Raw genomic sequence first — 72,089 nt, 5'->3', positions numbered from 1 at the left:
GCTCCCAGAGGCCAATACCTTTGAATTGCATCCACACTAACACTAATTTGAAATGGCGATGTCGATTTCAGCGCTAATCCCCTCCTTGGGGAGGAGTACAGAAATCAGTTTTAAGAGCCCTTTATGTCGAAAAAAATGGCTTCGTTGTGTGGACGGGTGCAGAGTTAATTCCATTTAACGCTGCTAAATCTGACATAAACTCGTAGTGTGGACCAGGCCTTAGTCTTGAGTAGTTCTGGGTTCCCCATGATCTGTGTGCTAGAGGCATAGAATGGCTACTCTTCTTATTCACGCTCATTATGATCACTTTCAGTAAGACTGTCAGTGGCCCCATGATTTTCATTTAATGAATGAAACTACAGTAAAGCTGCATCCTCCAATTCTCCATGGTTGTCCTGGCCATCCAGACTTCCCTGCTTACATCTCATGGTGTCAAAAAAGCACTGCTTTATGTAGGTAGCTGTTACATGGTCTAGCTCACCTACTTCCTATGGAAAGAGACTTGAGGGTAGGACGTAGACAAAAGACTTGGCTGTAGATATGTGTTTCGGAGTACAGTTTTGTGCCAATCAAAACTGGTTTATGTAAGAAAAAAAGATTATCTCAAATCAAAACAATAAGTGGGTGGTCAGTGCAATCCAACCAGTAAGTCATTAGAGGACCTATTATTCCGCCCCACTGGCTTGCTCAATTCTTGATCAAATCTTGGCCTCCTCTGTTAACTTCCTACAGGGTGGTCGCCTGGGACATTTTTAACCTCAGAAGGTTTGGAGTCTGGGTTTGGTTCCATTAGGGGCTCCAACACTTGGATACATCCAGACTTCTTACATCTGCAAAACCAAAGGAGGGATCTCATGGGAACAAACAACTTCCTGCTTCCAGCCAGGCTGGAAATACTAGGACAGTTTTTCTAGTGGTAACTTGGTCCCTTTGCTCCTGGTCCCAGCCAGACTATAGAAAGGATAAAGAAAAAAAAATGAGCCAAAAGTTTGAGATGGGAGCAAGTTTAGCTCTGGTGAGAGCAGTAAGGGTCATTCTTTCATTTCTATTGCTCCATTTATATGGAACTCTTTTCCCTTCCCTCTAAGATGCTTCTTCTCTGGCTTTAAAACTTTCCTTAGCTCTTTATCTTATAATTCAACAGTGTGAAAATTTTGTAGTCCTCAATGTGAAGGATCCTATATAAAATACTTCTATAATCTAACTAGGTAAAATAAAATGTAAGATCTCTGTATAGAAGGGTTGATTGCATTGGATATTTATTGAGACCTCAGTTCAGCAAAGCACTTCCTTAACTTAAGCCCTTGCTTAAGTGCTTTGTTGACTTCAATGGGATTATTTGCAGGTTTATATGCTTTGCTGAATCAGGGCCTAAGACTCTGTTCAGTATATATCTTTAAATATTAATTGATTATTGCATGCATTGCAGCTGGAAGGCTTCTATTAGGTACAACATTTAGTTTTTCAATATCTCATCCTCCAGAAATTTCATAGATAAGGAACTCGCAGAAACCAAGTGAGCAGGTAAAAAATTACCCTTGTATTAATGTACCTAATCATCTGCAAAAAAATCAGTAAAAGAACCCTGAGATGACCCACTCCACACCCCCTACTGGCCTCAAGAAGGAACACACGATGAACCCTTTGTGAAATACAGAGACTCCTAAAAGAAGTCACTTTGTCCCTGCCATAAGCCAATGAGTTGCAAAGGAAGGCTGGGAAACAGGAGCTGATTTTTCTCTTAAATCTGATTTCATAAGGTAATTTATTGGTGTTGGATTTGTTAAAACTAACCATTTAATATTTTTTAAGCACACTGTGTAGCTTGGAGGTATGTGACCTAGGGCTAGAATAAGCATACAATGGTCCAGCTGAGCCTCGGGGGCAGGGCCAAAGGTGGCTTTACAGGGACCATCCGGGAGGGCTAGTGCAGTCCCTGGCACAACTTAGAGCAGCCTATAGCTTGCCCCTGGCAGTTCTGGCATCTGGGGATTGCCAGTGACCAGGAGGTGGTGATTTACAAGTGGTCACCACGAGGGCCTGATATATCAGCCAGCCACTTGGGGATCCCCTCAGACCAGGAGAATCCTCTTTTGGCCAGTGTGGACCAAGAATTTTGCCAGATGCCTGGAATTCTACTAGAGCAATGGAATTTTCAAAGAAGACTTGACCTGAAGCGAACACCTCTTCAAAAACATCCAAACAACTCGGATGTCACATTGAATCAAGCGTGCTGGAACAATTTTTACAGTGGCGGTGCTGAGAGACATTGAACCAAACTGCAAATGCTGTTTATAATGGAAATCACTTCAAGACAGTGGGTACGGCAACACCCCCAGCACCCCTAGTTCCAGCACCTATGCATTGAATAACAAATAGTTTCCTCCTGTCTGTAAAATGTTAAAATTGCGATCACAAGAAAAGCAATTTTCTCAGAGCTGCTAAACTCCCTTCCCATTTCCCTGTGGAACTTGTGTGTCTGTTGATAGTTACACTGAGCAATGTTTTGTAAGCAGTTGAAAAGCTACTGGGAAACACAGTTCCACAGATCCCCAAGCCGAAACTGAATGAGCTCCAGAACTACCCCCATTTCTCTGCCACACAGAAATGTAATCGACATAGATTATCTACAATATGGTATTGAAAAAATTGCTGCAAGCAAAGTAGAATGCTTGGTACGCTTTTTTCCATGCCAGTACCCAGAATGCTTTTCTAGTTCATTTATTTTACAGGCCAGCTCCGAGTTCTGAGCTCAGACAAAATATACCAGAAGGCTTGGGTTTGTCTGCGTGCTTGTCTGCATGCAACCTCAGGCACTGATTTCAGCCTAATACAGAAAATGAAGTGAAGGGTATAAATGTTCATCTTTTTGCCTCTCGTTCTAATCATAGAAATTAGATTGTCTAGTTCCTCCTTTAGTCAATGCTAAAATGAGCCTCATATAGGGAGGGGGTCATCACTGAATTATCTGCTGTTAATGGGATGCCTGACTAGGAAGGTGTGCCAAATAACCTCATAATTCCAACACAGGCCGCTATCATCAGATCCCAGCAGCGACGTTAGCACCAACCAGTCCACGTTTTGAGTGACACAACAGGAAGTTGCATTTTCAAGGGCAACATAAATGAGTCCTCTTACCCCAGGCAGACACCTTTTGGGCAGCATTGCAGCTCTCTTGCATGGCTAGCGCCTCCTGCTGATGGTTGCTCCAGTGCTGTGGCAGTTTCCTCTATCTGTTCACAGAGCCCTCCAGCCAGGTCACCATCTTAAGTCCACCCCTTTCAGTGGTCACAACCGTCCAACCTAAGAAGTCCCCAAAATGTCAATGCCAAACAGATCCTTCTGCCCTCTCAGGGGCTATTCCTGAACCTGTCTTCAAGGTTCAGCCTGTAGCCCCCTTCACTGGGGCTGGTAGGGGAAACCAGTCCCACACTCAGCTCTGGGTTCCAGCTCAGGGCTGCACAGCTAGGTCAACTCCTTTACCTGTAGTGCAGTTTGCCTTGGGCCACTTCCTACCTCACATCTTTACTTCCCCTCTGGGTCTCCCAATCTCTCCCATTTCGATCAAGTTCCCACGCAGGCCTCCCTGCCTGGAGCGTTTGCGTCCCTCCTCTGAGCTTCCTTTCCTGCTCTGATTCTCCTTCTGACTCAAGGTCCTATAAAACTCTTCTTGATCCTTACATTCTCTTCCCTCCAACTCCTTCCCCATCTGGACCCTATTAAACCTTACCCCTTTTATGAAGGAATTGCCTGGTTCTCACAAGTGGGGCTCATCCTGTAGTCAGGGCTGGCTTAACCCCAGGCTCTCCAGTCCAAAGGCAAGCCACCCTATTATGAGCAACATTTTCAAGGAAACCAACGCTGCAGCATCTACCACTGTTCAGAAAGGTGTTGGTAGAACCAAAATACCCACTCTGCTCCAAGGTGTCCCATCACTTCTGTGCTCAGAGACACCCAGTTTTCCTCAAACCTGCTCAGCCTATTCAAATGGTTTCTCGTATGAAGCTGTTTCGCATTTTCTACTATGTTCTTAGCAGATCTGATATTAATAAAATGTTGTTTTTGTAACCGACCCCCAAAGAGTTTAACCCCAACAGCTTCAGCACTAAGAACGTGAGCCTCTACCAGTCGAGCTCCAAGACTTAGGGTCTATTAGTGATCAGCAGTAGCAGACTCTGAAGTACTTGGCATTGGCCACTGTCGGAAGACCGGATACTGGGCTAGACGGACCTTTGGTCTGACCCAGTATGGCTGTTGTTATATTACGTATGAAAACTGCTATAGGGGAACATCTAATATGGGCTATATTTTAATTTTAATACAATATATTAAAGAATGTTATAGAAATGAGCATCCCAGTGGCAAACAGAGCTCTGGACAACATCCAGTTCCTGCATGCATGATTCTAACGCTATAGCGCACATTCTGAAAAATACTATTCATCCTTGGTGTAACAACTTGCAATTACATCAAGGTTGATTTTGCTTGATTTTGCTCGATTTTGCATGCCAATATTGCTTTGAAATCCCTGTATCCTTCCCATGGATCACTGACTCCTACACACTGCTCTTGTTCATAATTATGAGTGTCAAAATTACAAAATAGAGTAGTCCTGAATGGGTAGCTTGACCTGTGAAATAAGTCCTAAATGGGCGCTTGACATCCTGCATCATTTGTTCGTCTTCTGCTGGAAATACATACCTATTTTAACTGGATAAAGAAATATCTTTGTCTTCACTAGTTCAAACAGCATGTGCTGACTAGCATGTTCCCAATATGATGAGTCAGTTGGTTCATAGATGTACTGAATTCTGATGATAGTCACTCAGAAGTAAAGTGTCAGACTTCCTTTTTGAGATCCACAGCTCATCAGAGAGCTGGTCACTCTTGGACAGTGACATTACACTCCGATAGTGACACTGAGAGAGGGAAGCTCTTTTATATTAACTGTTTGTTCCATATTTGTGTGCTCCGTCTATAATTCCTCATATACGTGGTTTGGTTTTAGGGCCTGGTTCCCAGCCCATCAAAGTCAATGGGAAATTTTTCATTGATTTCAATGGGCTTTTGATCAGGCTCTTTGTCAGTCACAGATTGGTTAAATTATAACTCAGGATCTAAGGCCTCAGTTTGGGAAAGCACTTAAGCACATGCTTATATTCATCCCTATTTAGAACATCAGATAAGCACCTGCATAAAGTAAAGTACATGGACCCAGATTCACTATCTCCCTTTCAATTCAATGGGAATCAGGTACCTAAGTACCTTTGTGAATATGAGCTGTGCTTACGTGTTATCCTGAATAGCTATGCTTTCCTGAATCCGGGCCCAAAAGCACAGACTGTTATTTTCCTGAGATGGAGAATCTGATAGCTTCAGCTTTTCTACCCACAAGAATTATTTTATTTTTAGTTTCTTTTGTTTAAAAAATAATTCCAATATTAAGTTTTCAGCACAATGACAACTGTGGGTGGGATTTTAAGCAAGAGTTGCCAGTGCATGTAAACACTCAGTGCAGATATTCCCCCCCAGTCAGATGTTGCATGGGGTTGTCTTCATTAAAATCCTATATCAGTATCTGCCATTATGTCGCTCTCCCACCATGAACACATTCTGGATCAGAAGAGACTTGCCTTTACCCACCATAGTCAAGCCCAGTATTTGCTTATTTTTAATGAGGTGTGTGCGTGTGGAAACCAAAGGAAGAAATGCAGCAAGAGCTTGTTTCCTGCAAGATGAGCTCAGAGAATTGTTCAGGAAAGTTTTTCTTGCCTTTTACAGAGTTTTTCCATAGCCTTATGTTAATTAAGAAATCCCTTCTCCCATTGTTCCTGGCTCATTCAGCAGTGCCCCTTGCAAGGAGTATTTCATATATAAAGAGAAGCATCCCCGGGTGGTACAAACAAAAACCAAACCTTTTAGGCTAATCACAGATGACTGTATGAAGGCATCCTGGGAGAGGGGAAGGGAAGGCCACTTGGATGATCATCCACAGTGCTGTAAAGATGAAATATTCAAGCAAGCAAATAATATTCATTGAGAAGGGGAAGGCTTAAGTGACAGTAAACCTAAGCCAAATATTAATTTGCAAACTCAGGGCCAGATACAGTGGAGGGGGGGGGAGCTGCACTTAAATTAGCCTCAGCCTGAACCTGCACCACCACTGCTATTCTACTCCAGAAACTCTCCTGAGCAAATCCCACCAGAACATCTGCACTGGTTTGGTTTTGTTTTTTTTTAAATGGACAAATGCCAGCCAGATTTCCCAGCTTGGAAAGGCTAATCCATAATTAATTGCCTGTTAACCAGGCTTGTAATGAAAATAGATTTGAAGCAAATGTGTAAGGCTCTGTTTCCAGAGTCATCTTTCTCTTTCTTTGTGTTCACCAGCGCACTGCAAATAGGCAAAGGAAATAGCTATCTCCAAATGGTGCTCAGACTATGATAGTGGTGTGAGGAGATGAACAAACACTTAGACATTTATTTTCAAATTATTTTTGTGCTGGTCAAAATAAATGCTACCTCATTTATTACGGCTAGTGGCTTCTGTGAGGATGTGGGGCTGCTCTATATTAATTTATGAACCCTACATATGGTTGTCCAGTTGTCCCGTAAGGAATATCTTCAGTCTGAGGCCTGGTTTACACTTAAAAATTATATCGACCTGGCTACATTGCTTGGGGCTGTGACAAATGTTATGCCCTGCATGCCTTGGTAAGCTCGGCTTAACCCCCCGGCGTAGAGGCAGCTAGGTCGATGGAAGGACTCTTCTGCTAACCTAGCTACTGCTGCTCAGAGATGGATTAACTACGGTCTATAAAGCCCCTTCCATCGATGGAGGAAGCATTGACACGATGGTGCTACAGCAACACAGCTGCAGCAGCGTAGCTGTGCCTGTGTAGCATAGACACACCCTGCCTGTGTGAAGTGAAAAGAGGCTGTTAAGAAAAATAAGCAGGAAATAAAACAATGACTAGAGATAAGACACCTCTAGGTAAAATACTTCAGGGTCCTTTGAGAAGAAAGAGTGGGATATTAACTGGGAAAAGCCTGTGTGCCTTGGCTCCAGTGAAGTTAAAGGACTTATTTTGTCTGGCCTAGGAGCGTAAAGACTTGTCTACACTTAAACCAGTACAGCGGCTCTGCTGTAGCACTTCAGTGTAGACACTACCTACGTGTACATAATCCACTTCCCCGAAAGGCAGTAAGTAGGTCAATCGAAGACTTAGGTCGGCTTAACAATGCCACTCAGCGGCGTGTGGATTTTTCACACCCCCTGACCAACATAGTAAAACTGACCTAATTCTCTAGTGTAGACCAGGCCTAAGATTACATCAGCACTAGAAACGTGTAGCCATTTACTATAGCAATGGTAGGTAGGTCAACAGAAGAATTCTTCCATCGACACATTACACTCTATACCGGGGCTTAGCTTGGCTTAATTACATTGCACAGGGTGGGAAATCTTTCACAGCTCTGAGCAACATAGTTAAGCTGACCTAACTTTGTCATCTAGACCAGCCCTAAGATTAAAAGGACAGGAAATGGTTAAAAAGCCTCTCTCTATAGGGGGGGGGTTCAGCTGTCAGGGGCTGTTTGGGGGAAAAGGCTGAGGCAGAGAGAAGCTCGACAGAGGAAGTATGAAGAAGCTTGGCCTCCCTGTCTATCGTCATGGGGGGATAGCTCTAGGGAGATAGACTGCTTTACTGGTTAAAAAACATTGTTCTCTTGTGCCATGCAGTGTTCCTGCCACTAAAAATAAACAGTACCTTGTTTTGGAAAGGCCCTACAGCCATTCTGTGTAGACCATTGGACACAGCTCCCCAAGAGCAGACCTGCAGGTAATTGGGCCTGCTGGGGTAATCTTGGTTAGTACACAGCGATCTGCAACTGAGGTCCTGGTGTAAGAGGAAGAGTCATGTGATTCCATCCTGAGAGAATTGAAAACTCGAGGATCATCACTTCTGGGGGTGCATGCAGAGAGACCCAGAGAGGGAACAGCAGTGCAGCTAGCCTGGGTATCCTGACAGTCTTAGCAGCCATCGGCAAAGTGCTGGACACACATTAAGGTTCCAGAGGGAGAGCCAGGGAGACACGTCCTCTGTTTATTCACTGGACCGAACCAGGCTCCCTTACGTGGCCCCACCAATGGAACATGACCCTGACTTGGAGGACCCCCCTCTAGGAGTGAAAGGACAGCTCAGTCTTTGGCCTCTCCTGACAATGGGACCAGCTAGTGCATATTATGGTGGTGATTTTTCTGATGTGGACACTTGTCTGCTAGGATTTAGGCTGAGGCCACTAATTCATCTGAGGCAGACAGTCTGACAGCCTTCAAATGCTTTGGATATTTAGTGGCTACCACCTATGACATTCCGGGGTGCAATCCAGACCTGTGAGGGGCTGTCACCACTTGCCTCCGAAGACTGGGGTGCCTCACATGCTGTGCTGCTGTAGCTCCCAACCTGGACTCCTCACAGACAGCAGGCAGGTCACACCCTGAGTATCTGCATATAGCCACAGCTCCGGTCCAGCAGCTCTGAGCCCAGCAGCCTGTCAGCAAACACCAGCCACACTCCGGCTTCCAGCAGCCTTGGTTACTACTTGTAGGGTGACCCTAATTCATTGCAAGTCTTCCTCCAAAAAACATGTATTCAGCACTGTCCAGCCCTCTCCTGGACTGTCCAGATATATTAGGTCCATTGCCCCTCTAAGGTGATCAACATACAACAGTCTGCTGCCTCAAATGGAGTTACCCAAACAATTCACAACACTGGATTTGTTTAATTAAAAAATAAAACAAGTTTATTTACTTACAAAGAGAGACATTTTAAGTGAGTACAAGTAATGAGGCATTAAAGTCAGAAATGGTTACAAGAAAAAGATAAAACACGTTCTAAACTCAAAAAGCTAGACTTGGTTCAAGGTGACGTCTCTTATCAGGTTTCCAGTAACATTGCTGACCAAACTCTCAGGCCAGGATCTGCTCCCAAAGTCCAACAGCTGTTTCTTTTGTCTTCTTAGTGAAAAGAGAGAGATGGATAGGGAGAGAGATGCTAGGGTGTTTTTGTCCCTCACTTTTAGAGTCCAGTCCCCCTTTAAGATACATTTTCCTGACGCTTACCCCTCAAAGCAGTTTATTCAAACAGTAAAGAAAGTGACATGATGTCTAGTAGTGAAAGAGGTCCCATGCTGTTTCCTCTCACCTCTGTTTGCTGAAATGCAGAGCTTTCTTTTCTCCTGTCTTGACCCTTGCACAGTCTGAGGATCCTGTTCACAACATACATATCAATTGCGGTGAACACACATTCCTTTTTTTAAGACCTGTTGGATCACTTGTGCCTAATCAGGGCTACATGGGTTTGAACATGTGCCACCAATACATAATTTTACACCATGTTGCTACATACATTTCACCATGGTATTATTGTTATGAGTTTTCAAACAATACCTTACAAGGCACATTTTGTACAAAGATTATTACAATAGTGCGTAGGGTGTGAATACAGGGGGGCTTTCCGTCACATCACCCTGGGCCAGATTTGCACTAGGAATCAAAAGACAACACCCTGCAGTGTTCTGAAACTTTGCTACTTCTTGCAAAGAAGAACATAAGCAGTTGCAGATGATGTGCCACAGTTCTTGCTTATCTCCTTTATCATTTGTAACTTTAATTGGTTGCACACCAATTGACAAAAAGCTTGTTGACATCAGTTACATATATTTGCTGGCATCTGCTCAGGAATATTCCAAACCTCAGCATACAACCAATATCGCATGTAAAGTTTTGTTTTCCTTTTCCTTGAACCATCCTACTGCCTCAAATACACATCATAAGAAATAATTCAAACTATCATACCCAAAAGTCATGGACAGTGGTAGACTAAGGAAGCTCTACATGGTAGCAGAGCTGGTGTAGTGGTCCAACTGGCAGCCTATGGGCCGGATTCAGCCCGCAGAACTATTCCAGCCAGCCCCTGAACACAGCTGCAGCAGACCAGCTCTACAAAATGGCGTCTTCCATGTGGCATGACTTTGCATGCACTGTACATCGAGCACACATCTGTACTTCTGTATGTGCCCTAAAAAGGTGCCCAAAACTAGCATCCATCCCGCTGCACTGGAAAGGTTGGACCACCCAAACCCATTGCTGTCATCTTGCCTCTGCTATCTTTAAAATGGGAATGACACCCATGAAAACTGACCAGGACCAAGTAGACCAGTGTGATTTAGACCCATATACTCCAAATAATATAGTACAGCATCAGTTTTGGACGTGCTGTACAGGATGTCAAGGACATATGTAAATATAACGGTTTCTGGCCACTGATGTCCTGCGGTGACTGAAAATGCAAATAAAAATGCTGTTCCATCCCTTTCCCTACCACTCTCTTTGACTGGCCAGAGACACCCAAGGATTTGTGGAAGGCGCTGAGGAGCAGCTGGGAGAAGGACAGCTGACGTGCTCCCTTCCCAATGCAGTAGTGTGGACTGGAGCTGGGAAATGCAGCTGGAGCATCCTCTCCACTTACAGCAGCCTGGCCAGACGGCAGAGAAACTCCACGCCCTATGGGTCACAATCTGAACCTACCATCCACACACGCTCTTGAGGAGCACTCTGGTAAGGAAATCAGAGCCAGGAAGGGATAGGAGTTGGAGAATGAGGGCAGTAGTCAGGGGATGAAGGAAACTATGGGGGAGAACTGTAGATCTCTCTCTCTCAAAGTTATAGAGCCATAGGAATTTCCATACCAGATCAGACCTGTGGTCCAGCTTATCCTGTGTCCAACAGGGACTAGCAGCAGATGCCTCCCAGACAGACATGAGGGACCCCACAGCAGATAGATGTGGGATGATCTGCTCCTTGAAGGTCTCACCCTGCCTCCTGCTAGAGGTTGTCTTAAACCCTGAACCATGAGCTTTGACAGCAGACCAACTGGACACACAATCAGAAAGAGAGAAATTGTACAACGTGGAGCCCATTATATTCTGTGCTGAACTAATACTTCTGCCTCAAATCCAGCCAGAACGGATCAAGTCTCTCAAGCATCCATTTATTTCCATTTATTGCACATGGCAAGACTCCGCTACAGCCCCTGTGTAACAAAACGCTGCTTTGTGTTCAGATTGTGACACTGTAGCATTGACAGATGTCATAATTATTTACTGACATAGCACCTTTTGCAAGCAGCAGAGCACTCCACAGAATTATAAACTACATACACATTTCAGATCAGCCATCAACAAAATGCAGCTACCTCTGGAAAAGACGTCAATGCTGCAGCTAGCAATTCTTTTCTGTGGTGCTCATTACCAGAGGATCTGAGCAACTCCCAAACTTTAATGAGTTTTTCCTCATAGTACTGTTTAAGGAAGGGAAATATTTTACAGATGGGAGGACATGGAGCCAGAGAAAGGTTACATGATTTGTCCAATAGCACATGAGAAGTGAACTCATCACTGGCTTATAAAGGCACCAGAATAATTAAACAATACAGTTTTGGGACAGATGGTAGGAGAAAAGAAAAGAAAATACTGAGGCAGTTAAAAATGACAATAGAATTTACGTAGACAGAATGTAATTCCAAGATTCCAGTAGAGAAATCCTACTCCTGAAAGAGAGTTGTGGAATGTTCGACAACCATGAATGATCCATACCTAAATGTTGTGTCTTTTCTGCAGGATCTCACCTCCAACAACACAGTGCACTGCTATGACACTGACAAGGCATGGGTTTGACTGAAACACAGCAGTAAGGAGCTATCTACTAAACAAACACCAACATGTCTTAGGAATGCTGATTATTCCATGGAGGTTTCCCATCCAAATGACTACCAAGCATGACTCTACTTATTTTATGAGATCGCAGGTAGCACAGCTGCAGACTATCTGTTTCTGAAACAATAAAGTCAAACATCTACAAACACTACAAGAGTTTGCTCATTGCTAGTTATATAACATAAACTAGAACATTTACTTTTCTTAGCAGCATGGTACTTACTCTGTAATTGGTACTATTTAATGTAAAGCTTTTCCTTTGCTTCCTTTCTCAGTTTTAATTGTTGATGTAATTTCAGTTTTACACACACCGGTGGCATACCAATGCACCCATTTCTGAAGCAAGTGAAATGACTTAGTATTATCCACATGACATTATTGTAAGATCTACCTGATGTCAAAAGCAAGAGCAAATCATGAAAGTAGGCAATTTGTTTGGAAGTACCATGAAAGGCAGAAAGCCGGCCCTTAAAGAGGAGAGCAACCTACAGTGTTAAAAACCTCTTTGTACTGGAACTGCAATTCTATTCCCAGGTACAAAAAAATACTGCAATAGTAACCCAAGCTATCTGGGTTTGAAGAGAGATAGGGAAAGAAAAGCAAATCTTCACACAAAGCCATAACTCTGGAGATAGTATGTGGTAGGAAAAATACTACCCTTATTCAATGGATTTTCTGAAAATTCACAGCCAGTGAAGGGACGTAAGGACAAAGCTTGTGAGTCAGCATTTCAAATATGATTACTTAGCTTTTTGGGACTATCAAAAAAAAAATCAGAGTGGGACATGTTCACCCCTCTTGTAATAACCAGTTCAGACAGTGCTGCCATGGAATCTCATCCATGCTAATCTTGTTTTTACTGTTCATGCTTCATTGTCACATGGTGCATAAAATGCACTAACTCATGCTGACAATGCTTTGTGGTAACAACCCTATAGAGAACTGGGATCTTCACCTCTATCACAGTCCTGGTTGTGGGTCATAGTAGGCTCCTCCCCACCCCATCCACTTTAACAGGAAACCCCCGGCTGCTATTACCTTAACCTCCTCTACAAACATGCACCAGCCATGGACACATTCCCATTCTGCATCCCCTTGTCTTTGCAATGAATTCACCCAGCTGGCTTACGGTAGGAGTTTGGGGCAGGTGTGAGATGGTCACACATTGAATCTTAGGTCTTGCAGCTATGGGAGCAACTGAATGCTCTTGAGGCTGGCCCCAAATTTGCTTGAGCCAGGTACACCAGGGCTGAATGAAGCCTAATGAATAGTAATAGAACAAAGAGCTTTCAGATTCTAAGGCCAGCAGGCACCATTATGATCATTGCATGGAACCTTGTTTCAGTGGAGCTGGTCAAACTTTCAAAATTAATTAATTTTATTCACAGAAAACATTTCACAAAATCATTCACCATTATTTGTCTGTATTATTGTATCGCCTAAGGACCCCAGTCATGGATCAGAGGCCTACTCTGCTAACCACTGTACAAAGAGATGGCTCTGCCCTGAAGAGTTAATCAACATATAAGACATGACACAACAGGTGATGCAACAGACAGAAAACTTTTTCCTCACATCCCCCTCATCTAGCACAGTAAGATTCTTCAGCCTCTTTTTAAAATGAACCCCTTAAACCGTCAGACACAAAGACTGTCAGGGGACAAGGAAGACGAGCAGTCAGTGGACAGTCATCTTCAAAACGCACTGAACTTAATCAATAGTGTTTTAATTAGAGATGGTCAGAAAATGGGGATTTTCCTGCAGAATATTTTGTTGGAGGAAAAAACACCACCACCTGTTTTCACCAGCTGTTTTCTACAGAAAACTTTGACGTTTTGGTAAAAAAATTAGAAACCCAATTTTCTTCGGAGAATTTTTCAGCAGGAAACTGGCAATTTCCATTTGGAAAGGTGTTTGCAATGCTTCATGAGTTCTACTTGGAGGGCCTCATCCCCTGATTCTCTTCTGTGGAAAACATTCAGCCTGTCCTGGTTTTAATATCGTTGGCTGGTTTTGGCAAACCAAATACCTGCACATATTTGCAACTAGGTCTTGACTAAATTGCATCGCTTATGCCACTGGTGAGTTTGGCTCAGTATGTTTAATCTCACCCTCACGGGCGGGTGCAGGGACAGGCTATCATTCTCTGCAACAGCCTCCCTCTGTCACCTTAACTCTGTGGCTTTGTTTAAATTGCAACACCTAGATCTCCTCTTCCATCGTATAACTTCTGTCTGTTTCATAAAAAGATCTGAACTCTGCTCTCTGAGCCTCACTTTCCACATGCAGCACTAAAATACAGTACAGCTGGCTACAACATCTGTAGATGCTTCCACGCACGGAAGAGTATATTGATGCCTCTGCACAGTGCTGGATTGTGGTCATGTCTGAAGCATATGGGAATACTTCTGTCTGAAAAGCAAAGCAGACTTCATTGTGTACTGTGTAGGAATGTCCTTTAGTTAAAATGGAAATTTAAGAGAGTGATAATATACAATAAACCCATGAGGTAAGTTGGCATATGACTTCATTAAAGCTATGCTGATGTATAGCAGCTGACAATCTGCCCTGTGCTCTTTTTTGTCCGGTGTTCAGCCAATTCCAACCAACTTGGTTCTTGCTTAAAGTTAAGCACATGAACAGCCCCACTGAAGTCAATGGAACTACTTTATATGCTTAATTTTAAGCGCATGCATAAGTGCTTTGCTGCATTGGGGCCAACGTTGTGAGCAATTCTGAACGGAAGTATTGCCAGCTCTCTCGTGTACAGTGTGAAGACCCAGCAAAGTTTTGTTCCATTAAGTTGGGGGCACACCCCTGCAATGAGTGAGCAAAGCCTGGCACAAGTCAAATTTAACTGAAGCCATTCTATGCCACTAACAGAAGAAAAACAAAAACACCCCTGCCTTACAGATCAAACAGGTCTGGTTTCAACAACAGTTAGTTCCACTGATAGCTTATCTGAATAGCTGTACGGCTGCCAAGGGGTATTGATCAGACCAAGAAGTGATTCACAATAGTGGCACCTAAAGCAATTGGTTTTAAAACAGTCAGAAATATAGGTATTGATTTATTTGGGGATTGTTTTGTCCTTTCAGCATCTGCTTTTGCTTTCTTAACCTGTCAGGAAGTTTTCATATGCTGTGGCCTTTGAGGACGATCTTTAAAAGAAAGGTTGAAGAAAAGCAAACAAGGGGCGGAGACATTTCAGCACCTTTGCAGAGGAGCTCACGACACAGACATGTTGTGGGAACAATATTGTTCTTACCTGCTCTAGGCACAGTATCCCATTTTAAAGATTTAAAGGGACAACTTTTGGGGGGCAAGGTACAGAGTTCAGGATTTGTTCTCAAAAGATCACATGTTCATCCAAATATCCTGGCATTTCAAAGGTTGGCTGGACAAACAACAACAAGAGTCTCTCTTATGGAATTTCAGTTGTTCTGCTTCTAGCCACTAGAGAGGTACATCGAAATGAAAAAGAAAGATGGGGAGGGACAGTTAACCAAACAATTTAGAACCTTGAGCTGAGATTTGTTTCCAGAAATGAGCAAAAAGTCTTGGGTTAGGTGCAGGATTCTTACTTTTTTTAGCTCTCAGACTAATTCTCCTGACCCAATTTGTGGTGAGTGAAATTCACCCTTGTGCAGAGGGCCAGCTCAAGGCATTATTGAACCCCCTGCGCCAGGATGAATGTCACTCAAAAGACATGAAACTGATTTACCTTTAATTTTTTTTCTGAGTAGATAGAAGGGCAAATATCCCCCAATAGTCTCCCCCCTCTCTTATCCAATAGATGCAACATGGAAGATATTTAAAACTAGATCTGTGAGGACGTAGGCGCCAGACATTAAATCCATGCATTGAGAGTCCCTGCCTTATCACACATGGTCTGATAGGAATGACACTCTCAAGAGATCTGCTGCTGTACACACAGGCTTGAGAAAAAAAGATACAGGTCCTGATGGTCAGATCTGCCAGGAGAAATACTTGCTATGAATTTGGGCAAAGCAGCTCCTAAACTGAACATCTTCCATCTAAAAATCAGCACAGTTAAAATGTATTTAAAACATGGAAGTAGAACGTCAACACTCCCTTTTAAAATTATTGTTCCCAAATAACACACTCCTTTGGCGTGCACAAACCCACCAACCCACAGAGCCACAAATCCAACATTCCAACCCCCAGGCTACTTCTCAGTTACACCCAATGGACTGTTATTTGTCATTGTAGACACCCCTGGAAGCTTCAACCAAGATCAGAGCCCCACTGTGCTACGTGCTGCACAAACACTCAGTCAGACAGCGCCTGCCCTGACGAGCTTACAGTCTAAATCGACAAGACAGAGAAAGGGAGTTTTATCATCAACCCTGTTAAACAAATGGGGGACCTGAGGCACAGGGAAATGAAGTGACTTGCCCAAGCTTACACATGAAGTCTGTGGCAGAATTGGGAATTGAAGCTAAAACTCTAAAGTCCCAGGCCAGAACCTTCAGCCCATCCTTTCTAGTTAATGGACTATTTGGGAAACTGCTAAGCCTATTGCCTGCACTGCTTGAGCAGAAACAGCAACTAGCACTGCTCAGGCTGCCCCAAACTTTCTTTTCTAACCCTGTTTCCAGCCACTCAGAGCTCATTTTTGGGCTCAGATGTTCTAGGCTTGGTATTGGCCCAAAGGATAGACGTTTTAAAGGTCAAAAAACGTCCGGCCAGTTGTGGAGTACAAGGAGAATGGGTATAACTACCCCTACCCCTATTATAAAATATTCTTGGGACCTTTATTGTGAACAGCTCTACAGCTGAAGCAGCTAGGGATTTGAAATGTAGCACGCAGCTAGTCCTGTACTACAGAGACATGTCTTTTGAGTGTTGCAGTGAAAACTGGCTGCGATGAGCAACAGATGTAGAAAGCAGTTTCTTGCTAAGCTTGAAAAGTCTGCAGGTAAGGAAAGCTGCACTACACAGGCCCATTTGTATTGCCGTAGCGCTTCAAAGCCCCCATTAGAGACAGGATCCCATTGTGCCAGGCACATGTAAACACAGAACAAAGATAATCCCTGCCCCAAAGAGCTTTGCAACTAAATTCACGAGGGACCAAAAATATAACACTAATATGCCCGGGGGTTAGGCAAGACTCCATCTTGGATGGTGCAGAGGGGATAGAGGGGGCAGCATTATATTCTGCAAGGTTTCCAAGAGTAAGCTTTATTCTGGTGGATCTCTATACATTTCCTAAACTTTGTAGGACAGAGACACTTTCCAAAGGATCTTGTAAGCTGAGAATGAGATGGGCTCCCTTTTGCACGTATCCTGACATGGGACAGAGTGGTCCACTGCTGCCTAGTCAAAGAGTCCCAGGTGATGGATTTTAATGCAATATTAGCAGTTTTTGCAAGCCAGCAGACATCTGAAAACCTAAAAAAAGGAAGCTTCTTTTTATGGGTATGTTAAACTTTTTTCCATATTTTCTTTTTTTTTTTAAAATATCCTAGGCTATTACATACCAAAAAGATTGTACAGCTAAGAACTAAACATTCAGAAAATGCCGCTCCAAAGAGTTTCCATTCTAAACAGACTAAGACACAGAAAAGTCATATTAGTCCCATTTCAGAGACAGGGAACTGAGGCATGGAGTGACTTGTCCATGGTCACACAAGAATCCTGCAGCAGAGCCAAAAATAGAGACCCAGTCCAGCACCTTGGCCAGAAGATGATGTCATCTTCCCTCTACTTGTCATCAGCTTCCTGAGTTTCTTCACACAATCCAGCTACTCTTGGTACAGCAATCTTCAGTTCTGCAGCTCCTGTCTGTATCTCTCCACCTCGTTGACCTTCCATTTGACGTGAAAACATCTCTTCTGCTTGCCCACTCTCTCTGTTACTTTCTCCTGCTGCTTTCATCGTTATTTTAGATTTCTAACTGCACTATCTAACTCTATAAATCATTTTGGAACAGATGTTATATGAAAGCCACTCGAAAATTAAATTGTCTTATATTGCCTTAATCTTGAAGAGCAGCTACAGAAAGAAAAAAGAAAAGAAATTTGAGCGCTTGTTCTGCTCATATCAGTTTTGCTTTGTGAGGGCTTTTCCTCTTTATTTGGGCTAAATAACTTAACCAACACAAGCGCTTTAATCAGACATTACAGTCCAGAAAACACACACTGAAGAAAATACACTTTCTGGTTTCTATATGCATTGCTTGTGTTTTTCCACCATCTAGTGGCTCAGTTTGGAAGACACAAGACTCTTCTTAAGGAAAGGGACTGCTCACTTCCACACCAGCCTTACTTTGTGAAATCAATAGTTTCTAAATGGCTGCTACAGAAAGCTGTGGGCTTAAAGAGGCATCTGGTTAAAACTCATATGATAGCTATTTTGTGGAGAATGCCTAGCACTCTGCCATGCCAGAGAGACGACATTAATTACTATTAATATTTATAATAACAACTATTAGTAATATATAGGGTGACCAGACAGCAAGTGTGAAAAATCAGGTTGGGGGTGGGGGGTAATAGGAGCCTATATAAGAAAAAGACCCAAAAATCAGGACATCTGGTCACCCTAGTAATATAAAATATTAGTATTAATCAGATTTAAACAATGCAGCCCATCAAAATGGAGAGGGCTAAGACACACATGGAGGAAAGACCCAAACAACATAAGACAGGCATTAGACTGGAACCCTCAGGGCAAGAGGTGATGAGTGGAAGGATATAGTGTATTCTTCCACTTCCAAGAATACAGTGGAAATGCACAATAGAAAGCTATCCAAATGACATGGGAAGAAGCTAAGACTGCAGCAAAGATTGAAGGCAGCGCTGAAGGCCCTATGTCCTGCATGGGACAGAGAGGCATGAGATGGCAAAATCTGCAGATGATACAAAATTACTAAAGATAGTTAAGACCCAGGCAGACTGCGAAGAGCTACAAAAGGATCTCTCAAAATTAAGTGACTGGGCAACAAAATGGCAGATGAAATTTAATGTTGATAAATGCAAGGTAATGCACATTGAAAAGCATAATCCCAATTATACATATAAAATGATGGGGGCTAAATTAGCTGTTACCACTCAAGAAGGAGATCTTGGAGTCATTGTGGATAGTTCTCTGAAAACATCCACTCAATGTGTAGCAGCAGTCAAAAAAGCAAACAGAATGCTGGGAATAATTAAGAAAGGGATAGATAATAGGACAGAAAATATCATGTTGCCTCTATATAAATCCATGGTATACCCACATCTTGAATACTGTCTGCAGATGTGGTCGCCCCGTCTCAAAAAAGATATATGGGAATTGGAAAAGGTTCAGAAAAGGGCAACAAAAATTATTAGGGGTATGGAACAGCTTCCGTATGAGGAGAGATTAATAAGACTGGGACTTTTCAGCTTGGAAAAGAGACGGCTAAGGGGAGATATGATTGAGGTCTATAAAATCATTACTGGTGTAGAGAAAGTAGATAAGGAAGTGTTTTTTACTACTTCTCATAACACAAGAACTAGGGGTCACCAAATGAAATTAATAGGCAGCAGGTTTAAAACAAATAAAAGGAAGTATTTTCTCACACAATGCACAGTTGACCTGTGGAACTCCTTGCCGGAGGATGTTGTGAAGGCCAAGATTATAACAGTGTTCAAAAAAGAACTAGATAAATTCATGGAGGACAGGTCCATCAATGGCTATTAGCCAGGATGGGCGGGAATGGTGTCGTTAGCCTCTGTTTGCCAGAAGCTGTGAATGAGTGATGGGATGGATCACTTGATGATTACCTGTTCTGTTCATTCCCTCTGGGGCACCTGGCACCGGCCACTGTCAGAAGACAGGATACTGGGCTAGATGGACCTTTGGTCTGACTCAGTAGGGCCATTCTTATGAGAGAGAAGAGGGAGGGAGGGAGGGAAAGAGAGCACACATCAATATAATTCTTTTAATGGACTTCATGTGACCACCCCTCAGGTAAATCACTTAATTTTTCTGTACCTCAGTTGCCTATCTGTAAAATGGGGATAATAGTGTATCACCTGACTGTCCTGTCTATGTGGAGTGAGAGTTCCTGGTGGTTTGGGGGGGGAGTCCTGGAGATCTTCAAAGGCACAGATGTTAGCCACCCAACTCACTGCCTTTTATGGAAGCTCGGCCCTACGGCCATTTATTTGCCTTTGAAAATCTTACCCTGTGCATGGGACAGAGCCTAGCACAATGCAGCCTGGACCTCAGTTGGAGCCTGAAGGCATTACTGTATATGAATAACCTTTGTTTTTGCATTTGCAGGGGTCTATCCAGTAGCAAAGAGAATTCAGGCATTTCCTGAATGAGATTCGAAAGAACGCATCATTTTAGACCAGGAAAATGACAGGTTACAACTATTACATATGCAAGGCAATTTAAAATATGTTGAAAAGCCACTGTGAGAACAGAATTAAGAGCTGCAGTGGAGTCATATGGATGCGTGCTACAGTGGGGCCCCACAGTCCACCACTGACATCACAAAAGTCCTCAGTGCCCAAAGTTAGGCTCCTAAGTCCTCGTCCAAACACATAATTAATGGTAGCCTGATTTTCCAGAGTGCTGAACACCCACAAATACAATTGAAGTCTGGGGGAGCTACAGGCACTCAGCAGCTCTGAAAAATCCAATCACTTATATCAGTGGGTATATTTGGTTTTAGGAGTCTAGCTATGGGCACCCACTCTTGATCATTTTGACCATCTGCTCTTGAGCATTATCAAGTTTATATCTGGAAAGTAGCACAAAGTTTGAGGTTTTGCAGGTAGGCCTCGGATACTAAAGCCAAATCTAAGAACACTCTGTAGCCCAGTCTCAAACATTCCATCTCTCATGTTCATGCTAAGCCCCATACTGCCAATCCCAAGCATTCAAAAAAATCACAAGCCAGCCCTCAGAAACGCATTATTGCTTAAAAATAATTGTTTTTATTTGCCCTCTGGTCTTGGTGCCTTTAAGCATTTTCATAACGATGGGAGCTGGAAAGTTCCTTTTGAAAAAAAAAAAAAAAAAAAAAGGAAAGGAGAGATTCTCAGGTAGTCACATGCCTCCAAGAGTCAGGGATTTATGGAGAGACACCAACCACCACAAAACTTGTAATGAAATCTTCAGCTGGCAACACAGAAATCCATATAACACCAGGAAAAAAGGCTTTTTAAAGGCAGCTGACAGCTGGAAATTTACAGAGCCTAGTACCTGTAGCTGAACTAGCCTGCTAGGTGAATGGTTATGGTCATATCTGTTTCCCTCAACTCCACCTCTTTTTCAGCAACAGGCCTTTGCAAATACTATTTAGGCAGAACCCGAGCAAACAAGATGTTGCAACAGAGCGAGACAGCAAACAAGGGAGTTCCCATTAGCAGAGAGGCTACTTCCCTGTGGGCCATTGGGTTTAGCTCCAGTTTAGTTGTTACTGTTTCAAGCACAGTGCTCAGATACACTGGGACAGATGGTATATTGAATAAAACATTGGTCTCTCTCCACAAGAGGAAAGGATATAAACAAGAATATGGAGCATCAGCTTGAAGACAGAGCCTGCCTCTGATTTTGAGCCAGCTGCTTTCATGGTATTATTATTCATATAGCACTGACCCAAAAAGCTCACAGTCTAAGGCTCTGATCCTGCAAAGACTAAGCAATAAGTACGTAATGAAAATATTTAAGAGTTAAGCATGTAATTAAATGCTTTGTAAGACTGTCCAAATGTGATTTCTGCCATTCCTATTTCTGAATGAACACCAGGAGAGCCACACAGGTGTAAAGGCTAAAATCTTCTTGGTAACTAGGGAAAAGTTTGTCTACTATGTCGTTCTGTCTATGGCAGGGGTGGGCAAACTTTTTAGCCTGAGGGCCATATCTGGGTGGGGAAATTGCATGCAGGGCCAGGGAAGGGGGGCTCAGGAGTGGTGCAGGGTGTATGAGAGGGCTCAGGGCAGGGTGGTGCAGGGCAGGGGGATTGGGGTGTGGAAGGGTGCAGGGTGCAGCAGGGGAGGGGGTTGGGTACTGGAGAGGGTGCAGGGTGCAGCAGGGGGCTCAGGGGGAGGGGGTTGGGTACCAGAGAGGTTTGGGGTGCAGGCTCCAGCCCAGTGCTGCTTACCTGGAGTGGCTCCGGGGTGGCAGCAGCATGCGGCGGGGCTAAGGCAGGATGTCTACCTGTCGTGGCCCCACGCTGCTCCCGGAAGCGGCCAGCACCACATCCCTGCAGCCCCTAGGGGAGTGGGGGTGGAAGGCTCCACGCGCAGCCCTCACCTGTGGGTACCTCCCCCAAAGCTCCCATTGACCGGGAACAGGGAACCCAACCCCCTGCCCTGAGCCCCCTACTGCATGGAGCCCTCTGCCCCCCATCCCAGGGCCAGAGGGAAGTGGTGCTTCCGGGAGTGGCGCAGGGCCTGCGGTGCCATGGGGATGGCAATCCCGCAGCCCGGATCCAGCCCGTGGGCTGTAGTTTGCCCACCCTTGGTATATAGGGTATTGCTGACCATAGGGTCTATATAATGGCATATCCACCAACCTGTTTCTGCCTCACCTCTGCACTCCTATGCAACCAAGGCAGCGCATCCCTCCCTAAATCCTGCTTGACGCATCCCTCTTCCACCAGCAGTCAGATTGCTGCATGTGCAGAGCAGTGTGAGGGGATGCAGGATTCGTTCACACTGCTGGGGTACGTCCCTGCTCTGAAACAGCAGATGGAAGCTACATAGCAATGGAAGGCACTGTAAATGGGAGCTGGCACAATTGGATTTCGATGTCTGAGGGCCACTCAGACACTGCAACCACTGATAAGGGCTGCGAAATCTATCAGTGGGCATGGGGTCCCCAGACCATTTTCATTAAGATCTTCTCCCCCTTCCAGACAAAGACCAAGCTGGAGAAAAGAAAAGGAAGAGCTTCCTCTTCTGTTCTCTCTGGAGGCAGACAGTGGGGAGGCAGCAGCATCTGGGTCAGCCAGTGTACCAGCAGGGGGAGCTTTCAGTTACAGTTTGAGGAGGATGAAGGAAGGACAGAACTGCCCACAAGTTCTGACTTCTGTCCAGGGTAATTAATTCAACAAAGAAGAAAGGAACAAAATACGTAAATGGACATATGGCCAAACACATGCACTGTGGCTGTGATTAGTAGTTTGTACATAGTCATAGGATGCAATATAAAGATTCTGTAGATGAGGCAAAGTCTGTTTCCTTGCCAAAGGCTCAGCAAAGGCAAGTGTTGTGGAGACTAGATCTGTTCTGCTGCGCAGGGTGTAGAGAGGGCCCTGCCCTTCCACAGTGGTGCAGAGCTGGCCTCTCTGGCATGCAGGGGTGTATGGGTGCATCTCCTAAGATCTTGCCCTGTCCACCCCTACCCAGCGCACACTCCAGTGAGTGCAGTATCTACAGGGAAGCCTATTACTGGCTAAATGAACCTAGCTCCAAAGCATGTGGGATCAAATACAGATGTTTTCTTGAGGACTGGATCATGAAGCAACTACTTCGGACTCCATTAGGTGCATCAAAAACACATACATTAACTGTTCGGGATGGATTTCTCTCATTTTCCCGATTTTTAATACAGCACAATGTGGCTAATTTACGCAAATGACCAGTGGAGACCCAAACTGCTGAGTGTTGTGAATTATAAAGTAAAACACCCACAGAGAGAAATCAAGGTTAGTGTTTTGCAATAAAAAAATTCCTTATGAAAAAAATTAATTTTAATTCCCAGTGTACTAGTAAATTCAAGATAGTATATTCCCATCACTCTGCTATTCAATGTTTTGTTGAGAGGGAGAGATCACCGGTGTTGTATAAAAATTATTGGTTATGCTAATTAGGAAGATTCTATGTAAAGTAAATATTTATAAATAATAAAGCACCTTCCTGGGCCCAGTTGCATTTAGGCTAGGAGTAACACACAACAGCACAGACTTCATAGTCCATTTATTTCTAAATCTTAAAATGTATACAGTTGAGATCTGACAACATTGCATGAAAATGGAAATCTCGACAAGCACTACATAGATCAAATAAAAGTATTGAGCTGAGGCATTCAACTCAGTTAAAAAATATTCAGGGAATAAGGAGATGCGATTATTTGCACCTGTCTCCAGCCTCAGGCATCCTTATGTAAACACAAAGTTACTTCGCTGATTTCATAGGAGCTACTCTAGATGTAACAGACTAGAATCAGGCTGATACTTTCAGCCTGAAGTATACAAATCAAAACAAAGGCGAGTCAAATGCTAACCTCACAGGCTACAGTTCTTGATTTCTGCTGGAGAACAGAGCAAAGCGTCACTGATAATTGCTCTGGAAAGTTTGTAGGTGTAGAGAATTCCAGTATTCACACCATGGACCTCCCTGTAAAGTGAAACATGGTTTTGTACAGTCTGGACACGTGTCTGTAAGTGTACACCCACTTACAAGCTACCAGAACAAAAGACTTATTTAAGAGAAAAAAGCAAAACAAAGACATGAGCTTACAGTTTAATAAGCATTTTATTGGTAAGAATTTTCACTATAAATTTAGAACTGCATAGTGAGAGAACAGGACATAAGGGAAAGAGCAGTAGATACAGAGCATGGGGTAAGAACATTTAACACTAAAGCACCTTAGAATGAAAGCAATTTATGTTGATGCTAGCCTCTATTATCTATATATTGTCTTGTGTGTCGCTTCTGTATCATCCATATCACGTGCTCTACATTTGGGGGGGGGGGGGGGGGGGGGGAGAACCAGACACATGCTTGAGAAACATATTGGTTAAATTTCCCTTTTGCTTCCTTGTTGAACTTTGCTAGGTGGTGCTAGAAGCGAAGACCCAACAAAAAGTTGACCGTTCTGTGCCATAGTTTTGGAAGCCAGATCCTGCTAGGCACTGGTTAGAATACGCTCCATGACAAAGGAAACGTCATCTTCCCAAAAAACAAAAACCAGACAATGCTACTGCTCTTCCCATAGTAATTCTAATCCCCAGCTCTCAGACACATACACCTCTACCAGCTCATTGACACACTGGCTTTCAGACCTTTTTTAAAAAATATATTATATATGTAAAATAAAATGCCTATGGGTCCACATTTCCAATTGTGATTTTGGGAGCCCCACTTGAGATATTTTAAAAGTGGCAAATATCCACTTTCCCTCAAAATCAGGCCTCTTATGTTTCTCAAGTTGGGCACTACCCCAAAAACCAAAACAAAGAAATCACAAGTCACATTTGACAACATAGGCTCATAGTCTCTGCAAATGTTCTAGTTTAAGCTGAACATACATTAGTCACTATGGACCCAATTCTGCCACCCTAGTGTAGTACCTTACTCGGGGTGGAAACCAATGGAACAGTAGCATCTGTATAGCTCCAATAGATCTACAAAGAGCTAGTATCAGGCCCTGATTCACCAAGGCATGTGCTTAAGTGATTTGCTGAACAGGGATAGTTTGAATCAGAGCCTCAGCAAATGCCATGATTTAGACGGCAGTCTCTGTTTAGGACCAAGTTTTCAGCCAGCTTTGAAAATTTAAACCTGAATTAGGACATCATCCCTGCTGCTGCCCTATCTCACTTTTCTGAAACAGTAAGCAAAGTTGCTCATTAATGAGCAGACTTTCACAGGTGCCGAGGTCCTGCAGTTCCCGTTACGGTCCATGGAAACTGCAGATGCTTGGCACATCTGAGTTGGTGGTGGAGGAGGAAAAAGGCCATTACTGTGTAGCCACCCAGACAATACAATAAAGCTGTTGCATTTAATTCCTCAGGAATAAAGTAAGCCAGTGTTTTAGGGAAGTGGATTTTTGGGCTGCTATATATGGTCCATCTCATTATTAACTGTAAGTTGATGTGACTATCCACCAAAGCCTTCTCTATCTGAGGCATGACATCTCTGCTTAACTGCTCAATGCTACTTTGCCTGGATCTTCCATCATAAGCAGGAAGGCTGTTAAGTTCTGACTCCCAGCACCAAAGGAACTAATATCTTGATTATATGCTCCAATATAGTTTAGTGTGTGCGCGCTTAACAGCTATAAACAAATGCTATTAGATTAATTAGTATAGACAATCAGCTGCCAAGATTTTGTTTGAAAGCAGTCTACTGTAATTGAAGCCAACTGGACCCTTCAGCTTTTCTTTAAGGATTTTCCTTTTAAAAGCATTACTCTACAATGTCTGGGTTATTTTTGTTTGATCATCTTGCTTTTTGATTTGCAAGTTCAAAATGAAAGAAATCAATGTCTTAAAAAAACTGTTTAAAGTTTAACTAAACTGTGCACATGAAAATTCTAACAGCAATGAGTTCCTTTTCCTTATGGGTTTTATTCCTACAATCAGGGACTTAGATACAATTTTGTGCTTTCAGCACAAGACACACAACTCCTATGCTGCAGTCAACACACCCTGTAAAAATTTGGAAGTAACTGCTAAGTTACTATACTGTTCTTTTGTGTGCTTTGCTTTCACCACCATTACAATCTAACAAACAAAACACACAAAATTTGGAGTTATATGTAGCTGTTTTTATTTTCTACATGTTACACACAAAATAGCACAGGAATAGGTGATCTATGGGTGTTCTATACCGCTAGTCAGATTGGAGAGCTCCAAACAGCGTTCTGTACTACTGCGATACAACCAGTTCCATGGTAACATCGAGTCTTGCAATATTAACAAATATTCATTTAGGGCCTGATCCTGGGAAGAGCTTAGCACCCTCATCTGCATGAACATCAAGATACTGAGCACACTGCAGGACTGGGCTCTTAGAGAGGATTCAGTGATGCATTTCAAATATTTTGGATTGGTACATGGGAAATGTATTCTTTTTAATAGGATTATTCCTCTTTTGAAATGGCAGGTGTTGTTTCTGCACAACACATGTTCTTATAAACACACTTTTCTTGGATGAACACGCGCAGTGCCCGTTGAGTTCACTAGGAGCCATTACATGCACATAAGGGCAGAATTAGTAAAATGAAGTCTGTTCCAAAGCCTCTTGAAGTTTATTGAAGGACATTGATTCCAGTAGGCTTTGGTTCAGGCCCATAATTAGCAATACATCCAAGGTAATATCAGTCTCATTAGAACATTTCTTTTCAGTGGATTTTAAAATGTGTCCATTTATGACAATTGGCCCCAACACAGTCACAAAAATTTTGCTCTCTCAATGGCTGTTAACCAAACTTTCCAAAGCGCTGAAGAGTCCTGTATTGGTTGTACAGCACAACCCAGACAGGCAATACAGCTTTAGGTCAAGCCAAGTTTATTCCTTCTCATCAAAAACTAATATGGCTGCTAGATCCCATCTCCTTTCATCTTCCCTGACATACTCTGGCTTTCACACCTTGAGGATCTTAATCAACTTTCAATTGAAAGCTTAAAGAGGCAAAAGCCTCAAAATATTAAGACAGCATCATTATAGGAAGCTCAAAAATAGCGGAAGTATAAAAAGAAGACAACTTTCTACAAAGATCAAAGCTTAGGCACCCTACACCTTTTCCCCAATAAGAAAGTATATACATGTCTGCTCATTGGTTCCTCCACCATGCCCAGTACAGTTCAGTTTGAATTATAAAGCAGGACTCTGCAACTGGTCAGGAATGAGAAACCACTCAGCAGTAGTGAACCAGTCAAAGGAGGGAACAGCTCCTTGGGGTATTTTTTAAATGGTGCGCTAATGGTCACTGTCAGGGATTGGGGTTTTATATATACGCAACCTCCCCTGACATCACAGCATCCATATACCCACCACCAAGCAAGACCTTGCTATGGGGAACTGATGGGTTGGTAAGGTAAGACAGGGAAAGCAGATCTGCAGCTCATCTGTGACACACTGGCCCGTACCATAAAACACATGGCATTGCCCGCTTACAAGGTTCACTAGAGTTTCTTTCCCATTTCCCTCGATCTGTTTTCGGTCTGCTCCTCCTTTGCCTATTCATCCATGGTCCCCTCCTCAAACCAACTCCAGCTTACCCTTTTAACACACACCTAGGGGTACTGCCAGATCCAGCACTGCAAGGATGAATGTGATCAGCCGTCTTTTCTGTACCTGGTACAAAGAGCAGTGACACAAGAGCTGAGCACAGCTCCAGGACCTTGCACACCACAGCCCCTTCCCCACCAATGTATTTGTGACTGGGCATGGGGAAAGAACACCTCTGCTCGATCCCAGAATCTCCCCATCCTGTTTTGTTACCCTGTTTTTAAAGTCTGAGTCCCAACTGCTTAGAGTCTTACGGACTAGGTTAAAGAAAAGGCTTGTATTGGTAACATACATTTCTCTCGCTTTACAAGTACTGAAATCATTCAATTTTCTTTTAGCAAAGAAGGAATTAATGAGTATTTCCTCACTTTACCAATCTCCTTGCTGAGGATTTTGTCTTGTAAAATGCGTTTGAGAAGTGGGCATGCTAACTCCACTGCCAATGTATTGCAATAACCCTCCAAATTTACACATTCATTTACGAAAATTCAGTGCCAGTCACTGAAAAGTGGAGATCGCCCTAGGGGGACAATTAATAGAATCCTGCGTATCTGTCTTCTGGAGTGTTTTGTGAAGTCAATAGCATCAACTCCCTGAATATATGACTTCAATACACTTGGCTGCTACTACACTAACATGCTGGCATTAGCAACTGGACTTAACTAGACCATTCAAGGCTTAGAAAAACATTTGTTCTGGAGTCTTAATATTAACAGTCTGTTCTTAAGACTGGTGACAAATGACAACCCTTAACCCTTTGCTTATAATATTTCATTGGTACTAATGCTGATCATGGATCAATGGGCAAAATATAAATCCATCAGATAGCCAAGCTTCATAAAAAAAGCTCTCTTGAAATTCTCAAGTGCATCTTTAACCATATTTCAATTAAATGGTGCCTTTAAACCTTCATCTTGGGATAGGTAAAAGTGGGTTAATTATAATTATCACTACTAAAAAAGGTATTCCTGCATTTGTCTTATTAAAAACCTTTATAGTAAACAGTACTTTGCAAAATATATTATTGCACAGGAAGAATAAAGGTTTTTTGGAGCTACAAATACAAAGATCCCAGGGAATCTAGAAGACCCAGAACAATGATCCCAGGGCCATTCCAGTCGCTGCTCCAGCGAGCATACCCAGTGCAAGGTCTCCATCATTGTCACGGTAACGTTCTCGAATGATGACATGATTTGCAGGGGGCTGGCCATAAGGTCCTAGAAAGTAGTAATAATTTGATTAGAAAGAGTTCGTACGTATGTTTTGATTTAGATGCAGGCTTGAAAAGCCTATGCATTCGCTCACTCTCCCACCCTGTATACTTGAACGCTAACAATATCTTTCCTTGCAGTTGGTATGGTGAAAACCAACTCCCCCTTGGAGTTGGGTGCTGATGCCAATGCTTGAATCTGCTAGGACAGAGTACAGACAGCAGCCTTTCCCAACATCACAGAAAGGGAGAAGCATAATCCTATGGCTAGCCCATAGGGCTAGGCAACCAGAGATGTAGATTCTATTTGCGGATCTGGCACACATTCCTTGTATGGCCTTGGATGAGTTAGTTAATCTCTGTGCCTCAGTTTCTCAATATTCAAGATGGAGATAAAATCCCCAACCTCAAAAGAGTGTTGTGGGCTTAATTCATGTATGTTTGTATTTTAGATCTTCAGATCAAGTGCCATATAGAAGAGCAAAGGTGTATTACTATATCCAAAGCCAACACATCTCTGCATTGGATTAAGTCTCTAGCTACTTAGAAGTCTGCCCTGCAGCCCCTGCAACTCCTCAGTCTTCCTGTAAGGTTGGCACTTGGGAGAAGAGCTCTCTAGGGAAAACCTAGATGCAGCAGGAAGTGCTCACAGCAATTCATTAAGTGGGACCTTTTTCCTCAGAGTCTGTACTAAACCAAGGGCCAAGCATGGTGCCATAGGGCACTATATGCAAGAGGGGGTGGTTGAGTGACTTAGAGCTAAGGTCCTGACTGCTTGTGGTCTTTAAGGGCTTGGTGGTAAAAAAACAAACCACATATTAAAGCTGAAGGGGAAGATTATGTTCCCACAGAACTTTTTGGGAGCGTAGACGTGTTAAGCCAAATCTCTTGGACAAATTCCATCTTGAGTCGGTACAGTCTCTTGCTAATCCCCAGAACGGCTTCAACTGAACACAGAATTCTTCACTTCCTGACTTTGTCTAGTGATGATTACCTCCTTCCTCTCAAAAGGGAAAGGTTAGTCCAGTGGTTACAGCAGACAGGGGGGTTCCTTCTAAAAACCACCTACCGCTACATTCAGCATCAAGAGTGATGGCAATATTCCATAGGAAATATATCACTTCATAATAACTTTACTCTAGATTAGAAAGCACATGAACCAAGCTGGAGGAAGGAGCTGGTATTCATTACCTTGGTACGGATACTGATAAGGAACAGCATAGGCTTGTCCATTAGAGGCATAGATGACTTGAGGACCAGGAGGCGGATATGCACCATTGTACTGCTCGTAGCCATAAACCTGGGGACATTAAATGCACCTGTTAGAAGATGTTTTGCATCTTTTGGATTTGTTTAAAGTGCTTAGCTCTCCACCCCATTCCTGGTGCGGTTTAGCGATAACCAAAATCCACTATGTAGAAGGCAGCACTGTGCTGTGAAATGAGTGTAGGAGACCTTCCCATATAGTTTAACCACAGTATTTTGCAAGTTAACATCTTCCGTTCCTGCACCACCAAGTTTAACCATTGCAGAACTATAATAATGCTGTCACTTAATACACACAAGTGTGGCTGGCCATGGCTTCTATATAATTCTGCCTTGTGATATGATAGAAAAGCACAGCCATTCAGCAGTTGACAAGATGGGACCAGTAATGACATGTTAACATCCCTGATCCCTCATGATACACACCCTATGGCCACACCTCTTCGGAGGCAGTCTTTTCACTAATCTACAGGAATGAAGCATATTGCTCACCGTGACTGTTCACAATCAGAACTATTTATAAACAAGAGATTGTTTGTTCTGTTCCAAAGCCCAATCAGTAGCACAGAAAAGGACCAGTATTTGGATAATATCATATAGCATAAGTCAGCACGTACTGAGATCAGCAAATATTTTGGTCCAATTGCTGCCCCATCCTAACCCCAGCGAAAACAGGATCTATATCTATCTATATATACACGTATGGGAACTATAGTTACCTGAGTTACTATGAAATCCTGGACACAAAGTCCTGATCTGTTTTACAAATGTCAGCTTCAAGCAGTAAAACCAGGAAGAATTATAAAATAGAATTTTTATCCTGGAAGTGCAGATATATTGTCAAAGCCTTCCAAAAAATTATTGCATCTCTTTGCATTAAGGGTGAATACCCAAGATTAAGGACATATGGCCAAGATTTGCAGAAGTGACTAGTGATTTTGGGGTGCCTCCATTTTTCTCTGCCCAATCTGAGACACCTTAAAGGGGCTTGATTTTAGAAGTGCTGAGCAACCACTATTCAGAAGTCAAGACCCTTTAAAGGTGCCTCAAGCTGGGCACCCAAAACCACCACTCATTTTTAAAATCTTGAGCTTCTTCCATTTAAAAATAAGCTACGTTTAAGAAAAAAAAGTCAAACCAATAGCACTTCCAAGGAACAGAGTCAGTGTTCAATACAGTCTTTTCACACTTATTTTATGCTTCCTTATTACACCCCTACCTCAGGTGATGGGGTAGCGTACGCGGTGTATGGGGGAGGAGCTGAGGAAATTGCAGTCTCATCATACATCACTTCAGAACCAACATAGCCCTAAACATTAACAAAGTAGACAGCAGTTATTCACTTCTTTACATACAAGAGAACGGACTAAAATATGGACTGAACATACAAGTGACCCAACAGTAAACTGAAGTGTTCCTAGAATTCCTGAGTGTATTTATTACTGACACAAGTGTCAATATCACACCATACCTATGCTTTAAATGAGGAGCTTTATTACAGTAGCACACAGTACAGACACGAAGTTTGCAAGGTTTTTTAGAGGATATAACTTCATGGGGTGATCCACAGCAGGAAGAAAGAGGAGAGAGTGCATCACATAATGCCGCAGCAGGAGACCGAATAGGGGAGCAAAGCTTCGGTCAGATCATAGAATATCAGGGTTGGAAGGGACCTCAGGAGGTCATCTAATCCAACCCCCTGCTCAAAGCAGGGCCAATCCCCAATATTTGCCCCAGATCCCAAACGGCCCCCTCAAGGATTGAACTCACAACCCTGGGTTTAGCAGGCCAATGCTCCAACTACTGAGCTATCCCTCCCCACCAGGCCAGGTAGGAGTCAGGAACGCAGATCAGCTCCTTGAATCAACTATTTTCTTTTCTCGGACTCATTTTATTCCCCTTACCTTAATGTTTTCAAGTGATAGGTTATTGTTTTCTTGTTCAGGTTAAACTGATTAATTTGTAGGTGGGGAAGGAGGATTCTTCTCATACAAGTTTATATACTCTTTCAGTCGCTCCAGAGTAATTCCACTGAGCTCTATGGAATTACATCAGTGCAACTGAGTACAGATGTTAGCCTATAAGGATCAAAGGTAAAGCTCACAGCTGCACCCTAACATTTCATACCAGTGACTTAAGCTTTTCAGCAACCCACGCACTTTGTCTACAAATAAGACAAGGACCAGAAAATAGCAGATCTATATTAAAACGTCCCCTTCCTTCAGCTGTTTCTACAAACATACATAATTTAAAACACTACACTGAAGCCATTTTTAGAAGCACCCTCTGCTGAATTTGTGTCCCTTCCAAAGGCAGTGAGGAGGGGCAGGGAAGTAACTCACACAATAACCACTGTAGATTTCCAGTGGTTTGATTATGTTTCAGAACGGCCTTGGGTATTTGCCCATAGTTGTGGCAATGCACAATGCTGCTCCTATTCAACCAGAGGCTTTCCAGAAGAAAAAGGCTAGCTTTATAGCTGTACCGTTCCCATAAGCTCTTAAAAATATTCTCTCCCTGCAAACACACAATGACTTCCATTGAACTCATGGGACTACTCAGGTATATGAGAGTTTGCAGGATCAGAGCCTAAGTGACCCAACTGTCGGAAGTGGGAAGCATCCAGCTATTTCTAGTGAAGTCAGTGGGTGCTGCTGGGTGCTCAGCACTTTTGAAAGTATGATCACTTAGATGCCTGCAGATGGACTTTGAATACTTCGACTTCTTTATCTGAAATCTTATCCTAGAGGTTTAACAGTAGATAGCATCTGAAGGTCACTCTCTAAAGCCTCATCTACACACGTGGCACCCTGTAGTATATATGTAGCATCACACTGCAGTGCAAACTGGCTGCGTCCACACTGCAGTGAGTAGCTACAATCAGCAGTGAAAGGCTCTGGCAGCAGGGAGCTGTTGGAGTCTTTCCCCCCTGCTCAAGTCTTTCACTGCAGTGCAGAAAGGCTCCAGCACTGGGACACTACGTTGCTAAAAATAGCAGTGTAGACATGGGAGGCACTGCTTGGGCATGTAGAGAGCCATAACCTAAGGTTCTGTCGTGTCTTTACTTGCCGAAGCAGTGTCTCAGCGTCTACACATCTGTTTATACCCATGCTAGGGAAGCGTGTAGTGTATGTACTCCACACACCACCATAAGCATAGACATAGCCCAAGACATTAGTTAGAGCATAATTTGCAAAGCTGACGGCTACCAGTTAGCTTCAGTGTCGAGATAACAATGTTTACAAAGCTCCCTATATTTTTGAATTCCATGTGCAATGACTGATTCAAGGGTAAAACAGGAGTTCTGTACAACCTCTGGTTTTCAGAGATTCATTCCTTTTCCCTCTGTTTAACACCACGATGCAACATAATGTGGCATTCTGCACTGTAAAGCAGTTACTTGGTACAAGAAGATAGCACTTTTACCACACTACAAATATTGCTTCAGGTATCCAAAAACAAATTGTGTCACATGATTGGATGTAGCAGCTATTGTGGCAACGTGGGTGTCAAGAGTATGAAATAAGCCTTTGGATGCAGGGTCAGTATTTCCCAATGGAACGGCAGTATTTCAGACACATGATGTCTAAGGATACGTCTACCTTGCAGCTGAGATGTGTGCGTAAAGCAGGGGTAGGCAAAACTTGTGCCAGCTCAGCTTGAGCAAGGATGCTAAAAACAGCAACATGGATGTTGCCAAATTAGCAGCAGTTTAGGCTCACCACCCAATTTCAAGCCAGCCCCCCCCCTTTCCTCCTCCCCCAAGTCTGATCTCAGGTGGCTAGCCCATGCCACCCTTGTGCAGTAAAGTCCACATTGCTATTTTTAGTGTGCTAGCTTGAGCTGAGACAGACCAGGTCTGCCTACTAATGCTGGGAATCGCACCTCCCAGCTGCAGTGCAGATATCCCCTTAATATTGTTCTTTACCAATTTGGGGAAAGCTATTGCCAGAAAGTGTTCTATAAGCCAGCCTCAAAGAAAGGCAAAAAAAGTGAGTCAATGACAGAAATAGGATGGCTAGGCCTTCCAGCAGAGCAATGTCACAAGTTATATCATAAGCTGCAAGGGTTTACAACTGAGCACAGATCGGTCTTTACGGACGAGGGAGTGAATAAGCCATTTTCATTAGAGCTAAGCTTTAAGGTGCCAACAAAAGGGTTTTTAGTTCTGTTTTCCAGGGAGTTTACAGTGGTAGTATTTAGATACAAGATAGAACATTTGACTCAAAAGAGACAATACAATATTAACTGCAAACGCAAACTATGCATTCCAACATGCAGTTATCCAGTTTGAATACATGCATGAAACATTTTTGCTGTAGCCCAAGTTTCTGAAGTTAGTTCTATACGGTATGATTTCCACAGAACTACATAAAGCAGCTTGCAAAGGCAGATTTTGCATCTTCTACAAGTGAGTCTAGCAACTGTGTCATATCTACATAAATGTGGCTGCCACTCATTTCAGCTAGAGGCTTCTCTATACATACAATCCCCCCACCATCACCTGGCTTCCTTGTGGACTACTCACATCTAGATGGGCCTGATCCCAAGAGGTAATGAACAGTGAGACAGTCAGACTGCATCTTAACCAGCTACAAGAGAATTCATGAGTGCCCACAACCCCAATCCCCATTCTTCGTCTACAGATCAGCCTTCTCCCCATGACAATGCCTGCCAGCTTTCTGAGACTCCTCCTTCAATGAGCCTTACAGCACAGTAGCTGTAGCACTCCAAAAGATCACTCTTCTCTTTTAACTAGCATGCACAGACACAAAACCCTCCTTCTACCAAAGTTGTGAGCACCAGATCCATGATGTTCATACCCCTTTTTGGCCCAGGCAATTCTGGACAAAGCACAGTAATTCAAATGGGTTCTTGAAGATAGTGTGAAGGAAAACTGCTAGGCGGCTGACTGCCACTCACACACACTCCCTACCCCATCACTATGGAAACGTTCACAGTACACTTACCGCATTTGTTCTAGCATCCTGGAGAGCAATTTTCCACGCCCTGCAAAAAACATTATTTAATGGATAAAGAGATACAAGAAATGTGGAGTAAGGCTCTGAACAAAATACAGTTAGGCATTAAAATGTGCAGCAGGAGACAAGTTTCAGTAGACAAGTGATATGGTGGGAAATGTATACCAAAGTTACTGTGGGAGACAGGGTGACCAGATGTCCCGATTTTATAGAGACAGTCCCGATACTTGGAGCTTTGTCTTATATAGGTGCCAATTACCCCCCACCCCGTCCCAATTTTTCACCCTTGCTATCTGGTCACCCTAGTGGGTAAGGGTAGCCTAAAGTTTAGGTAGGACATATGCACAGAGGGATTATAGGAAGGAGGTATTAATTCCTCTGAACAGCCCATAAGCTTATGGCAGAAGTAATGTGTGCTGTTTTGGGGCTCCTTGTTGTTTGAATACAAAGAAGAGCAACAAAGAGCCAGGCATTAAGATGCAGGAGACCTGCAGCCACACGGAAGATGGGACATCACTACTAAAGTAACAATTTGGAGTGGAGGAAGGGAGGGAGACAGAGGTGTCCCCACCATCCCTTCAGCCAAATTGCACCTGTGCCAAGGTGTAACGTAAAAAGAAGAGGAACATGAGCCCATGTCAAAGGAACATTCTTTCTCTCAGCATTCGCCAGTATGCAGCTACCTTGAGGAACTCCAGAATATTTGGGGCCCTTTCTTGGGCTACAAGGAGCTAAGTACAGCGTGTTAAACAACATTCTTTGGAAACTCACAAGCAGTCATCTGAACTTTCTGCACAGAGGTTGATTGTTTTCCCATCCCGACAAACAATCTGCAGCAAAGAGTCTCTCGGCTTCCCCTCTGGGGGCTGGAAATCTACTCCAGAAAAAGAAAGCCAAAATATTAAATGGAAATCTTTTGAAAACAAAATTCTTTACTTCTTGAAGACTAATTAATTCACAATGTCTCAGTCCTTCTGGTCAGGTTTAAGTAAAGCAATGAACTTGCGTTATACAGATATTGGTCTCCTAGGTCGCATATACACTGCAATAAAAGACCCATGGCACAGCTGTGGCTGGCCTGGGTCAACTGACTCGGGCTGTGGAGCTAAAAAATTGCAGTGTAGACATTTTGGCCCAGGCTGGAGCCCGGGATCCCTCTCATGGGGTCTCAGAGCCCAAGCTCGAACATCTACACTGCAATTTTATAGCTCTACAGCCTGAGCCCTCCAAGCCAGAGTCAGCTAACCCAGGCTAATCACAGCGTAGACATATCACTAGGGTAGGGGCTCCATCAGGACAGGAGAAAGTTACTACAGCTTAGATTGGCTGCCAGTCAAAAGCCTCTTAGGGAAGGACTCCGGCCTACCAGCTCGTATTTCGTTGTTACTGTATATAAAATGCTCGGCTAAAGGTTCTGTTAGAGACAAAACTGCACGCACAAATCCGTCTTGACCAAGAGGGTAAAAAAAATAATTAAATTCAGTCAAACACACACAGATTAAACTTCAAGTTCTCCCCTACCTGAAATCAGAAGCTGCCTACATATATGGCATCAGCTCAGAAGACCCCAGCAATTTTGTGCTTTAGGAAAGATGCAACAGTTTTTCAGACCATGAAGCCACTTCCAACTTGAACCTCAACCAGTTTTAAAACAAACACACATCTCGAATTTAAAAAGCTGCAATGACAAAGAACCACTTACCTGTTACTAGACCAAGCAGAACACCAGTGTTAGAGAGTAATTATGTGCTAAGAGCACACTATTTCAGTGAGTATATCCTCTCCTCAACAAAACAGACATGCTAGCTTTCAGGGTGGATAAAAATCAATTTTAAAAAAATTAAAATAAAATAAATATATAAAATCGGATTTTTTTGATAAAATGTTTTGAGGAAAAAACCTAGCTAAAGATAGTTTTAATTAAGATCATTATAGCTCAAAGATCTCTCATCATGGAATAGGGATTATAAATTCTAATTCTATAGTATGAGACAATAGATTCACGTAGTGTTCAAGAAAAGTTTTGTAAATGAGTTCCAATAGTTCATGGATTAGGGATCCAATTTTATAAGGTTCCACAGGCTTCTGTATAGATTATTTAGGTTAATCTGTCTATCTACCCAATAGGACTCAGTGCTCAGTCTAGAAGTTACCATCAGAGATGCTTAGTTTTGCAGTTCTCAAACTGTGGATTTGTCTCTCCAGAAATAACATGCTTATTAACAGCAAAAATGTTTTATTTCTCACCTCTATATATTATTTAAACAAACCTCAACCCTATGCTCCCTCTGAAAATTTGTGTACACAGAGTCAAACCCTTACCTCTCTCTAAAAGTGCAAAGAATAGAAGATTGTTGGGAGCGGAATAGATCTGGACAAGGAGATGAAGTCTGGAGATTAATGTGAGAAGGGAGGGACAGACAGTAGAAACAAAAGTGAAACTGTTTGAGCAGCATATTCCAGAAGTCTTGAGGTCTTTGAGTGTAGCCTTCATTGATTTGAATCTACCATATCATTCTCTCACTAGAAGGGAAAACCTATAATGGCAGCAGTGATTTTTAGATCACTTTAAAAGTGTATAGTGTGTACATTCTAAAAATGAAACCTACATCTGAGTTGTAGAGAATATGTATTAAGTTTATAACAGCCAACAAGAATGCACTTTTATGTAGAAATCCATGATTAAATTGAGTCTTCCTGACCAGTGATTTAAATCATGATTTAAATCAAATCCACCCTGCTAGCCTTGCTGCCTACCAGGGAAGGTCATGCTGACATGTGGGGAAACATATTCATGGGAGTGGATTGCTACTCAACCTGATTCTGCTCAACTAGAGGCCTTAGCCCTACATTGCATAATACAGCCACAAAGGACCTAAATCAGCCAGGAGTCCACATTCCAAGTCACTAGCCAGAGCACTATAATCCCATTTATAGGCAAGGAGACAGCTGGATAAGGCCTCATGCACAGGGCCCTGCATAAGCAAGGGCCAGCCTTGTTCCGTGTGCTGGCTGCACACTGAATACAATGGCAGGACAGAATGCAGAATGAAAGGAGATGCAGCCTCCCCATGAAACTGTGGAGAGCACCAGACTGAACATCACCAGCTGTGTGTATTTCTTGTTGGGTTGTGCCCACTGAATAGGTGTTTCCTTACCAAATAAAAATACTCTCTACTGCTGGTGTCCTTCTGGTCGATCAAGTATCAAGTGAACAAGTGTCTCTAATAAAAAAGGCATGCTAGAAATGAGCTTGCTAGTACTTGGATGGGGCCTTCCTTTTAGTTCTCTTTTCTCCTCCCAAGCCTCTGGACAGAGCCAGCTCCACAATGTCCATCAGAAGCGCACGACATCAGGTGCATCAGCAGTCTGCTATCCGTACACCCAACTCACACTTCTGCCACAGTGCAGCCCTTTACTCAGAGTTTACGCCAGCAGAATTAGTGTCATATACCACAGGCTCACCATCACTCGAGTAGTGTTTTCTATGTGAATTGCAGCAAATGCCAAGATGATTACCACATGATACAATGCCGTGAGAAGCCACTCTCTTTATTCGTTTACACATATGGAATCAGGAAAGAAATTTTAAAAATCAAAAAGCATGTTCTACCTCGGCATTCATTTCCCACTCTGATGTTGATGCAGTCCACTCGCATGTGGACTTTATCCTCTATATCATGCCGCTGCTGATCATCATAGAATAGTAAATGGCCATCAGACCATAGGTCAAACCAATTCTTCTTCCAACGACGTAAAATAGTGCCTAAAAGAATGCAGAAAGTCACTTCTGGGAGCACTGATTGGAAAATGCTCATGTCTAATGCAGCCAAAACAGCTTTTCAATTTGACCCTTGGAACAAGGTATTCTAAGGGTCCAACAACTAATTGCTAATTCATTTTGCATCAGGAAATCTCATCTTCAAAACAAAGGGACAAACAGTATACAACAAATAATGCACAATAGTTAGGCCTTATGTGTTATTTCTTATTTAACGATTAGCGTTATGATTGCTAGGTTGTTTTTTTAAGCAAACAACCTAATGCTTCAGGATTCCAGCATGCTAGTGACCAAGTACTACATGGGACCAAGTGAATAAGCAAAGGCTGGTAGTTGTCCGGTAAATTTTCCAAGCTCCACTTATAATAATCCATTGGGTTACATTTTTATTTTTTTCTACAAAGCATTACTTATAGAAGACGACTACTAAATCAGGCACGCTCAGCTATAGCAATGCCTATGTTTCCCATTATTGTAATCCAAAAGGTCAGATGGTGATGCTATCCTTATAGAACTGTTTAAATGCGACATAGGGAAATACATTTTTCCCTACTGATTGTCTATAAGAGAAACCGATACATACAGCCAAACTGTTTGTTGGGGAAAGTAGGTAAAAAGCCAAGCACTCACTTTGCCGAAGCAGCCATCCACTCTTCACAAATGCCATCTCTGTTTACTCTAGGGTGAGAAAAGAAGGGGGGAAAAAACCAAAACCATAATCAGGGAGAGGAATCTCGAGGCATCCTGGCTAGTTGAAACACCTTGGTGTATCTAGCTGATGAGTGCACAAGAGTGTCTCCTTCCTGAAATGCATTCCTGTTGAAAGACTACATGGCTGGGATACTGTCTGAACTATTTCAGAGTGATCTGCAAGAGTTACATGAAGACTATCCAGATCATCTTTTGGCAGCTGGAAAGATACCCAATAAAGATCAGTTAATATTCCACAAACTTTTACACTATTAGTGAATGCAATGAAAAATATTCTATGATGTTAGGAAAGACTTTAACTACTAGTAACCTATTTCTGTTCATTACTAAGTCATGTTATCAGACATATAGATGAACACAATATGTTGGAGAAGAGTCAACATGGCTGGGAAATCATGCCTCATAATCTACTAAATTTCACTGAGGGGCTCAACAAGTATGTGGATAAGGGTGATGGAGTGGATATAGCGTATGTGGATTTCCAGAAAGCCTTTGACAAGGTCCCTCATCAAAAGCTCTGAAGCAAAGTAAGCAGTCATGGGATAGGAGGGAGGATCCTTGCATGGACCAGTAACTGGTTAACAGAATAGGACACAAAGGGTAGGAGTAAATGGTCAGTTTTCACAGTGCACAGAAGTAAACAGTGGGACTCCGCAAAGATCTACTGTACCGGGACCAGTGCTTTTCAATATATTCATAAATGATCTGGGAAAAGAGGTAAACGGTGGTAAAGTTTGCAGACGATAAGAAATTACTCAAAACAGTTAAGTCCACAGCTGACTGTGAAGAGTTACAAAGGGATCTCACAAAACCGGGGGACTGGGCAAGAGAAAGGCAGATGAAATTCAATTATAAATGCAAAATAATGCTCATTGAAAAATGTAATTCCAACTATACATACAAAATGATGGGGTCTAAGTTAGCTGTTACTACTCAAGAAAAGATCTTGGACACATGGCAGCAGCAGTCAAAAAAGTTAAAACAATGAACTATTAGGAAAGGGAAAGAGAAAGACAAAATATATTGCCACTATACACCCATAAAGCCATGGTATACCCGCACCTTGAATATTGTGAGAAGTTCTGGTTGCCCCATCTCAAAAAAGAAATACATTTGAATTGGAAAAAAGCATAGAGAAAGGCAATAAAAGATATTAAGGTTTTGGAACAGTTTCCATATGAGGAGATTAAAAAGACTGGGACTGTTCATCTTAGAAAAGAGATGACTGAGAGTGGATCTGTTAGAGGTCTACAAAATCATGAATTTTGTGGAGAAAGTGAATAAAGAAGTGTTATTTATCCTTTCACATAACACAAGGGTCACCCAATGACATTAATAGGCAGCAGGTTTAAAACAAACAAAAGAAAGTACTTCTTCACACAATGGACTGTCAACCTGTAGAACTTGTTGCCAGGGGATATTGTGAAGGCCAGAAGAATAATTGGTTTCGATTAAGAATTAGATACGTTCGTGGAGGATATGTCCACCAATGGTTATTAGTCAAGCCTCTGACCGCCAGAAGCTGGGAGTGGATGAAAGGGGGAAGGATCACTCAACAGTTGCCCTGTTCTGTTCATTCCCTCTGAAGCATCTACCACCAGCCAGTGTTGGGAGACAGCATACTGGGCTAAGTGGACTACTGGTCTGACCCAGTATGGCCATTCTTATGTTCTCAATATTAAAGACCAGTTCTGAGTTTCACCTGAATTGACAAAAGCAACACATTCCCAACTAAAACTGCCACTAGAAGGGGTGTGCGTCAGCAGGTGACTAAAAATGAGGACTTCATTCCCCAACACGAGTCAATTTCATAACTGTTCCCCTAGTTTTCATGACACTCCATGGATTTCCTCTATTCTACTTCTCAGAATTCATAAGCTACATCACCACCCTAACTTCCCCATCCACTCAGAACTTCCAGCCATGCCCTTCTTTCAGTCCTTGCTGAACGCCTGCCCCAGCTATCCAGCCTACAGCAAAGCTCACCAGGACAAAAAGGAGGACATAATGTTAATGGGGAGGGGAAGAGTTCTCCTTTATGACCTCTGTTGTCCCATATGAAAACTGTCTCCATCTCCCTCTGAGAGGCATTCTTGTTCCTAAACTTGCACCTATTTAAAATGAAAAGTTCTTATTTCTCTTTAGCTTTTAAGTGACACTATAAAATGCTTGATACTGCATATAAAGGACACTACACTAAACCAAGTTCTATTGCACATTATACTCAACTGCTGGGCTGCTACATTCTGGATTTGGTTGCATGATAAAGGAAATTGAACAAACCTCAAAAGGAAATGTAGGGAGGAGGGAGTTTGTTTTTATAACACAGCTGTTTTGACTGTTATTTATTTTTAAAGGGTTGGGATTTACTCACCTGGCTGTGATTCAGCCAGAGCAGCTAGAACAAAAAAGTGTTGTTTTTCAACTTGCAACAAGGTCAATCTTCAGGCACAATTTTTTAACTTGTAAATTAATACTATGAAAGATGCAGGAGTTTAAAGGAGATTCAGACCCCTTTGAACCTACTATTCAACATTTGCTTGTTATGAAAGTACACAAGAATATCCATTAAAGGTCTCGCTGATTTGACATACTTTAACAAGTTAGCTGTTCTCTGCCCCTTTCCAGCTGAGGATCTCAAAGAGCTTTACAAAGGAGACTCGACGCCCTCGCAAATTATGGTAACTATCCCCTTTCAGAGATAGAGAAATTAGAACAGCTACCAAAGTCCTGTCATCATAATCTGTATTTACAGATAAAAAAAGTGCAAAAATAGCTCCAGTATCAACTGCCCCCATGTACTCTCCGAATTTAGAAGGGAAAAGTTCGCTTACGCAGAAACTCTCTCTTCAGTTTTAGGTCAGGTCCTTTATTAATATCAAATTATAAACCTTTCCACACATACAAAAAAAAAGGTTTAAAATGGAAGTCCTAATGAGAACTCAGGTAATGCTTTACTACGCAGTTCTTACAACAAGAATCTAATATATTCTTAGCCCCGTAAGCATGACATCTGCTCCTCTGCCCCTTTTCTAATTTCTAAATGTACATCCTCAGGTGTCAGACCTCATGCCTTTACTTAGCCCCAGGTATAACTCTGCCACTCTCAGACCAGGCCCCAGTATCCCGTGTATTGACTGTTCTGATCCCAATAGCAAGTCCAACTGAGTTTGAGCAACTGCTATTTCTCGCACCTTGATCTCTTCAGCAGTCTGTGCCCAGAAGCATATACAGTGACCACACAGCGTTCTTAAACTGTTTATTCTAACAGTAGGGGAGAAAAGCATTTATAGAAAAAATTTTAAACCAACCAAGTCTATATGAATGTTTCTTACCTGAAGAAGAGCTCTGTCTCTCACTAACACACACTGGTCCAATGAAAGATATCACCTCACCCACCTTGTCTCTCCAATATCCTCAGACTGACACAGCTACAACAACACTGCATCTCTTACCTAAAGGCTTACCATCCCCAGCTGGTAACCTAAGCAGGCCTCACTTCAGACACCCCTATCTGTATCTCTAGTTCCCCCAAACAACTCCCGCCCCTCTTCACAGAGTGTTCTCTTTTAAACTGTCCAGAACTTTTTTGATCTCTAGTGTGTGCCGGCCTTTTCCTATCTGGGCATTGTCTCTTAACAGCTCTCAAGTGTTTGCTGAGAAGTAGCTTAACTTGAGCCATTCTTTCCCTTCCTGCTTGTTTTTTCCATACAGCCCCCTTAAACTACTAAACCAATATAATCATAAAGTAAATGTCCAATAACCAAATCAATACAGAGTATTCATAAATTATTATAGAGCAGCTCCATGCCTGTCACAATTCTGTCTATAGGAAGGTGGCACATCTTACCTGCAGGATTTCAGATATTTTGTTATCCAGGCAGAAAAGACAACAGAACATACTAGAGCAGTTTCAGACATTAAACATGCATAAAGGAACATCACACAATCAGGCTGGGTTACAATATAAGATGAATAGGAGTCATTTAAGGTTTTACTATATACAGTGTTCTGAAGGACCAGTGTGTGGACCGGCGCGAGTCCCTGAGATCTCCCTGACACAGTTTAGGAAGGCAGCAAGTGGGACCCTGGTATCAAAAAGTTTGAGAAACACTGCTATATATGCCAGACAGTTGGCGAAATTCCTCCTAGGTGAGAACTCAATTTTTAAAATGAGGGAAAAAAGTACTGTCATTGTCTTGCGACACATTACATTACAAGAGGTGCTTGAACATACCCTTGTATTTCTTAGTAGCTCTGCTACAGGTGTATATAGAGTATACTGAAATGTATCTTATTAACTCCAGTTCTGTGTTCTTTAACATCAAGCGGCTAATTACCTTATTACAACATGATCAAAGACTATGGAGAAAGGCAAACTGCTAGCAGATGATATCCCAGACTAATTATTGTATTCCCAGGACTATTAATAAAGAAAACTGCTTCCACTGTACACAGTCAAAATTCTGGAAATTTGGGATAATGAGATCAGCTTCTAGACAGGCATTAAACTATGATGTCTATTTAAAAATAAAGCTTTTAATTACAACTGGCATTTAAGCCATCTTGCTAGAGCATCCATTTTGATTAGAACCCTTTGTAAGATCATAACCTGCTTTAAACCAGCTCATATCCTGCTTTAATGCGAGCTTAAAGCCAGAAAATATACTTGCGTTACACACCAAGGCTCCAAACCTTCCTACACATTTACATTGGCTGGTTTTTATGCATTGCTTTCAATTGGACTAAGTGTATGTGAAGATAATCAATCATGTGCTTAAGATTTTGCAGGATCACAGCCTAAATTCTCACAATTGTGATAACAGTATCAATATGTCCCAATGCTCCTTAGCTATGCCATCAGCATCACAAATGCACCCCTTTTCCAGCAAGATATCAACTGCTACCATTGGGCATAGAAACTCTTTCCCCACTAATTCCTAATATTGGAAAATCAACAGTTTGCATGTATGTTAGATCCTTTCTATTTTATTACCTTTTGGATTTGTTTTGTATTAGTAGATCTCTTTATATTTTTCCCCTCCCCCATTTAAAGTGACAAATTGTAACTGATCAGGTTAACATGAAATCTAGAGCAGGGGTTCTCAAACTTTTTTTTCCATGGACTACTTGAAAATTGCTGAGGGTCTCAGTGGACCACTTAGTGATCTTTCCAAATGTTGTTTGTACCATTAGCTAACTACTGTAAAGCGCTTTGGATAAAAGCGCTATATAAAAAAACCCTTAATAATTAACTTTTTTTGTTCTACAAATAAAAGCACACAACTCATATTTTAATATTAGTAGTCTTACCTTTCTAATGCGATGGATGTGCCCTCTCCCCCCCTCGCCGCAGCAGCTCCCAAACTGGGGCTGGGTCTCTCCCCTGTCACAGAGCTGATGCTGGGAAGGAGGGCCATCCCTCCCTGGCAACCGCAGCCCTGGAGCTGGGGAAAGACACCTCTTTCTCTGGCCACCGCAGCCCTGCACATCCCAAATGTCCCCCACCCCCCTCTTCTCACCCCACTGCCCCCTCCCACCTACCCCCTATTCCCTCCAAGGCCACCACCTCACCTCACATGTGCATCTTCTCCAGGGTCCAGGGACCTAATTAGTGGACCCATGCCTGCACAGCTCCACTAATTAGGTGGGTGGCTCTTCATTTTCACCTGTCATGTGCGGCCGCCCAGGTGCGCACCTTAGAAGGAACTATCTGCGGACCACCTGAATGGAGCTCGTGGACCACTGGTGGCGCTCAGACCACAGTTTGAGAACCTCTGATCTAGAGGTGACCGTAGTTTACAGAAAACACAAGATCAAGTGCTACTAGAGGCTCTCCATATTTACACTTTATTGCTTATCATCTGGTCTTGCTACTCACTTCATTTTCTAAAAAGAGGAAGAACCAACAACTTCCTTCCTCCTACCTAAAACAGTTCTATAAAATACTCCATTTACTGTAAGCATCTGAGCACCTGACGATCTTTAATGTACACCCTAATGACACCCATAAGGTACGGCGGTGCTATTATTCCCATTTTACAGATGGGAAACTGAGGCAGAGAGAGACTTAAGGCCCAGATCCTCAAAAATATTTAGTCTAACTTCCACTGATTTCAATGGAAGATAGGAGCCTAAATACCTCCAATGATTTGGACCTAAATGTCTTGCACAAAGTCACATAGAAAGTTCCATGCTAGCACCCTACCCACTGGACAACCCTTCCTTTCTAGAGCTTCCAAAGTTCTAACTGTATTTAAGCTTTAAAAAAGAAAAAAACCCACACAATTTTCTCCCGCATGTGAAACATTTACAACTGAAATACCAATCTGTACATAAGGGATAATCCTGTGTGGTACTGACTACCCTCAGTTGTTATTAAAGTCAACTGGAGTCCCAACAGTAAACAGTCATGAAATCCCACTGACTTCAGTGGTTGTAAGTGTAGTGTCAGGCAATGAGACAGTTGTTGATACCTTAGAAACATACCCACACTGTTAGAATAATATAGAGTTACCCTTGTGGTACAGAGCAAACATGTTTCTTCCATCAACTGTATATTTTTTATTTATTTATTTATGGAGAGACAAGAAACCTTTTCTTCTGAACAATTAAAAGCTACATATAAAGTTTAGTGGAGGACTGCTTTTTTAAAAAGATAAGCCCTGTAGAAAGTCTAAAAGCATATCATACAAAAAACTGGTGATATATCATTACCATGGGAAAAACAAACAAAACAAAAAAACAGTGGTTGGATAGCAACTGATGATGGCGATAACATTTTGTATTTATACGATATTTTGCATATAATCTCATGTATGACAAGTTATGTGCTGCAGTAAATTAAAATAAACGAAAATTTAATTAAGTGCATGACACTTACTACCAGTGTATATAAGGATAAGAATCACACAGGCAGGTAGAATGTATTACTGTCAGCACATAGATGGGAGTAGCATTGAAACCAAACAGATATTCTGGACCTCTGGTAAGGAAATATTTAGTTTTGAGAAGAAATACGATGTATGCATTCAGTCAACAATAAATTTTAAAATATTTTCAAAATTATAAAAGCTAGCTTGATAGGATCAGTTATAACGGAATGGTATTTGCCTTAAGTTAAAGTGTAACAAATATATGAAAACAGGATTTAAAATAGAACAAATTGGGAAGTTTTGTTGACACCTGTGATAAATAAATCAACCACTGAAATCTAAAGGCAATAACACAACAGTGCTCTGCAGACACTGGAAATGAATTAGCAGCAGCAGGACTGAAAAGAGCTATGGCTGTCCCCCACTGTGAAGATTAGCAGCATTCTTCCTCCTCCTGTTTGCACACGACAGCTTTCATTTCCAGAAACTGTAAATATAATCCAGAATATCCAATAGTCTCTTTTTGTAAGATCTGTACTATTCCCAGGGGCAGATTTTTAAAACCTGCCTTCCCTACTCACATCTGCTTTTGGGAGGGCAAAGAAAATTGCAGGGACAATTAATAGAATTCAGATGGCACTGGTCCCAATTCTGCAACTGGATCTCAGTGGGAATCTGCCCATTCAGACCTAACTGCAGGATCGGGGGCCAGCAGGGTGGATAAAAAAAAAATCCATGATTTAAAAAAAAAAAAATGATTATATTAATGATTAAAAATACATTATAGCTCAAAGATATCTCATCATGGAATAGAGATTATAAATTCTAATTCTATAGTGTGAGACAATATATTCATGTAATGTTTAAGAAGAGTTTTGTAAATGAGTTCTAATAGTTCATGGATTAGGGACCCAACCTTATGGGGTTCCAGGGGCTTCTGTACTGATTTTTTAGGTTAATCTGTCTACCTACCCAATGGGACTCAGTGCTCAGTCTAGAAGATACCATCAGAGATGCTTAGTTTTGCAGTTCTCAAACTGTGGATTTGTCTCTCCAGAGATAACATGCTTGTTAACAGCAAAAATTATTTTAAATAAATAAATATATAGAGGTGAGAAATAGTTAAATAAAGCAATTCAAATGTCTGTCTGGTGATGTTCTCCTCCTAATACATCATGGTAAGAAAATCCTTCAAATATTAATGATTAATCTGTTGAATTGGAGATAAATATTTATGAACTCATTGGGAGCTGAACTGCTTCAATTATCTTTGGTAAATGAAATAACCAAACAATCATTCATTTTCTGATATAGCTGTAAAACTAATCTGAAAAGTTTTCAAAATCATAGAACATCAGAGTTGGAAGGGACCTCAGAAGGTCATCTAGTCCAACCCCCTGTTCAAAGCAGGGCCAACCCCATAAATCACTTTAAAAATGTATAGTGTGTACCTTCTAAAAATGAAACCTACATCTATCTCTGAGTTGTGAAAAATATGTATTAATGTTATAACAACTAATAAGAATACACTTCTATGTAGAAATCCATGATTAAATCAAGTCTTCCTGACTAGTGTTTTAAATCAAATCTGCCCTAGGGCCCAGATAGCCAATTGTTCCCATCCATTAGATACATACACATCTCAGTAGTGTTAAGTATTCCTGTGAATGATTGAAGATGGAGAATTAAGACTACAATATAATTAAGGGCAGCCAGGGTGAGGCTGGTCCGAAAATCAGGTCCAGAAAGACCTGGTTACAAAAAGATCAGTTTTGGAATTATGCTAGTAGTCCCTACCAGATCGGGGGGGGGGGGGGGGGGTGTTGTTGTTTCAGGCTTAACAGCAGTGTTCTCCTCCCTAAAACTTGTTCTTTTCCCCCCATGCCTTCCCTTTTCTATCCCACCTCCCCGAATAAAAGTTATAGTGGATAAATTCAAACATCAGCTATGTCCATTGAAACAAGTGGGAATACTTTGCCTTTTAAACTTCCAAATCCTGCAAATGGCTACATGTTGGCAGACTCGAGCCTGCTGAAGTACACATGCGCCATACAGAGCCACTTTCAGGATCTAGGCTAAGATTAGAAAGGGCCAAAGTCATCCAATTCAAAACCACTGGAGACTCACAAGTCAGAGCTCAGATACAAATGACTCCGAGAAAGAATATCCCAGTTACTTCCCTGTCCAATCCGCCCCCTCCCTTATGCTTTCTTGCTTGTATTACGCGGCTGTGTTTCTCTATTGTTATAGAAATGGCTTATAACTTTCCACTATTGAACAACTTATACCTCTGCCATCCTGGCTACACTAGGACTATGCCTTGCACCGCTTTCCCAAGTCTATCCACAATACAAAAGCATTCAAAGTCTGCACCACTTTTGTATTCGTCCAAAAACATGTCTGTCTGGACTCTCTAACCTCACCAATTATATACAGCGCTATAAACACCTAAACCGGAATGAAATTGTTTACTTTTTTTATTTCAGTGAGGGAGAAAAAAAAGCAAAAACAAAAACAAAACAAATAATTCAGTTTCAGTTTGAAACTAAAGAAAAAAATTTTTGGTTGGGCCACGAAACTGAAAAATCATATATTCAATCAGCTCTACCTGATACCCTCAGTTTAATCACAAGTGTCACAATATTTGGTGTTTTTCTTAAAGCCCCAGTGCTGGAATCAAGAAAGTGCATGAGAATCTCAGGTTTCATTAAAAAGGGAAATTTCTACTCCTCATGGCTGAGGACAAGCTTGAAAAAAATAAAGCAAGTGTAACCTAAAGACTCAGAAACCAGAAGACAAATAAAAAGATCCTCACATTTAAAATCTTGAAGCTGTTTGTTTTTAACTCAGACTCATGATTTTTGAATGGGTGGCAATACCACTCTTTACAGACATCTCAGACCCTAGGACCTCATTTGGATGACCTCAGCAGAAGGGACACGATTCTCTCCATAAAAAAGGCAGTGACAACACTACACTAAGATTATGGGCAAGAAATATTATCCTAATGGGTAACATGCTGGAGACAAGAGGCCTCTTCTATTCAGTTTAGCTGAAGTTATTTGGCTTAAGTTTTTGTTCTGTTTGCTTACCAGACCCAGCAAAGTGGGAGCTTCTTTCGGATTTAAAGGGAGAGAGGAAAAGTCTCTCCTCTGGCGGAAGAAGGCGTTGGCTGCACTTATTGCAAGTACGCAATGTTGTTGTAGCCGCGTGGGTCCCAAGATATTACAGAGACAAGGCAGGGGGGGTAGTGTCTTTGATTTGGCCAACTTGTCCTGTTGGGGAGAGAGACAAGCTTTCCAACCACACAGAGCTCTTCTTCAGGTGTGGGAAAGGTACCCTACCTGAAGAAGAGCTCTGTGTGGCTAGAAAGCTTCTCTCCCTCCCCAACAGAAGCTGGCCCAATAAACGACCTTCCCTTCCCTCCCCTCCCCCGCGGTGTCTCTCTTATTTCAAGCAGACACTTAGCATCTCCCTGGCTTCTCTCCCGCTGCTTTCTTCTCCCTGCGCTCTGCCCAGGGCCGGCCCTGGCACTCGGAGCACCTGTCACCCAGGAGCTGCAAACCGGCATGAAGCTGCCAGGCGCCCTGCGGGCGAGGTCAGGGGGTGGGTCAGCAGGAGTTTTCCCTGCGCCCGAGCGGGGGGCCGCAGGGCGGCGCAGCGCAGGACGCGCCGTCACCCCCGGCTGGTTCCAAAACACCTCCTGCCGCTTGGCAGCGTCTCGGTTCGTCTCGCTCCCGGGCGGGCGAGCCCAGCCGCCCCGAGCCCAGCCAGGCTCGCGCCCGCCTTGCCATGGCACCGGCTCCGGGCAGGACCGCAGCCGCGCAGGGGTTCCCAGCCCCGGATAACGCGCAGAGCCCCTGCCGCACTGACCCGCCCCGGGGCCCGCTCCTACGCACCTGCCGCTTCCTTCAGACCTGACGCGCAACCCCAGCGCAGGGCGCCCCGGGCTCCTGCCTCACGCTCGCTGCGCGGCTGCGCTCATCACCCCCTCTCTGACGTCAGCCCGTCCTGTGATCCGTGAGCTCATCTGATCCTACTGCGCATGCTCCGGGGCGGCTGGGAGTTGTAGTTTCCAGGGGCAGGATGCGGAGGCCGCGGGCGCTGCTGGGTTCTGTGCACGTGTTGGGAACCTAGCCCCTGCCCGTGGGCCGTGCAGCCCGCTGGATCGCGGGAGTCCGAGTGCTTGGTGGATGCCGCTGTAGAGTTCCTGTTGCCCGCAATTGAAACGAAAGCACTGTCGGGAGCGGGGGTCACTTTCCCAGGAAGCAGGCGCCAAAAATACTGGAGGGGCGTGTTTGGAGCCCAAAAAACCCCTATGCCATTCTCCTGGATTTCTGTTTAATATCGTGAGACCATGATACACGCTGCGCAGCTGCAAGTTTTCCCAATTAGTGTATGAATGGTGGGGCAGGGCTTTAGTTTTTTCCATCCTTGCACTAGTGAGCAGGGAGAGAGAGGGAGTTGCTTCTTTTATCATATGCTGTTCATTTTAAGTAAAAAAAAAAAAAAAAAAAAGTTATTTAGTTGCCCGTTTCAATGAACTCTGTTCTAGGTAGTTAACTCAATCTCACCATCCTGGCTTCCTCTGAGCACTTTGAGCTGCATCTCAGGGGTGTGGATTTGGGCCCCATTCACCAAGGTATGCATGTAGGTGCCTATGTTTAAACACGTGAGTTGTCTAATTAAAGCTAGCTAGGCACATACATATGCCCTGGTTCAGCAAGGTAATTTGGTTTAGGTTACACTTGTGGTGGCCTCTTAATGGCAAAGGTGTCAAACGCATATCATACTTAAGGGCCTACCAAATTCTCAGCCATGAAAATCATATCACAGACTGTGAAATCTGATCTTCTGTGTACTTTTTACCCTATACCAGGGGTGGGCAAACTTTTTGGCCCGAGGGCCAAATCGGGTTGCGAAACTGTATGGAGGGCTGGGTAGGGAAGACTGTGCACGTGTCCCCAAACAGCCTGGCCCCCGCCCCCTATTCGACCCCTCCCATTTCCCGCCCCCTGACTACTCCCCTCAGAATCCCCCACCCATCAAACCCCCTTTTCTCCATGTCCCTTGTCCGCCCCCTCCCGGGACCCCAGCCCCCAGGACTCCACCCCCATCTAACCCCCCTGTTCCCCATCCCCTACCCCCCCCCCGAACCTCTGCCCTATCCAGCCGCCCCCTGTTCCCCATCCCCTGACTGCCCCCCCGTACCTCCCCCCCCATCCAACCGCCCCCTGTCCCCTGACTGCCCCCCTGGGCCCTCTGCCCCTTATCCAACCCCCCAGCCCCGGCCCCCTTACCATGCCACTCAGAGCAGCATGTCTGGCAACCACGCCACCCGGCCAGAGCCAGACACACTGCCGTTCTGCCCTGCAGGAGCGCGCAGCCCCGCCACCCACAGTGCTGCCCGTGCAGCGGCGTGGCTGCGGGGGAGGAGGGACAACAGGGGCAGGCCGGGGACTAGCCTTCCCAGTGGGGAGCTCAGGGGCCGGGCAGGACGGTTCCGCAGGCCGGATGTGGCCCGTGGGCCGTAGTTTGCCCACTTCTGGTTTAAGTAGAGGAGATGGAGAACCCCAAAAATTTTAAAATCAAAATGAGGGTCCTTAGGTTGCTAAAGTTTGAGAACTGCTGCCCTAGACAAGAAGATACAAGCTGGCGGTAAAAGAGGGAAATGGAGATTCCCAAGGAGAAAATGGGGCAAAGAAAGAAGTGGCTGAGCAGACACTAGGAGGAAAAGGAAGCCTGAAGTATCAGAGGGGGATAGGCTGTCCCCAGGATGTTCACTACCTTGAGAGGAGGAACCCTGAGATACGTTGGTAGGAGAGAACGAGAGGCCATAGAAGAAAAAAAAGATGATGAAGGCTTAGGACATAGCCTGCCCCAAAATAAAGAGGTGCGCAGGAAGAGAAAGAGAGAGACAGAAGGCTAAGAGAGCTTGGCAAAGGGAGTCCTCTGCGTAGATACACCTTCCCCACTCCTCACCTCTTTCAGTTTTACTTCCTGTTTCTGGTCAGCTTCCCTTTCACTTTCTGGCTCGCTTGGCATTTTCCCACCCAAAAAATATGTTTCCATAGATTTTGAAATTCAGTCACAAAAACGTTTATATTCATATTCTATCCCACAAAACTTAAATCTTGGGCCTAAATTTACTTGAATGTCTCTTAAACAACATTTAACCTGTCTTTTCCAAGGGTGGAAAATTACATTCATAACATACATAAGGTCAGAAAAAAAAAGTTTATTGAAAACTAGTCAGTACCATTTATGAAATGTTATGTTAGAATTCAGTTGCTTTCGCTCATTGATCCATAACTTGTGTTTGGGGAAAATTCAGATCAAAGAGTTGTTAATAGCTATTTTTAGATGGCAAGGCTTTGTTGTTATTGGTGTGTTTTAACATGATACCCATTTAACCCACCTTATTAGTACTGAAAATAACCAGCAACTTTTAGCTAAAGAAAATAAATATTGAGGGTTGGGGTTTTTTTTCATCTTTTCACAATGTAAGATCTTTAAACATGTTGATCAAACTCTGGCTGACCATTCCATTGACACATGCCAAAAAAAGGAGAGCAATTCTACCTGTGTGTCACTCCAAATTACTCAGAAAGTCAACACTGTAGGTCTAGGTCGGGGTCTCCAAACTTTGAGACGAGGGCCATATTAGATTTTTGAAGGGAATCCGGGGGCCAAAGCAACTGTGAAAAAATTAAATATATGCAAAATCATTTTTAAAAGAAAAAATAGAAAAAAATTTTAAAAAGAAAAAAAGAAAGATTCTATTTTACATGTTCATCGGACAAGGTCGATCTGTGGTTGGATTTCACATATTTCATCATCGAAAATGTTTTTTCACACACATAAGTAGTGCCAAACACTGACATTAATCCACGGACAAAGTTTTTTACAGAAGCATATTGATCACTTGGCAAGCATTTATAGAACTCTACCAGATTTCCTTCCTTATATTTGTCCTTCAACAAGTCATTGGATTGCAGGTCAATCACTTCCATTTGAAGTTCAGGTGGCAGTTTTTCAAGATCACAATCAAATGGGTTTTGGAAGATCCATATTTCTCCTGCATTCACACCGAGGTCAGAGAAACGCTTCTGGAACTGTAGTTTCAGATCAGAAATGATTTCTTGTGCAAACCTAGTTGGGAATCGTGATTCAGTGTCTTGGTTGAACTTTTCACAACATATAAAATGAGCAAAGCAGTCCTTCATCAGTTGGGACTCGAAAAGAACTAGTTTATGCCTGAATGCTTTCACCTGGGTGTACATGTCACAGATAAGCCCGTTTTCCCCTTGTAGTCTAAGATTGAAGTCATTCATGTGCTTGGTCAAATCTACAAAAAAAACTAATTTCCAAAGCCATTCATTGTTTGTGAGTAAAAGTAGAGGTCGGGTTTTTTTATTTAAGAACATTTCAATTTCAGTTCTAAGGTCGAAAAATTGTAACAAAACCTTTCCACAGCTAAGCCATCGAACTGAAGTGTGGTAGGGCAAATCGTGATATTCTGATTCTATTTCCACCAGAAATGCTTGGAACTGACAATGGTTAAGTCCATGCGAGCGAATGAAATTCACGGTTGAAACTACGGGTTCCATAACACATGACAAATCCAAATATTTCCTGTACAATGCTTGCTGATGAAGACAGCCCGCACTTTCACAAGCTTTGTAGATTTGTCCAACCAAACCTTTTTTTGAACCACACATGTTTCTACCTCCATCAGTTGTAACGCACTTCAGTTGTTTCCATTGCAGGTTGTATTGAGAAAGTGACTTTTCAACTTCTTTGAAAATCTCTTCACCTGTGGTTGTTCCATGCATACTATGCACAGAAGCTAGTTCTTCCGTAACTACTCAAAATTACTGCTGACCCCGCAAATAAACAACAGCAGCTGCGAAGTATCAGAAACATCGGCTGACTTGTCAAGTGCGAGGGAAAACCACTAAAACTTCTTAGCCTTTTCATTCATCTGGAAAATTACATTACTGCCAATGTCCTCGATTCTGTGAGCAACTGTGTTCTCTGAAAGACTAATTGTCTTAAATAAATCTACTTTTTCTGGGCATATTTCTTCAGCTGCTTGAATCATACATATTTTAACGAGCTCACCATTAGTAATTGGTTTTCCTCGTTTTGCTAGTAGGTGTGCCACTTGGAAGCTGGCTCTTATTGCAGCTTCATTCTTGGTTTTCTTCTTCTTAAATATAAACTGTTGTGACGATAATCCACGTTTCATGGATTCTAATTTATCTGAATGTAGCTTTCCCGTAAATTGAGAGTAGTTCGACAAATGCTTGGTTTCATAATGTCGACGAATGTTGTATTCTTTTAGCACTGCGATAGTTTTGTTACATATTAAACACAATGCTTTACTACCTGATTCGATAACAAAATATTCCACACTCCATTTTCTTTAAACACGCGACATTCAGAACCAGCCTTTCTCTTCTGTCCTTTTCCTGACATAATCGCCCCAATAGCAACAGACTTAAACACAACGAATATATGTTTGTCACTAGTCTGACACACGCTAAGACAAAAACCGAGGGAAACAACGACTCATCACACATCCGGTTCCTTCTGCCACTACTAACCTACCTACTGTGTGCTCATCGGCTCTGCGACCCTGGCAGGAATGCAGTGACGTCATGAAGTTCCACCGCCGCTCTAGGGTTTCTGCTGCTGGCACCTTGCCAGCCGGGGTCCCGCCGCTGGCCCCACCCAGCATCCACTGCTGGCCTGGGTGAAGGAACCCCAGGCTGGCAGCGGGCTGAGACCCCAGCTGGCAGGAGCCTGCGGCGGGAACCCCAGAGCGGCAGCAGGCTGAGCCACTCAGCCCGCTGCTGCTCTGGGATTCCTGCCGCCGGCTCCTGCCAGCCAGGGTCCCGCTGCCCGACGTGATGTTGGTTGGGGGACGGGGAGGGGCGAACAAATCGAAGCCGCGAGCCGTAGTTTGGAGACCCCTGCCCTATACTATACAGATTTCATGGGGGAGAACCACAAAGTGGGTAAGGTGATATTTTTAATTAGACCAACTTTGGTTGGTGAAAGAGACAAGCTTTCGAACTCCACATAGCTCTTCTCCAGGTCTGTGGAGTTCAAAGGCTTCTCTCTTCCATTAACCAAATTTGTCCCAAACAAAGATATTACCTCACCCATCTTGTCTCTGTTTGTTTTAACAGCTTTAAAGCTTGAACTCTTTGAACCTCAAGTTCTACTGTCATTAAAAAATTATCTGACCTCCCCCCAATTTCCCACAACTGTGAAAATTAAAAATTATAAAAATACAAAAAAGTTTACAAATAAACAATTGATAGTATACATCAAAGTTTAAAAAAAATAAAAATTGCCTTCTACCAAGTCTATTTATAAGCCACCAGAGCAGCAGGGTTGAAGCATGGGGGTGGGGGAAGGGGCAGAGCCTATCCCCACTAGAGTTACAGTAACTCCTCACTTAAAGTCGTCCTGGTTAACGGTGTTATGTTGCTGATCAATTAGGGAACATGCTCGTTTAAAGTTGTGCAATACTCCCTTAGAACGTCATTTGGCAGCCACTTGCTTTGACCACTGCTTGCAGGAAAAGCAGCCTGTTGCAGCTAGCTGGTGGGGGCTCGGAACCAGGGCGGCACCCCCCTATCAGCTCCCTGCTCCCCTAAGTTCCCTGTGCGGCAGCTGCCCAGCAGGCTATCAATTGCCGGCAGTTCAGCTGTCCCTCCCCACACTGCCAATGTGCTGCTCCTGCCCTCTGCCTTGGAGCTGCTCCCAAGCCTCCTGCTTGCTATGCAGGAGGGGTGGGGGGGAAGAGGGGGACTAATGTCAGGGTGTCCCCCTCCCACTTGCTCCTGCCCCCCGCTTACCCCATCTTCCATAGAGCAGGAGGGACACACGACAGAGCTCAGGATGGAGGGAGTTTCCTGGCAGCAGCTGCGGTCTCAGCTTGCTGATCTACTTAACAAGGCAGTATACTTAAGAGTGGGGTTAGCGTACTTAAAGGGGAAATGCGCATCTCTCTCACACACATGCGCGCGCACACACACAGTGTGTGTCTCTGTCTGCCATGCTGTTTCCCCTCCCTCTGTTCGTGCTGCCTTGTCGAGTGTGAGACTGCATTAACAACGAGTTAACCCTCGAGGGCTCAGCCAAGTGCTAGTTCATCATTTAGCAGTAAGGCATTCCCTGGGAAATATCCCACCCTCTGACTTCACCACCTCAACCAAGCTTCACAGCCATCATCGCTGTGTACAGTTTTAAATTGTTTGTTTAAAACTTATACTGTGTGTGTGTTTATATATATATATATATATATATATATATAGTCTTTTGTCTGGTGAAAAAAAATTCCCTGGAACATAACCCCCCCCACCCCCATTTACATTAATTCTTACGGGAAAATTGGATTCGCTTAACATCGTTTCTCTTAAAGTCACATTTTTCAGGAACATAACTACAATGTTAAGTGAGCAGTTACTGTATCCCCCAGTTTAAGGGCCTGAAACTGTAAGTCACAAGAATCACACATTGTCCTCACACTAACAGCAGGAACCACCACAACTTCCAGAGGATGAATGAGGTTTGCAGGATATGGGATTATGTCAGAGATGGGAGTAAAGAAAGGAGTTTCCTTATTCTTGATGCGGTATAGAAATGTGCACAGCACTTTGCCGACGAGCTTAGACAAGGCCCTGCCCCAAGGAATTTCAGTATACTGTTAAAGACAACTAGTGGAAACAGAAACAGTTACAAACAGAAAGCCTGAGGGTGGGGATAGGCAATCGGATTGAAAGAATGGTAGATGAGTTTCAAGAAGGTCACAGCAGGCCGGAATAATTTGCTTAATAGTTAATCTGCCATTAAAACTAAACTACAGAACCACTGTGTTGGGAACACCCCTGGGACAGGATACAGCACAGTGAATCATCATGCTACTGCCCTATCCATTGTGGCACCCATTCCCACTCCTGTTCAGATGTGGGGAGGCTCATGGGTGAGCTGATCTCACACCCATTTATTTCCTGTGCACCCGCATGCTTGATTTTGGGGAGGCAGCTCCTGAGACCAAGCGAGTAAAGTTTCTAAACCAGGGGAGCAAAGAGGACCCTTACCTGCTGATGGGGACGACGACGACACAATTTAAAGGTTCCCCCCCAACAGCTCAAGTCATGCCCTGTAGCCAGACAGTCAGCCCCCCCCCCCTCAGACCAGCATTACTGGAAACACACGGGAGCCAAAACACCAGGGCACTCCAGCACAGCCTTTGAAGCTGTGAGAAGCACAGGTGTGCTGCGACAATGTGCCTCTGGGAACGTATACAACAATTGGGCTCACAGCAGGCAGAGGCGCTGTGACAGACATGGCTCTTAGCCCCTACTAAAACAGCATGATGCACACACACCAACATCCTAGGTGGGAAAATATTTACCCTGATAAAAGAAGTGTCCAGTAGTCGAAACTTATTGTTTCTCCCTTGCAAGTGTGAACTACTCTTGCGAGAGCTGGCGTCACCCCGACAGACCAGCCCCAATTTAGCATAGAAAGGAGAAAGAGAATAAAGGAGTTCAGAGGTATAAGTAGGGGACCTACAGCACCATGATTTTTGAGTGCTTTTCACTATCTATCTGCTGGTCAGATAAGTGACAGCCTCCCAAGGCTTCTGCAGCTAAGAGGGTCCCTGAGCCTTGTCCCTTATTCGTCTTTCTGCGGAATTGAGTGACCGATCCTGGCTTGGCACCGCTGGAATCGAGAGATGCAAGGAGGGTAAGAAGCACCCACACCTGATCTCCTATCTTTAGTGTACACATATTTTGAAATAGAGCTCTATACTTTGTTTTCTTTCTTTGGGATTGTAGCTTCAGTTTTGTAACTTGTTTGTGTGTGTAACATCTCTACACTTAAATAAGTAGGCACTAGCAATTTTGTAACCACATGATTAGAATCTAGTTTAATAAATTTTGGTAACCATTTATGCATAAGCCTGACTTGTTTCTCTGGTTTACTGTAAAGCAGCCAACACAATTAAAAGAACCTCAGCCGTTTTGGCTATAAAGCCTGGCCATTAGGTGAGAGTACTAAGAGCCTAGCGTTGAGTTGTGCCGCCTCCACGGGGCAAACTCTTGGGGCACCTGTCAGTCAATCCTGACTGCCCGCTGCGAAGGAGCTCTGAGCTCTAGCAGTTAAAGTCACGGGTGGTTAGGACCTTGGGGCATCCGTCAGCCTAGCCCGGGCTGCCCGCCGCGAAGGGACAGTGCGTCCTAGCGGTTAAAGTCACGGATGGTATAAAACGGGCATAGCTGGCACCTCACCAAACATCCCTGGCCATCGGCTAACATGCCCCCCCTCCCCAGACAGCCTCCCCCTTACCCTCAGTTCCCCTATGGGAAAACAGCTCACCTGTGCAGAGCTAAGTGTGCCCTCCTGCTGGCAGTGCTGGGGGGAAAGAGCAAGCCCTTTCCTGGACAAGTGGGGTTCCGTAGAGGACATTAGTGCAGTAGGCCCACCCCCACCACAACCTAGATAGCAAGGAGGCTGCTCCATTTGGTTAAATCTGGACATTCTGAAATTAGATTTCTGCATGAAATGAACTACTCATAGGCTTTTAAAGAACAATGTCATAAATATTCTTATCTCCTTCCTCAGCCAAGGCAAATATTTTCTAACTATTTTTTCAACTCCATTCCCAGTTGCATATGTCAGTTGACTGGCACGTCATTACTTTCTGTTAAGCTGTGCTGTTAGCTCAGAAGCAATGAAGCACTCCCTTCCATGGCTCTATCAAATGGTACGTCTTGGAGGGTCTCAGACCAATACCCTGGAGTTTAGCATTTTCTTTCCCTCTTACTTATGATGGTTAAAAATGGGACAATTTCTGACATCACACCATGTGACGGTGGTAAAGAATGACAGAAAGCCACTTTCTTCTAACATCTATATTATAGATTCATAGATTTTTAAGGTCAGAAGTGACTCTCTAGTCTGAACTCCTGCATAACACAGGACACAGAATTTCACACAGTGATTCCTGCATCAAACCCAGAAATTCTGGTTGACTCAGTGCATTTCTTGTAGAAAGACATCCAATCTTGATTTAAAGACTTAAAGTGATGGCAAAGTCACCACATCCCTTGGTAAACTGCTCCAATGGTTAATTACCTTCACTGTTAAACTGTGTCTTATTTCTAGTCTGAAACATTTAATAAAGTTCAAATGAGGAAAACAACCATATCCAAAAGCTATGTCTTTAGTTCACTGTAGAGCTTTTCATTAGAACCTTTTCCTGCCCCATCCTGCTACAGATTTAAAGAAACAGCACATACATCCTTAGAGTGGTAGGTCAAGCAAGGGATCCCACATATTTTAGCAGACTTCAGACACTTGTGAAGAGCTGTTTATTTATATTTTTTTATTTTTTAAGAGTCAAGCATAAAGAAGCAATGTTTGCCTCAGCCATAGTCTTTCTTCATCTGTCATGAAATTCCCTGGACTTCCCCCTTATCTTCTTCTCTTCCTGAATCTAATCACAATTATAAATATAAATTATCTGTGAAGCTTATGGTGGTACAGTCCCCTTGGGTGAAAACTATCCAATGGTGGATTAACACATGGGTCCTGGCCAATTTGGGAGCCTCCGCAGGATCGCCAGAACCTCTGTAGAAGTCAGGGGGCCAACAGCACCAGAACTGTGGCCCCGCCTCCTGCTCCTCCTCTTCTCCCCAAGGCCCTGCCCCCCCCTCCTCCTTTTCCTCCAGGGCCCTGTTGCCTAGGGCAGGTGGAAGGTCTGGGGCTCTTCACAGAGGCCCTGTCTCCCTGGGTAGCTCTTACCATGGCCTGGCTCTGGCTTCAGCCTGGTCAGGGGTTGGGGCACCAGGGGGAAGAGGAGGAGCAGAGGGCATGGCCCCATGGTAAAGGAAATATGGGGGGCACAAATGTTCTTTGTGCCCAGGGCCCCAGTAAATCTTAATCCACCTCTGAGGCTATACTGGGCTTCACTATGTCTTGGGAGGGGAAGAATAATGGTGAGAACAGACAGAAAAGGAACAGAGATGACTTGTTTGAGAGTAGTTCTGGGAGTTTTGGATGCAGCTGATGAAGGGAATTTGTGTACAGCTAATTCTGCAGCTAACTCATAAAGTCCCATCACTTTATGCAAAGCTCTACTCTCAAGGTCTGAAGCCAATTTCTTACCCTCACCAGCTGACAAGATATTTTCAGGAACTTAATATTCAACTGTGGATGGAAGCAGGCATACCCTTTAATCAATAGCTTAGAAACTTTCAAAATAACTGAAAAAAACCCATTATAGATCCATTTTCAGCTGAATCCAAAGAAGCTGAGACCAAAGTTCAGCTAGATCTGATGGGCTTAAAATACCCCACTCTACTCCAGTTCAAATTTCATGAAGCAATTAGATTTCTAAATGTCTGAGTGGCAGATATCCAAAGCTACATAGGAGGGCTGCTAGTTATAAAAACCTTTTTTGGAGGTGAACAGCATGACCTCTAATTCCTAACCAATCAGCTGCCTATACAGTGCAGTGTGGTTTATCTCTTCAGTTCATGATAAGTTTTTGCTGCCACCAATTTACCCTTTTAAGTATTTAAATTTCCCAGGTCCCTTCAAGGTCTCCCTGGATCCTTCTTATGCTATTGAAAAATTCATGCTTCAAAATGTGCTGTCTCTCTCTACTACCCTCTTTTTGTAAAATATTACTGTAATCTTACATAAAGTGGTCTCCACTAGGGATAGGGAAAAGATCAAATGTATTTACAGTCTCACAGGAGGCTGTATACAAAATATCCTAAAACAGAAAACTGAAACACAGGCATAAGAGAGAGTCCCTTCCTGGATGGTCTGAAATGACTTCTCATTCCCCAGTGGAAAACTTCTATGAGCCTCCTTATAGTTTCTCTGGTAATTGACATATAACCAGCATAAAAATCTTTGGCATATGACCCATAAACTTGCAAAATGGACCATTTTAAGTGTGAAGCTGAGGAAAACATACAGCAGTCACTTCCATTCCCTAATGTATGTAGCCAGCTGAAAAGTAAAGTCAGACACCAGCAATGCCAGTCTTCCCATCGAGACTCCTTTTAGCAGCAATATCAGGCCCCAACAAGGAACGTGCTAGGCAATATATAAACAAATCATAGACAGTCTCTGCCCTGCAGAGCTAAAATCTAAACAGATCAGACAAAGGGAATATTATCCCCATTTTAAACATGGGGAATTGTATTTGGGCTTGGCTTTGCTCAGCATGCTAGACTAGATGGCTAATTCTCCTTTTAAAATGTGACTTAGGAGCCTAAGTTTTATAGAAAGTCAATAGGATTTAGGAATCTAACTGCCTGTCACTTTTCAAAATGGGACTTAGCTATCTAAATCCCTTAGGCTTGGCAACACGGAGTGCAGCAATGCCTAAATACCTTTAAAAATCTGGGCAAAGAGATTAAGTGTCTTGTCCAATAGCACGCAGGAAGTCTGTAGCAGAGCCAGAAAGTCTGATGCTCAGTCCTGTCCTTTAACTACAAAACCCATCCTTCCTCTCATTATCCTTCCTTTCCTTCTGTATTTCGTAGAGCACTCTGGGCACCTTATATTGCTCCACAAATAAAATTATTACCCTGTACATTTCATTCTGAAATTATAGGTAGATTTATATGCAAATGAAATGCAGTCTTTGGGCTCCTGGCAAGAGGCCAATGCAGCCCTTCAGGTAGTGAGGGTTGCCCAACGTAGCGCTGCACTCTCTGATGATAGGAGATAAACAGGAAGCATTTCCAGAGGCCCAGATTTCATTGCCAGCGTCGACTATTTTATGCTAATTAAAAACAAACTGGCACGAGAACCCAAATGCTTATCAGACATTCCCGCAGGTCACAGCCAGCAGAGCTATTTCCTTCTTGGTGATGTTGGCTTGTGAGATAGTAAGAAAAGCTAATTGCAGAATGTTATCTGTAGTCAGGGGTCACAAGGTGGCTGGCCCCTGTAAATGAACTAGTTCCATCGCCTGTGCCAGGACAGGTGCTCCCGTTTCGCCAATTACGAGGGCAGGGCAGCACCTGGGAACCGAAAAGGATCATGAGGTGGGGGGCAGGGAGAATGTCCTAGTGAATTAGAGCAGAGTGGTTCAGTCAGGGTTAGGTGAGAGCTGCCAGAGACCAGGGGGACTTGAGGAGGTCCTGGAAGAAAGCAGAAGGTGTTTGTAGGGGAAGGCTGAACAAGGCAGGAGATGAGCCCCAAGATGAGTTGCTGGCTGATATCCCCAAGCTAGAGAACAGATGGCAGCAGCAGAAGATGGAGATGTCTGCTGGCTCTAAGCTGGAGCTGAGGGCCAGAGAGGGCTGAAGGCAGGGGAGCAGTGGAGGAGTTTACCCGCGGACATCTCCAGGGCGGGAAAGCTGGACCCAGAGGAACCATGAGGTTGCTCCCTAGCAGAGAGGCTATGGGTGACTCCTGGGCGGAGGAATGAGGATTACACTCTAGTTGGAAGGGCTAGGGGTGGCTGTCCTGGTAAAAGGAGAGGGGAGAACTGACAGAGTCTAGGTGTGGTCAAAGGCACCACTGTGTGGTATGTAGGACAGCAGGGAGATATCTTGAGACAACCTGAAACAATAATTCTGAGACCTATGAACTGCTCAGTTCATCTCAGTGGGTGTTCTCATTGCCCTCCTGAATGCTTTAGAGCCTGTGATATGCATGAAGTATGCCTGCTCTCAGCTTCCCACTGGAAGGGGCAGGACTTCCTCAGGTCCTGGCTCACGCAGGGCCGGGGGCCTCAGACCCTCCCACAGAACCCAGCAAACGAGGGAGATGGGGGATCTAACCCCGTAGGTGGGCACAGCCAGCCACCAGATCCTGGCACATGCATTGGAGGATAGATAAAGGGGCTCAGATGCCTCTAGAGGGGCAAGATCTCCTGTATCCCAGCTCATATGAGGGAGCAGAGAAGGGTGCTCAGGCCCCCTTAGAGAGGCATGAGCCCCTTAGATCTGGGCACACACAGGCGAGGGGAGAATGTGGGGCTGTCAGGTGTTTTTGCCCCTATTCTCCACCAGTTCCCCTGCCACTCACCCTCACATCCCCCTTCCAGGTCCCACCCCTGCACTCCCCCCAACCTCCACACCTCCCCCATCTGAGCCCCACAACCATTCTCTCTTCCCCATAACACCCTCTCCTCATTGCAGCCCCAAACCCATCTCTATTCCCCCACCCCTTAGGGCCCTTCTCCTCCAGGAAGCATTCACACATCTAATTTTGTACCCCAGATACTTGGATTACATTCCTCCAAAATAAAATTGCCACCCAGAATTCACAAATTGTAGCAACCTCCATTCCCTCAGTCCAAAACTCCTTGTGTCTTAGGTGCGGGCTTGTGATTAATTTATCCTTAAATCTGTTAATTAAGGGTGAGCTCACAGCCGTCAGTCTCAGTGAGGTCTGTCATCTGTGACTCATCCACTCCTGACTAGTATTTCTCAGTTCCACAGTGCAAGGCAGCAGAAACTGGTTGGGGTGGGGGAAGGCTGTAACTCAGGAACACCTCGGGAAAATGACTCCAAATCTGGATTGCAAATATTGTTACCCTGTGCCCCCCACCAGGCACACCAAATTTTAAAGCAATCTGAGTAACTGTTTAGATTTTAGAGCACTTACAAGAGTCAAGTTTTAGAACATATCAAATGGAGGAAACAGAAATCCTCTATCCCATTTTCTGCATTGGCACATGCACACTGTAAAAACAAATATCATTTTCAGTCTGGGACCCCCAAAGATTTAGTGGGTGCCATGCACAACCTTGGGTAAAACTTAACAGATTGAAACCATTTTGACCCACATCACATCAATAATGAAATCTCTAGGTCTGTGCAAAAGAATCCACTTAGAATCTTTTTTGGAGAATGGCTATTTTGGGGGGCTTATATCTCTGCAACCCCTAGTTCAGATGAACCCAAATTTGGATGACTAACTCAACCCTGTAGCCTCCTGAGACGTACCAAATTTCAAAGCAATCTGACTAAGCATGTCGATTTTAGAAAGGTCAACCTTAAGCAGAAGTTGTGATGTAACCTTAACTATAGTGGTGCTACTGTGCCACTATAAAACTTCCTACCATCAGCCTATCTTCCTTCCTAGGCCTCTGCTTCGATGATGATGAACCACTGATCCTTGTTCTGACTGTCAAAAATGCTTGTCATTTTGGTTTGTTATTGTAGGGTTACTCAAAAATATTAGAAAGGAAATTTCAGTTTCAAGTAGCCTTGTAAAGAACAGCAAGCACTGGGCATAGGATTTTCCTCAAGTACCTAAGGTAGTTAGGCACCCAACTTGCACTGGCTTGATAATGCCAATGGGAGTTGTGCTTCTTACTTCTTTAGGAATCTATGAAATATTTGGCCAAGATACTTGATATTTTGGGTGGGGGAAAAATATATATGTCCTAATCCAAAGCCCACTGAAGTCAATGGGGGACTCCTGTTGACTTTAGTGGGCTTTAGATTGGTCTGTATATATTTCTCCCCAACCAAACATCAAGTATCTTGCCCAAATATTTCATAGATTCCAAGACCAGAAGAGACCACCAGGATTGTCTAGTCTGACCTCCTGGATAGCTCAGACTATAGAACTTCCCCAAAATAATTCCTTGAGCAAATTCCTTGAGAAATTCCTTGAGAAAAATGTCCAATATTGATTTTAAAATTGCCAGTGACAGAGAATCCACCATGACTATTGGTAAATTGTTCCAATGGTTAAAATTTCCATTGTTCCATGGTTGAAATTTTATACCTTTTTTCCAGCTTGAATTTGTCTAATTTCAACTTCCAGCATTTCTATGCCTGATTGAAGAGCCCATTATTAAATATTTTGGTGTATAGACTGATCAAATCACCCCTCAACCTTCTCTTTGTTAAGGTAAATAGATTGAGCTCCTTGAGTCTATCACTATAAGTAGGGCTGCAGGTTTGTCACGGGTGGAGAAAAGAGTCCAGGATACTGTGATTCTTCTGTTTGGCCATGACTTTTTCCCTGTCTGTGATTTTTTCAAAGGGTGGGTCACCAGCCCAGTATGGAGGGGAGGCCCAGGGGTGGGGGAGAGGGTGCTGGAGAGTGAGCCCACCCATGTACTCACCTTGCAGTGTCGCTCAGGTTTGCTGCCCCCCCCCCCAATCATGATGGAGGAGCAGTAGGGTCAAACTTCAGTGAGTGGTGTTGTGACCTAGCATGCGAGGTCATAGTGCCACTCAAGTTTGGCCCACCTGTTTCCCCCCATCATGATGGGGAGACCTGGGGTGGCAGCTGTTCAAACCTAAGTGGCCCTGCAACCCCGCATGCTAGGTTGGAATGCCCAGAGTGGGGCTCCAGGCCCAGCCTCAGGAACTGCCATGGACCGGGGTGAGTGCAGGGCATGCTCCCTCCCCCAGCAACCCCTCCTCACCAGGCAGGGTTAGGGTTCCAGTGTCGCTGGGGCGGAAAATGTTGCTGTGGCTGGTTGGGGCCCCCTCAGCAGGGCAAGGAGGCTGGCATATTTTAACCAGAAATCCAGGAACAGTCCCAGTACTGCAGTAACCCAGGACTTTTACTAAATTTACCATGACGGTGTCATCATTTTTGATTGTGACAAATCTGCAGTCCCAACCGTAAGGCATGTTTTCTAACCCTTCAATCATTCTCAGGCTCTTCTCCAAACCCTCTCCAATTTATCGACATTCTTCATGAATTTTTGACACCAGAACTGGACACTGTATTGTAGCAACAGTCGCACCATTGCCAAATACAGATACTCCTATTCGAGATTCCCCTATTTATGCATCCAAGGATCACATTAGCCTTTTTGGCCACAGAGTCACACTGGGAGCTCATGTTCAGCTGATTATCCACCAGGAAACCCAAATCATTTTCAGAATCACTGCTTCCCAGGTTAGAGTCCCCCATCCTGTAAACGTGGCCTACATGTATACATTTACATTTAACTGTGTTAAAACACATATTGTTTGCTTGCACCTAGCTTACAAAGCAATCCAGATTGCTCTGTTTCAGTGACCTTTTTCACACAACGCACAGTCAACCTGTGGAACTCCTTGCCAGAGGATGTTGTGAAGGCCAAGACTATAACAGGGTTCAAAAAAGAACTAGATAAATTCATAAAGGATAGGTCCATCAATGGCTGTTAGCCAGGATGGGCAGGGATGGTGTCCCTAGCCTCTGTTTGCCAGAACAGGTGACAGGCGATGGATCACTTGATGATCACCTGGGAATGGGCGACAGGGGATGGATCACTTGATGATTGCCTGTTCATTCCCTCTTGGGCACCTGGCATTTGCCACTGTCAGAAGACAGGATACTGGGCTAGATGGACCTTTGGTCTAACCCAGGATGGCCATTCTTACGTTCTTATGACCTGTCCTCTTTATTGTTTACCTCTCCCCCAAAGATGCCCTTTGACTGTGAACCATTCTGATAGTTTCAAATTCATCATATCACAGTGGGAGTTTTTGTTTTGCTTCTGCCTTTTATTAGAGCAAACTCCAGTATCTGCATCTCCCAGAAGCCTCTTCAGTCCTTTTGATTAAGCAGTAGGAGCTATGGCCAAGGGCAGAGCTTAGCAAACACCAGTGTTGTGTTGTGTTGTGTTGTGTTGTGTTGTGTTTTGTTTTGTTTTTTTGGCAGCCAGGCTCAGACAAACTGTCCCCAGCTGTTTTGGATTTTTTTTAAAACAAAAATGGAATCTGATGGCTCCTTTCCAGAAACAAATGTGAAACGAACATAGTGTAAAACATACACTGAAACATATACATTCTGAACTTGTTTCTATATAATGGAGCCATCAGCCATACAAGCCAGCTGGAGCTAGATTGTAACTTGGATTACAAACCTGTGCAAAGAAATAAGCAGGGGCAAGAATCTCTCTTTGGCCCTGGTTTGCACTACCCTGACTTAGATGCAGCTATGTGGAAGTAAATAGGTGTTGAATGCCAAATTATGTCCAAGCACAAGTGAAGAGGGAAGGGAAGGAGTGGACAGAGCCTTAGTTCCACATTTCTTTGCCCTCTACCCCACTCACAAGCCACAGTAGTTGAGTTATCACACACAGGGTGCTATAGTTTGCTGGTGAAACAGGCCGGGAGCAAATTATGCCCCTCTCCCACAGCCCAGAAAATGCAAAGGAGAAATTGTGTGTCAGAGCTGTTTCACACAATCTGGCCATTTGCAAATAGCCCAAATAGAAGATTATTCATCCCACACACAGTTCCATCTCCCTCCTTATGACTGGATAGTTTTACCTGCGTCTACAGTTCTGAAGCCATCACTGGCCAAAAAGCAGGGCATTGTTATATTTGTTCTCACAGGGCTGGATTCTGCTCTAACTTGCACCAATTGTACTCCAGCTACTGATTTCAAGTGTCATTCCTGATTTACAGTAGCGTGAGTTAGTGCAGGATCAGGCCCACAGACTGCAGCTATTACCCAGTCCTAGCTGCTTATCTTTTTAGGTCTAAAAGTGTTTGCAATTTGCTACCATGCTCTCTAAAAACCGTAGAACTTGAAAAGCTTTTATTTTAAAATACTGTCAATACTTTCCACGTGTTAGTAAGCTGGGCCAGCATGTCTACTAGAAGAGAGCCTTTTTATTAGGATGCAGTGAGAAACCCTGCAAACAATACCAACTGTAATTGACAAATCCCCAAAGGATAGAGACATCTATGTTGTATGTACTTTGTATATTCAAATGTTTGAGACTACAGTCCATAATCACTTGTACCTACCTTGCAGAAAGTGAATGCCAGGAAGTCGTGAATATTAACAAGCACAATCCAGGCAGTTCTCAAATAGGGAATTGATTCTGAAAATATGTACAGGTTTGTTTTTACTAATAACTCCCTATATGATCAAGGCTTTTGAGCACTGGAGCTCTTTACCTGACTTGCAAGGCAATTATCCTAGCTAGTAGAAAGTAGAGATGAAAAGACCTATTATAATATCATCTAGAGGCCCATTGTACAAGGTGCTGTACATACACATAGCAAGAGACAGTCCCTGCCCCCAAGAATGTATAATCTAAATAGACAAGGCACAATAGGGTTAATTCAGCCCAACTCCCAAACCCATTTAGCAGCTGAAGTGCTGTTTGCTTATTGTAAATAGGTTGATAAATTGGTTCCAAGACTGAAAGCTGTTTTTCAAAGCCATCCAAACAGGAAAAACAGGTGCAGAAACTTTAAATGATTGTGGCTTCACTTTGGTTTTGTTACCAGCTGTTTCAATATTTCAAGGTGAACCTCCTGGTTTGCAGCCAGAATACCATTCCATAAACATCCATGTCTTCAAAGTAATTAATTTATACATTGCGTCAACTAACCTGCGTAATAAAAGAGTAAGGAGAACTTTTTCAGGAATTTTCTGTTCCAGAGAACTTCGCACCAGGTTATCAATAAGCAAAACATTTAGAAAATTGCTTGTCTTACAATGTGTTTGTACGACGCCTAACACAATGGAGCTTCAGTCTCAGTTGTGGCTGCTAATTGCTGCTGTAATACAGGCACATCATAAAAAAAGATGCACTGCCATAGTTTAAGTGCATGGTCACTCAGAATCAACACTGTTTCAGATCTACTAACTTAGGCCTTGATTCAGCAAAGTACGAATCATACGCTAACTGTAGGCATTGACTTCACTGGGACTACTCATATGCTTAAAGTTAGTCACATGCTTTAGCACCTCACTGAATCAGAGCATTAGAAAAGCGCATTGGCCAAAAATATTCACAGCCCATATTCAATCAGGTTTTACTTTTATAAAATGGAGTCTGACAACCGCTGTGAGAGCAAAAGCAGGTCAGACAGCTTAGAAGTAAAGAATCTCTGTTCAGGAAACCCATGTTTCAATTCATTTGTACACCCTTCTAGGCACTTATGCCACCTGCATCACCAGAGTATCTAAGTACCTGCTTTGACTTTGCTGTGAGAGTGTTTGTACCTAATCAGACCAGTTCCTAATCAGATGCAGTTCCTGCCAGGACACATGGAATATCATGAAAATATTTTCGTAGATATGATCTATGCTGTTTCTTGATCTGTTCTTTGCCATGAATTTCAGATTCATATTGATGATGCAAAATGCCCACGTGAAAAATCAATCCACGGCATTTCACGTGGCTTTATGCTGAAACAACCCCCCAGCACACCAAGCTGGGGGAACAAATTATGCTTAAAACAGAGTCCTTCTCCCAACTCCTCCTGGAACAGTGGCCAAAACACACAATCTGGCTTTCACATTGTCATTTTAAGCTAGCAATGAAAATACTCTTCCATTTGTTGCACGTTTTTTACATGTTCAAGAGAGGAAACAGGAGCTTCTCTTTGGGACCTCATCCAAAGCCCACTGAATTAAACAAAAAGGTTTCAGGGTTGGAATGGGCCCTGTCCCACTCAGAAACCAGTTCACACAGAAGAGTTACCTTCAATGTAGACCTGAAGAAGAGCTCTATGTAAGCTCAAAAGCTTGTCTCTTTCACCAAGAAAAGTTGGTCCAATAAAAGATGTTACCTCACCCACCTGGTCTCTTGTATTCTGGGACCGACACAGCTAAAACAACATTGCAAACTTCAATGTACAATCTGAATCAATGATTTTCATGATAGGTGGGATTCATTTTAAAATTATTTAGAGCCCAATCTAACGTGGGGCCCAATCTAAAGCCCACTGAGGTCAATGGGAGTCCTTAAATTGGACTTCAATGGGCTCTGAATTAGGCCCACACTCCTTTCACCATAACTCATTTTTACTTTTCTTCATCTTGTCTATCCTTCATGGGCAGCAGGTGAAGCTTCCCCTGGGGGAGGCTAGTTCCCTGTCCCACCTCTTCTGCCCGTGGCCCTGCACACTCCACTCCTGCTCCGCCCCAAGTCCCACCTCCTCCTCACTCCGCCCCCCCGCTGCTGCTCGCAGCGTCCCTCTTCTCCTCTGCCACGAGGCACCTGCAGTGTTCTTCCTCTCCTCCACCCCCACCCCTCCTGTGGGGGTGGGAGTAGTGAGGAGGGACACTGCGAGCTGTGGGGGGCCTCATGCGGGAGTGGGGCGGAGGAGAGGAGGGATGCGGCAAGCGGTGGGGACCTCCGGAGGTGGGGTTGGAGTGGAGAAGAGGAGAGGAGGGACTCACTAGGCAGCGATGGGCACTTTGGTGAAAGGGCAGAGCAGGGAGGGGAAGAGGCAGAGCACAGGCAGAGTCACCACGAACCAGTTAGCAGTGGAGCAGCGGCAGCTGTGCCATGGGAGACTTAGCCTATCCTGTCTTATTATACTCGCCACCCATGCTATCCTTCCTTTTTTGATGATCTGTTTTCTTTTTAGTATTATTCTCTTTTTCAAGTTGATAATAGCCCTGATCCAAAGCCCCAGTGAAGTCAATGAGATTCTTTCCATTCACTTTAGGGGGCTTTGGATCAGTCCTAATGTGACTGTCACAGTTGTGCTGCTCTCCTTCTGCAGAGGAAGAAGGATCTCTGTATCCACTGTCTAACTGTACTCCATTTATATAGAGATATAGAAGCTCTTTAAGAAGAGTTTATTAGATGGCCAAAAAGCCATGCTTCCACAATGGAGAAAAAGGACAACTTGGGGTAAAGGCCCATCTTGATTCAGTGGGGAAGTGGGAGCAGCAATTGGAATTTAAAAAACATATAAAAATGGAAAAAAGAGGAATTAGGTTACAATGTAAATTAGAAGTTATGAAGTACAGAAAATTGAGAAGGGAAGCTAAAGACATGAGGGAAAAATTCATGGCTGGCAGAGCAATAAGAAGGAGGTTTTTAATAGTACCTACTACGATAGAACAATAGTACCTAACTCTTATATAGCATTTCTATTCAGTAGCACTTTACAAGGATATAAGCATCATTATCACCATTTTGCAGAAAGAAGCATAAAGTTTTGATCACTTTATTAAAAATGTTACTATCTCCATCTAATAATGATTCAGAAAAGGAAGAAGTGTTCTATAAATATTTCTGTTCTGTATTTGGAAAGAAACAGGATTATGTACTCATATCACATGAGGATAAACTGCTTTTCAGTTCCTTAGTAACTACAGAGGAAGTTAAACAGCATCTAATAGGAATAAACATTTTTAAATCAGTAGCCACAGATAACTTGCACCCAAGAGTCCTAAAGAGGTGGCCGAGGAGCTCTCTAGCTTGCTGATGTTAAAAATGAACAAATCTTGGAAAACTGGGGAAATTCCAGAAGACTGAAAGGGTGCTAACATAGTGTGAATATTCAAAAAGAGCAAGTGGGATGGCCCAGTTAATAGACCAGTTAGCCTGTAATCAAATCACAGGCAAAATAATGGAAAAGCTGGTATGGGATTCAATTAATAAAAGAATTAGTTCTCTTAGTTTTATGGAAAATAGGTCTTGTCAAACAAATATAATTTCATTTTTTGATAAGATTAGAAATTTGATTGATAACGGTAATATTATTAATAAAGCACATGGATTAACAACAACTGGCTAACTGAGAT

At 43.4% G+C, this 72,089-nt stretch overlaps 1 protein-coding gene across 2 annotated transcripts; it reads right to left on the bottom strand.

The window, feature by feature from the left end:
- Positions 1-24,912: 24,912 nt before the first annotated feature.
- On the bottom strand, positions 24,913-50,879 carry PLEKHB2 (pleckstrin homology domain containing B2). Of its 2 annotated transcripts, none has more exons than XM_074964010.1 (8): positions 50,465-50,879; positions 39,610-39,657; positions 38,812-38,964; positions 35,970-36,075; positions 35,187-35,226; positions 31,436-31,525; positions 30,142-30,250; positions 24,913-28,957 (listed from the first exon to the last, which is right to left on the bottom strand). In XM_074964010.1, the coding sequence occupies exons 2-8, from the start codon at positions 39,644-39,646 to the stop codon at positions 28,821-28,823; spliced, it is 672 nt and encodes a 223-aa protein (XP_074820111.1). In that variant the 5' UTR covers positions 39,647-39,657; positions 50,465-50,879; the 3' UTR covers positions 24,913-28,820. The 2 variants fall into 2 exon arrangements, with proteins under 2 accessions (XP_074820111.1, XP_074820112.1); XM_074964011.1 differs by having other exon boundaries at positions 35,970-36,072; positions 50,465-50,868.
- Positions 50,880-72,089: the final 21,210 nt, after the last annotated feature.

The sequence above is a fragment of the Natator depressus genome, chromosome 9 (assembly GCF_965152275.1).
Source record: "Natator depressus isolate rNatDep1 chromosome 9, rNatDep2.hap1, whole genome shotgun sequence".
Classification (NCBI taxonomy): Eukaryota; Metazoa; Chordata; order Testudines; family Cheloniidae; genus Natator; species Natator depressus.
Note: the sequence above shows the minus strand (reverse complement) of the source record. Positions and strands in the feature narration are given on the sequence as shown.

Bases quoted from the DNA above. Each gene is read 5' to 3' on its own strand.
- PLEKHB2 (XM_074964010.1), bottom strand. From the start codon at position 39,646: ATGGCATTTGTGAAGAGTGGATGGCTGCTTCGGCAAA. The intron at 31,526-35,186 runs GTAAGTGTACTG...GTTAATGTTTAG, and splicing joins AGGATGCTAGAACAAATGCG to GGCTATGTTGGTTCTGAAGT. The intron at 30,251-31,435 runs GTAGGGGTGTAA...TAATGTCCCCAG, and splicing joins ACGCTACCCCATCACCTGAG to GTTTATGGCTACGAGCAGTA.